The sequence below is a fragment of the Musca domestica genome, unplaced genomic scaffold, assembly GCF_030504385.1.
Source record: "Musca domestica strain aabys unplaced genomic scaffold, Musca_domestica.polishedcontigs.V.1.1 38, whole genome shotgun sequence".
Taxonomy (NCBI): Eukaryota; Metazoa; Arthropoda; class Insecta; order Diptera; family Muscidae; genus Musca; species Musca domestica.
In genome coordinates, this window is record NW_026712324.1 from 8,816,398 (window position 1) to 8,888,486 (window position 72,089).

The following is a 72,089-nucleotide window of genomic DNA, read 5'->3' on the forward strand; positions in this document are numbered from 1 at the left end:
TTTCGGGGTTTTTAGCTATTATTTGTGATCAGTTTATTAAAGAAGAAAAATAGCATATTTTAAAATGGCCATAACTCCTTAAATATCGACATTTCGGTGTTTTTAGCTATTATTTGTGATCTGTTTATTAAAGAAGAAAAATAGCATATTTTAAAATGGCCATAACTCCTTAAATATCAACATTTCGGGGTTTTTAGCTATTATTTGTGATCAGTTTATTAAAGAAGAAAAATAGCATATTTTAAATGGCCATAACTCCTTAAATATCGACATTTCGGTGTTTTTAGCTATTATTTGTGATCTGTTTATTAAGAAGAAAAATAGCATATTTTTAAAATGGCCATAACTCCTTAAATATCAACATTTCGGGGTTTTTAGCTATTATTTGTGATCAGTTTATTAAAGAAGAAAAATAGCATATTTTAAAATGGCCATAACTCCTTAAATATCGACATTTCGGTGTTTTAGCTATTATTTGTGATCAGTTTATTAAAGAAGAAAATAGCATATTTTTAAAATTGCCATAACTCCTTAATATAAACATAGCATATTTTAAATGGCCATAACTCCTTAACTATCAACATTCGGGGTTTTTAGCTATTATTGTGATCAGTTTATAAAGAAGAAAAATAGCTATTTTAAAAGGGCCAAACTCCTTAAATATCAAGATTTCGGGGTTTTTAGCTATTATTTGTGATCAGTTTATTAAAGAAGAAAAACAGCATAGTTTAAAATGGCCATAACTCCTTAACTATCAACATTTCGGGGTTTTTAGCTATTATTTGTGATCAGTTTATTAAAGAAGAAAAATAGCATATTTTAAAATGGCTATAACTCCTTAAATATCAAGATTTCGGGGTTTTTAGCTACTATTTGTGATCAGTTTATTAAAGAAGAAAACAGCATAGTTAAAATGGCCATAACTCCTTAAATATCAACATTTCGGGGTTTTTAGCTATTATTGTGATCAGTTTATTAAAGAAGAAAAATAGCATAATTTAAAATGGCCATAACTCCTTAAATATCAACATTTCGGAGTTTTTAGCTATATTTGTGATCAGTTTATTAAAGAAGAAAAATAGCATAATTTAAAATGGCCATAACTCCTTAAATATCAACATTTCGGGGTTTTTAGCTATTATTTGTGATCAGTTTTTTTAAAGAGGAAAAATAGCATATTTTAAAATGGCCATAACTCCTTAATATCAACATTTCGGGGTTTTTAGCTATTATTTCTGATCAGTTTTTTAAAGGGAAAACATAGCATATTTTAAAATGGCCATAACTCCTTAAATATCAACATTTCGGGGTTTTTTAGCTATTATTTGTGATCAGTTTATTAAAGAAGAAAAATAGCATATTTTTAAAATGGCCATAACTCCTTAAATATCGACATTTCGGTGTTTTTAGCTATTATTTGTGATCAGTTTATTAAGAAGAAAAATAGCATATTTTAAAATGGCCATAACTCCTTAAATATCAACATAGCATATTTAAAATGGCCATAACTCCTTAAATATCAACATTTCGGGGTTTTTAGCTATTATTTGTGATCAGTTTATTAAAGAAGAAAATAGCATATTTTAAATGGCCATAACTCCTTAAATATCAACATTTCGCGGTTTTTAGCTATTATTTGTGATCAGTTTATTAAAGAAGAAAAATAGCATATTTTAAAATGGACATAACTCCTTAAATATCGACATTCGGGGTTTTTAGCTATTATTTGTGATCAGTTTTATAAAGAAGAAAAATAGCATATTTTAAAATGGCCATAACTCCTTAAATATCAACATAGCATATTTTAAAATGGCTATAACTCCTTAAATATCAACATTTCGGGGTTTTTAGCTATTATTTGTGATCAGTTTATTAAAGAAGAAAAATAGCATATTTTAAAATGGCCATAACTCCTTAAATATCGACATTTCGGTGTTTTTAGCTATTATTTGTGATCAGTTTATTAAAGAAGAAAAATAGCATATTTTAAAATGGCCATAACTCCTTAAATATCAACATAGCATATTTTAAAATGGCCATAACTCCTTAAATATCAACATTTCGGGGTTTTTAGCTATTATTTGTGATCAGTTTATTAAAGAAGAAAAATAGCATATTTTAAAATGGCCATAACTCCTTAAATATCAACATTTCGCGGTTTTTAGCTATTATTTGTGATCAGTTTATTAAAGAAGAAAAATAGCATATTTTAAAATGGTCATAACTCCTTAAATATCAACATTTCGCGGTTTTTAGCTATTATTTGTGATCAGTTTATTAAAGAAGAAAAATAGCATATTTTAAAATGGCCATAACTCCTTAAATATCAACATTTCGGGGTTTTTAGCTATTATTTGTGATCAGTTTATTAAAGAAGAAAAACAGCATAGTTTAAAATGGCCATAACTCCTTAAATATCAACATTTCGGGGTTTTTAGCTATTATTTGTGATCAGTTTATTAAAGAAGAAAAATAGCATATTTTAAAATGGCCATAACTCCTTAAATATCAACATATCGGTGATCTTAGCTATTATTTGTGATCAGTTTTTTAAAGAGGAAAAATAGCATATTTTAAAATGGCCATACTCTTAAACATCAACATTTCGGAGTTTTTAGCTATTATTTGTGATCAGTTATTAAAGAAGAAAATAGCATAATTTAAAATGGCCATAACTCCTTAAATATCAACATTTCGGGGTTTTTAGCTATTATTTGTGATCAGTTTTTTAAAGAGGAAAAATAGCATATTTTAAAATGGCCATAACTCCTTAAATATCAACATTTCGGGATTTTTAGCTATTATTTCTGATCAGTTTTTAAAGGGAAAAAATAGCATATTTTAAAATGGGCATAACTCCTTAAATATCAACATTTCGGGGTTTTTAGCTATATTTGTGATCAGTTTATTAAAGAAGAAAAATAGCATATTTTAAAATGGCCATAACTCCTTAAATATCGACATTTCGGTGTTTTTAGCTATTATTGTGATCTGTTTATTAAAGAAGAAAAATAGCATATTTTAAAATGGCCATAACTCCTTACATATCAACATTTCGGGGTTTTTAGCTATATTTGTGATCAGTTTATTAAAGAAGAAAAATAGCATATTTTAAAATGGCCATAACTCCTTAAATATCAACATAGCATATTTTAAAATGGCCATAACTCCTTAAATATCAACATATCGGTGATCTTAGCTATTATTTGTGATCAGTTTTTTAAAGAGGAAAAATAGCATATTTTAAAATGGCCATAACTCCTTAAACATTAACATTTCTGGGTTTTAGCTATTATTTGTGATCAGTTTATTAAAGAAGAAAAATAGCATATTTTAAAATGGCCATAACTCCTTAAATATCAACATTTCGGGGTTTTTAGCTATTATTTGTGATCAGTTTATTAAAGAAGAAAAGTTGCATATTTTAAAATGGCCATAACTCCTTAAATATCAACATTTCGGGGTTTTTAGCTATTATTTGTGATCAGTTTATTAAAGAAGAAAAATAGCATATTTTAAAATGGCCATAACTCTTTAAATATCAACATTTCGGAGTTTTTACCTATTATTTGTGATCAGTTTATTAAAGAAGAAAAATAGCATATTTTAAAATGGCCATAACTCCTTAAATATCAACATTTCGGGGTTTTTAGCTATTATTTGTGATCAGTTTATTAAAGAAGAAAAATAGCATATTTTTTTTAAATGGCCATAACTCCTTAAATATCAACATTTCGGGGTTTTTAGCTATTATTTGTGATCAGTTTATTAAAGAAGAAAAATAGCATATTTTAAAATGGCCATAACTCCTTAAATATTAACATTTCGGGGTTTTTTAGCTATTATTTGTGATCAGTTTTGTAAAGGGAAAAATAGCATATTTTAAAATGGCCATAACTCCTTAAATATCAACATTTCGGGGCTTTTAGTATTATTTGTGATCAGTTTATTAAAGAAGAAAAATAGCATATTTTACAATGGCCTTAACTCCTTAAATATCAACATTTCGGAGTTTTTAGCTATATTTGTGATCAGTTTATTAAGAAGAAAAATAGCATATTTTAAAATGGCCATAACTCCTTAAATATCAACATTTCGGGGTTTTTAGCTATTATTTGTGATCAGTTTATTAAAGAAGAAAAATAGCATATTTTAAAATGGCCATAACTCCTTAAATATCAACATGTCGGGGTTTTTAGCTATTATTTGTGATCAGTTTTTTTAAAGAGGAAGAAATAGCATATTTTAAAATGGCCATAACTCCTTAAATATTGACATTTCAGCGTTTTTAGCTATTATTTGTGATCAGTTTTTTAAAAAGGAAAAATAGCATATTTTAAAATGGCCATAACTCCTTAAATATCAACATTTCAGGGTTTTTAGCTATTATTTGTGATCAGTTTATTAAAGAAGAAAAATAGCATATTTAAAATGGCCATAACTCCTTAAATATCAACATTTCGGAGTTTTTAGCTATTATTTGTGATCAGTTTATTAAAGAAGAAAAATAGCATATTTTAAAATGGCCATAACTACTTAAATATTAACATTTCGGTGTTTTTAACTCCGAATATTGACATTTCAGCGTTTTTAGCTATTACTTGCGATCACACTTTGAGGCATGAATTACTAAATATTTTAAAATGGCCATAACTCCTTAAATATTGACATTTCAGCGTTTTTAGCTATTATTTGTGATCACTTTTTTCGGCATGAATTATTACATATTTTAAAATGGCCATAACTCCTTAAATATTGACATTTCAGCGTTTTTAGATATTATTTGCGATCACTTTTTTGGGCATGAATTATTACATATTTTCAAATGACCATAACTCCTTAAATACTGACATTTCAGCATTTTTATCTATTATTTGTGATCACTTTTTTGGGCATGAATAACTAAATGTTTTAGAATGTCCATAACTCCTTAAATATTGACATTTCAGCGTTTTTAGCTATTATTTGTGATCACTTTTTGGAGCATGAATAACTAAATGTTTTAAAATGTCCATAACTCCATAAGTATTGACATTTCAGCGTTTTTAGCTATTACTTGCGATCACACTTTGAGGCATGAATTACTAAATATTTTAAAATGGCCATAACTCCTTAAATATTGACATTTCAGCGTTTTTAGCTATTATTTGCGATCACTTTTTTTTGCATGAATTATTACATAGTTTAAAATGGCCATAACACATTAAATATTAACTATTCGGTGTTTTTAGCTATTATTTCTGATCACTTTTTGAGACATGAATTGTTACATATTTTAAAATGGCCATTACTCCTTAAATATTGACATTTCAGTGTTTTTAGCTGTTCAGTATTTGTGGCATGAAATTTTTACATATTTTAAAATGGCCATAACTCCATAAATATTGACATTTCCGCGTTTTTAGCTATTATTTTTGATCACTTTTTGAGACATATATTATTCAATATTTTAAAATGGCCATAACCTCTTAAATATTGACATTTCAGCGTTTTTAGTCATTATTTGTGATCGCTTTTATGGGCATGAATTTTGACATATTTTAAAATGGCCATAACTCCTTAAATATTGACATTTCAGCGTTTTTTTAGCTATTATTTGTGATCACTTTTTGGGACATGAATTGTTATATCATTTAAAATGGCCATACCTCATTAAATATTGACATTTCAGCGTTTTTAGCTATTATTTGTGATCCCTTTTTGGGGCATGATTTACTAAATATTTTAAAACGGCCATAACTCCTTAAATATTGACATTTCAGGCATTTTCATGATTTAAGAGACATTATTCACAAGAATTTTTTCAAGTTTAATATTTGAGTGTTGCAATGGCCTAAACTGGTCCATGTCTTCGTATAGGCCCCAATATAACAGTTACACCCTATTCGGTGTTTTTATGATTTAGACAGTATTTTGTAACTGATTTTTTCGAGAATTTACATATTCCTACTAAATGGTTTAGGATATTCAAGTCTCGGCCCGACCGAACTTAGTGCTTTCCCTTGATTTTTTTCAGGATAAAATCAAAGGCAACATATGTTATTTTCACAGATTTATTTATGTTTTTATTATTATTTAATATTATGGTTGTTTTATTAGTTTAAGATTTAATTACATCTTTTTTTCAAGTCTTCTTTCTAATTTATCAAAATAATTGAATATTTATATATAATAAAATTCAAACAGCTGTACTATAATTACAAACATACATATATATATATAATTTTCATTAACAATTTTTGTTCGGATTGGAAATTGGAAAACCATTATTTTTAATTTAAATAACATAATTTAAGAAAGAAAACAAAATAAAATAAAAACAAAAAAAAAACGGGAAAAGTACAAACAATAAATTTAAAAAAGAAGTGTTTATAATCTAAATATAGTTTGCTTTTACTAGCATTTTATGTTGTTGTTTGTTTTTTTTTTTTTTTTTCTCATTTAAATAAGACAAATATAATTTTGTCCGTTAACTATCACGAAAATTGAGTATTTATAATTAATGAAATTTATAAAATGACAGTGGAAGACATAAAAAGGGGAAGAAGAATAGATGGATAGATTGATAGCTTATCATTTAAGAGAAACACTACTATAAATTTTAACAGTATTGAATAAGGGTCCTTATAGGAGGATTACAGTGCACTTGATTTCATTATCAAGGGTTCCAGTATTTTGTAGGCACACAAGTGTTTTGTGATGGTTGTTTATTCGCCCCATCTATGCAAGTCCTGCACACCAAATACTTGGCCTTTTTCTAAGATGTCTGTTTTTCCTTCTTCAATGAAGCGTTGAGATATTGTTTTTTTTTTTGTTATGGAGTATTTCTTTTTTATTATTACATATATATTTACAAAAATGTGTTTTTTTTTTGGGAGGAAATGGCCTGAAACAAAAAAAAAAAATAATTATTATTTCAAAAAAGGTTTTGTTAAATCACTCAAATGATTTTTTAATATTATTTAAATTTGATTTGTTGCTCAAAGAGCATTTTTGAAAACATAAAATTATTTAATTTAATTATTTTCATTACTTAATATTTTAACGCAACAAAAGCCACCTTAATGTTTTTTCTGTTTTCCCTTTCCTGGTATTTACTTTGAATTCGCCCTAAAGAGAATCCATCATTACTAGCATTGTTATTGCAAATATGGATGAGCAGTCAGACGATTAAGTGATAGGCAGAGAACGTACATACGTACAAACATACATACGTTGAGTGCATCATCTCTGTTTATGTTATTGCTCTGCCTCTGCTGATCGCTCTGCTGCTATTCAATGCAAAAAATATTGTCCCGCTATTCTTTTGGTTGTTGAACCAGAATAGAAAAGAAATAAAACATTCTTATTTGAAACATTTGAAGGAAGCAGAAGTGTTTTAATTTGGTGACGGGCTAGAGGCAAACAAAAAAGTAAAATATTACCCAACATACCTGTTGAGTAAAATTTCATATAAATTGAAAATTGTCATAAAAGTTGAATAAATCTTGCCCATTGGAGCAAATAGAAGGAAATTAACAAGTTGGGCGGCTATTTTTCTTGCTCGTCGAGGAATTTACCAATAAAGTAGATGCTGTGAGCCAAACAAGAGCCAAAGTAAGAACGGAGCAACAGACCTGTAACGCCAATTACGCTAGTAAGTCAAGAGTTCCTGGGACAGCAAGAACGACTTGGAAGGAAATATTGTGCAAGGTATAAGGAGCGTCTGGTAAGAAGCGATTGGATTTCTCAAAGTTTGTGTCATTAACATACTCAAGCCGAACCCTTGAGTGAGGAGTTTTTTCGATTGCATATTGGACAAATTCCGGGGTTGTCAAAATAGGCAATCCTCAAACAGGTTTTTTTCCGTAATTAAATTAAGAGATAATTATAATTCATTTCATGTAAAATAATTTCCAAGGATAATCTTAGCAGTAATTGTAGATCATAATATCATTATACCCTACACCACATAGTGGTAAGGGCATTATGGCTTTGTGCCTTTATTTGTAACATGGATAAGGAAACAAGATAGACCCATAATTCCTTTTGGTGATCAGCTTAGAATCACATTTTGAGTCGATTTATGCATGTCCGTCCGTCCGTCTATCTGTCTGTCCATGTATTTTTGTAAACAAAATGCAGGTCGCATTTATTGTTCAATTGAAATGAAATTTTCTAAATAACATTTGTTTGGCTCAAGAACGAACCCTATTGAAATTGGTGAAAATCGGTCCAAATTTAGATATAACTCCCATATATATCTTTTTGCGATTTTATGTTTCTTGAGCACCAAATGGCTTATATATCAGTCCAAATGGTGTGAATTTTGCTACATCCGACCGAATTCAGCCTACAAGCATGTGCTTCAAATTTGGTGAAAATCCGTTCAGATATAGATATAGCTCCCATATACATGTTTCATCCGATTTTGGTGTTTAAGTCCCTTAGATTCGTTATATGCACTCCACAAGACTGATATTTAGCACCAGATATTAGATACAGCCTAGCAATTCATAGATCAATTTTTATCAAATTCGGTTCAGATTTGGATATAGCTCCCTTCTTCATCTTCATTCATTCGATTTTAGGTTTCTTGTGCACCAAATGGCACTTCCGACCGAATTTAGTATAGAAATAAGTACTTTAAATTTGGTGGAAATCGGTTCAGATATTGCCATAGCGCACATATATATGTTTAATCCGATTTCGTGTTTAAGTCCCTCACATTCGTAATATATACCCCACAAAAATTATTTTTAGTACCAGATATTAGATTCAGCTCAGCAATACATGATTCTAATTTTATCAAGATCGGTTCAGATTTGGATATAGCTCCCCTATATACCTTCGTCCAATTTTAGGTTTTTTGTGCACCAAATGACTAATTTTAGCCCAAAGTGAGTGAAAAGTTGCACTTCCAAATGAATTCATTCTAGAAGTTAACATTTACAACTTGGTGAAAATCGGTTCAGATTTAGCTGTAGCTCCATACATATTTTTCATACAATTTGGTGTTTAAATCTTCAACTTTCGGAATATGCACTCTACTATAATCATATTTTGTACCAGATATCTCATAGAGCTCAGAAATTCCCCAAAATAAACCTTTCTTTTACGAGAGCTCTACTAAATATGCATAGTGGTGTGGGGTATCATATAGTCGGCCCGTCCGACTTTTGAGCTTATCTTGCTGTTTTTTTTAACGAACTTAACTTTAACTTACTTTCTGGAGATCACTTTTGTTGCTGATCCCACTTGGTCACATTTCCTCCCATCATCCGCAGAGCTGAGAATTGGCAACGCTCTGCTCAAGGACCTAATCAAAACTTAATAATCATATTCATCGTAATAGGCTGGCGGTGCTATTTCTCTTCGGCCTCCACTTCCGGTTTGGCGATTTGATTGCGCGACCGGCGCCGTGATGATCGTTCGCCGGCGGATATCTGTTGAGGAGAAATTCGAATCACTATGGTAATTATTGTTGTTGTGGCTGTTGGTATGGAGAGGAGATTGATGATGATTTAGATTTGGATTTGGATTATGATTTGCGAAAGATTCGTAATGATGGTCATGCGATGATTGCTGATTTAGATTTGAATTTTGCTGATGATATTGGTAAGGAACAGAAGACTGAGACTGAGAATGGGCATTAGATGTGGATGCCGAAGAAATAGAAGAGGAGGAGAATGATGAAGAAGAAGAAGAAGAAGAGGTGGATGGTGACATTAATGAATTTCTTGAAGCAATTTCCCGATTCTTATATACAAATGGATCGGACAATGGCAATGAATGGGCTGAGGGAGCGTAATAACTCTGATACGGACGATTATTGGCGTTATTGTCATGATGATGCTGTGGTTGTTGTTGTTGCTGATGATGGATATTATAGTGGGAAGATTGATGCGGCGAAAGCGGTTTAAGCGTTGGATTTAAAGCATCGTTAAGCGTGACATCGTAGTCATTTTCGTAGAGCTCGTCCAATGTGGCCTTGCTAGATGGAACCGATGACTCGGGCTGGCGTGACTGCGAGCTGACGGGTGGCAACATGCTGCGTGGTGGCAATGTGGTACGTGAACCCGAATCACGCAACAGCGGGGCGCCATGTTCGAGCAAATGCACTCCCGACATGGTTGACAAATAATCGGCAGCACTACTGTCGGTGGTGTGCGATTCTACTTGTGGTTGCTGTTGCTGTTTGTGAGCCGAGCCAACGGGTTGTAGGCCCCTTGGCAGGTATGGACTGCCACCACGCGATGGTAGGAATGGTCGTTTAACTACACGTACCGAGGCGGGGCGACTGGTTGGTAAACTGGCTTTATTTGGTGTTTCGGATTCCTCAGCAGTGGGGGCTTCAACTTCATCTACAGCCTCGGAATCGTCAGAGTCTTTGGTTAAGGGTGTCTCGGCTTTGGCGGGGGCATTGCGTGACCGCAGAGCTCCAGGCAAGGGTTTACGTCTGTTAGAAGTTAAGCTGGTCCGGCTTTTTATGGGTGCCTTGACCTCGGGCTCGACTTCTTCATCTTCTTCAATTTCCTCAGAGGGGTCGGGTATTCTTGGCTTCTTGGCACCCTTGCGTGCAGACGACTGGGGTCGTGATCGTTTCGCGGGACGTTCATCATAGTCGTCATCCACAAAATCGACATCATCTTGGATGGGTACACGGCCACGTTTACGTCCATTCAAGGAGTTGCGTCGGCGACCACCACCGCGACCACTGTAACGATCATCGTATTCCTCTTCATCGTCAAGGGGTTTCTTATCGGCCACCGTTGGTTTTCTCAGAGTGCGGGTGGGCTTACGTCCACTGCCTCTTCTGGGTGGCAGATCTTCTTCCTCTTCATCGGCGGAGACATCATCAACGATACGCTTCTTATTGTGGCCGCGTCGTGGTCTTACATCGTATTCCTCATCTTCATAGTAGTCATCATCACCCTCTGCTGCCGACAGGGAAGGAGCAGATGTGGTCGCTGTTTTCTGCACAGGATATTTGAATTTGTTCTTTTCATTTATGGGCACGGGACGGGCAATTCTGGGAGGCGCTCTGGGTCGAGAATACACCGAAGACGGGGCTGCCTTGGGTGTCACAAACTCCTCAAGTGGCTTGGGAGTGGTCTTTACTTTTGGTGGTGCCTCTTCATCGGCAGCTGCTTCTTCTTGATCAGGTATTTTCGATTCGGGTTTTTCATATTCATCCAAATCATCGACCTCATCACTGGGTGCTGCAGTGGTTGAGCTACGTTTCTCGTTGATACGTCTGCGACCGGTCTGACGACGTGGTGGTTCTTCCGGTTCGTCAACATCATCCGCAATGACGGGTGTGGCTTTACGACGTCCACCCAAAGTAGGGCGATCATCGCTGAAGCTTCGTCTTTCATCGGCATTGGCACGTCCCGAAAATCCACCCGGCTTGCGACTGCTTATCTTACGTCTTTCAGCGGCTGGTGTGGGTTTTCCGCGCGGCTTCGTCTTTGGCTTGTCAAAGTCATAATCATCCTCAGCATCAACTTCATCTTGGAAACGTTTCCGGGAGTTCGGTCGTCTGTGAAGAGAGATGAAATTAATTGATTCTTACATTCGAAATTGTTGTTCAAATACCCACCTTGGTTTCTCATCTGCCAGAGATCGTTTTTCATCTTCATAGTCTTCATCCTCATAGTCCACAACGGGACGACGATGACGTGGGCGATTCTTGCGCCTCTTGTTCAAACGTTCCTCATAGTAATCTTCATCATATTCCTCTTCATCGTAGTAATCATCAACGGGTCTACGACTACCGGGTCTACGTAGTGGCCTCAGTGGTCTAACTGGTCGTCTGCGTTGTGTTGGCGGTGGTTCTGTCGTCGTGGTTGTGGTGGAGGTGGTTGTGGTTGCCATATACAAATCGTCATTTCTAGATAAGGAAGATCGAAAGATTTGAAGAGATTACTATCGGAGATAGTTTTGGATTGAATGATGTTGCAAATTCTATTACCTATTCCAATATTTTACGGAACCTTCACAATCCACATCGGAGGCAAAGTGACAAATAAATGTTTTCTGATCGAAAGCTGTGAAATTGGCGCACAGGAAGTCGTGTCTTATGCCATAGACACAATGATGATAAAGCTGAAAAAGAAAGAAATTATTTGAGATGATAAAGCTAAACTCTATATTTTCAAATTAGAGGATAGTGAACGAATGTCACAATAACACAGTGCAATACAAACAAGTAAAAAAACATTACGTTCGGCCGGGCCAAACTTTTAATACCCTTCACCCAAGGGTAAAGAAAACATTAGAGTCCATTATGACCAATTTTTAGACATATTCATGGGAAAATGTGCAAAAAAAATCATCAAAATACCGAATATCGGGAAATACGCCTATATGAGGTTATACAAAAACGTGGACCTATACATACAGTTTTTCGCCAAAAGAGCTAGAATTAATTAAGACCAACAAATACCAATTTTTAGACCAATCAGTGAAAAAATGTGGCAAAAATCATTAAGATATCGAATATCGGGAGGTACCGTTATATGGAGACTATACCAAATCGTGGACATATACATGCAATGTTTCGCCAAAGGAGCTAGAACCCATTATGACCAACAAATACCAATTTTTAGACAAATCCGTGAAAAAATGTGGCAAAAAACAATAAAAATGCCGAATATCGGGAGGTACCCTTATATGGGGTCTATAACAAAGCGTGGACCTATACATGCAATGTTTCGCCACACGAAGTAGGACATATTATGACCTAGAAATACTAATTTTTAGACAAATGAGTTAAAAAATGTGGCAAAAACCATTAAAATGAGGTGATCGACACTTTGGTTTCTTTTAGTGCCAACCTTGCTTTCCAAAATACTCCAGATACAATGGTCCAACGGATTGGTATTCGGAGATTTTGGTGGCCATTGTGCGCTGGAAATGAAGCGAGGATACATCCTCCAGAATATTTTCACGATAACAATTGTCAATTATTTTGATGCCACGGTCGATTAATACGAGCGGAGAGCGACCAACGTCTATTATTGCGGCCCACACCATCACCAGGGTCGGTGCTTGAGTTCTGGTGGCCAACCGAAGGTGCACATTTTCAGCTGGCCTCTTTGGCAAGTACACACCAACATTTTGTTTGTTTACAAACTACTGGACATCGAATGTTTTCTCATCGGAGACGGAGAGAACCAAATTCGGCAGTTCACCATTTTCGACCAAGCGAAGCAACTTTTTAGCTCTTTAGAGTCTATTTTCTTGCTGTTGCGGTGTAAGTTCTTGCACTTTTTGGAATTTCAACGGCTTTACCCCGAACTCATTTTTCAATATTTGCCGAATGGAATTTTGCTATATGTTCAGCTCACTAGACATTTTTCGGCCACTGCGACGCGTGTTTCGATCAAGTCGCTTCTTTACTTTTCGAACCATTTCTGCTGATGTTGCTGTTTTCTTCCGTTCTCTTGACGTTGGGCTACGCTACAAGTATCACAGTAACTAGCGATGATACGAGACACAAACGATTTATTCAGAATTAAATACTGGAGTGCTCTAACAATAACCACTTGTGGGTTTCCAGCCAAATATAAAGAAATCACGCTACCACGCTTGAATTCCATCACGAATAATTTTTTTTTCTGGAAAATTCTCACCAAAATGCTTTTGTATGCTTGTAAACAATATAATGAGCTGTCACGGGAATAATTTTAACAGCTGTCGGACGGGTGGCATTGAAATGACAGTAGTCTGAAGTTGCTTGCAGTTTTTCATCTCACCCTGTAGTATAGTTTCCTATGTCGGGACCGATATTTCGATGTGTTACATAATTTTTGGCCCAAACAAGCTTATAATACCCCGACACACCGTGTTGTAGGTTATAACCAGTAAAGAAAGTCCTAAAGTCGGGCGGGGCCGATTTTATGATACCCTACACCACTTTGCTAATTTAGTTGAGCTCCACTTAATAATTAAAAGTTTTTATGGGAGAATTCAATCATACACGCTATGATTATAATTTAAAATTCAAAGGACTAAATATGCCGAAGCATTTATATCTTTTAAATTCGGAATTGTATTGCCCATTTGGTGCACAATTAATTTGAAATCGGATAAAGATATATATGGGAGCTATATCCAAATCTGAACCGATCTCGGTAAAATTTGGCAAAGATATTTCTGAGCTGTATTTGATATATTTCCCTGAATATCGTTGTTATGGAGTGCATATTACGGCTGTAGGTAACAAATACAACAAATCGGATGAACAATATATATGGGAGCTATAGCTACATCTGAACCGATTTCGATCAAATTTGGCATACTTATTTTCAGGCCTAATTTGGTTGTATGTGCAAAATTCCATACTATTCGGGGTGATATTACACGTTTGGTGCACAATAAAAGGCAAATCGGACGAAGATATATATGGGAGCTATATCTAAATTTTTACCGATTATCTCCAATTTCAATAGGGTTCGTCCTTGGGCCAAAAAAATGTTATTTGCGAAATTTCATCTCAATCGGATAATAAATGCGAGCATTTTGTTCACAAGAATACATGGACAGACGGAGGGACGGACGGACGGACTGACATGCATAAATCAACTCAGAAAGTGATTCTATGCAGATCATCAAAAGGAACTATGGGTCTATCTCGTTTCCTTTTGCCTGTTACAAACAAATGCACAAAGACATAATACCCTGACCACCTTGTGGTGTAGGGTATAAAAAGCTAAGTACCTGGAGATACCGTATTGTGGGTCCTATAAGAAAAAGTACAAATTCTTATTGTGATTTTTTATGAAGGCAACAATATAGGGACTAAGCCTGACTATTTTACAAAACCATAATAACTACAGTATCTCCAATAGAATGCCAACAAATTTTCTGATCGAATATACATATTCACTTTGTAAGGTGTAATCTGATTATTTTGACAAGTTGCAAATGAGATGCGAAAATAGTGTAACTCTAATGTGACTTGATTAAAGCAGACAAATAGATAGACTAACGGTCATAAGAATTTCAGGCAGGTCAACACTATTGATACTTTTTGGAACCTCGTACGAATATTTCGATTTATTTCTTGAAATCCGATATATAAGAATGCCCACGTTTTTGCATTTCCGGTAAAAACAGCACTCCTATTTAAATATGTATTTCTCATGAAATATTATCTCTTCAAATTCAATCTCAGAGATTTATGTTTCAATGTATGCCAACTGGTATACAAATATCTCACTGCCATGCTTTATACAAAGTACAGATGGCGAGGGTGAACTATCACGTGGTAAACCTACTCATTGTAGACATTTTTTATGTATAGCTTTTTTTTTTTAAATAAACCGACGCTAATATAAACAAAACTCTCACACATAATTACTTAATTTCGTTTGTCCAAAAAAACGGTGTGAACGACAAAAACCGGTATTAGAGACAAAAGCAAGCAAATAATGATAGGTTTTTTTTGGCAGCAGCTTTAGGCATTAAAGGTAGCAGCATACCATTTCATTTATTTTTGGGTCAAGATCAACAAACCAAAAAAATAAAATAAAAAATGCTACACAATTGCATGGCAAGGTCAAAAGGGGTTACAAGCCGTTCCAAAAGTAACAGTGTAAATGTAATTGTTTTCTAAACTAGGAAAATCACTTTACAACTACTTTCAATGTGAATGCTTTAATGGGTCAAGGTCATGTGGAACAGTGTGGTGAACGGCATTTGGGTCTATATATTTTTTTCATATTCGTATGTATTCCTTATGAGAATAAACAAAACATGGTATTTATAACAAGTAAGCAAAGGCTATAGTTGTGCGGGGCCGACCATGTGATACCCTACAACACTGCAATATGTTGGAAGCCCCTCTTATGTCCAAATCTATTTTGGAAGATTTTCTTTTTGAAATAATGTCATAGAGCCCTACTAAGATGTTGACCTTATTTAGGCACCACGAAATAAATTCAACAAAAGTCGTGGTCCACCTTACAGCTAAAAAAAATCCAATGGTCATTTAAAATGCTCGACTTCTTCCCTATCCCTAACTCTCTCTTCATGCAAACATCTTTGTCGATTGGTTTTCAATTGTGACCTGTTGGGCGACTGCAAAATAAGGAAAATTTTATTCCATTTTTATACCATCCACCATTAAGTTTGTCATACCGTTTGTAACACCTCGAAATGTACATTTTAGACCCCACAAACTATATATATTTTTGATGAGCATAACATTATACGTCCATATAGCGATGTCCGTCCGTCTGTGGAAATCACTCTAGCTTCCGAACGAAATGAAGTAGGTTAATAAAATTTTACTCAAATGTATATTATGTCTGTATGTTTGGTATTGAAAATGTAGGTCCACGTATTGGTATAGCGCCTAAATAATGGTACCTTCCTATTTTCAGTATTTTGAAGATTTAGGCGACATTTTTCATTTCAAATTTGGTATTTGAAGTTCGTAATGGATGCTGCAGCCTATGAAAGAAAATTGTCTATGCAGGTCCAGGTTTTCGTATAGCCCCCCATATAATGGGACCTCCCGATATTCGGTACTTTGATTATTTAACAACATTATTCAGCGAAATTGTTTCAAATTTGATATTTGAAGTTCACAATGGATACTACAGCCCATGACAGAAAATTGTCTGTGGAGGTCCATGTCTTCGTATAGCCCCCCATATAATGGGACCTCCCGATATTCGGTACTTTGATTATTTAACAACATTATTCACCGGAATTGTTTAAAATTTGGTATTTAAAGTTCGTAATGAATACTACAGCTCATAACAGAAAATTGTCTGTGCAGGTCCACGTTCTGGTATAGCCCCGATATAATAGTACCTTCCTATATTCGATATTTTGATGATTTTAGCTACATTATTCACCGATTTTTTTTCAAGTTTCGCATTTGAATATTGTAATGGCTGTATTGGCAAAAGTTTCCTATGCAGGTCCACGTCGTCATATAGACCCTAATATAACGGCTACAGTTTTAGTAGTTTTAGGATTTTAACATAATTTTTAACGGATTTTTGTGTTTGATTTCTCTTTCGAGACGAGCTTAATGATCTGAAATTCGCAGTGAAAAGGAAAGCCAGATAGACACTATCACACACTCACCACTATGCGACGCGTTTCGCCGTTGGTTAAGCGGCTCATCAGTCATATTTGGTGTGGATGATGGCTTACAAGGGCCGTTCTCTGGAAAGTAGTATATATTTCGAACTTATTGCAAATTAGCATATGCGAATTATACACTAGAAACTCTCCAGGTTCGACTCAAGTTCTATTGGCAGACCTTTTTCACAGCAAATTTTTTTTGTTTTTGTAGTGATGGATTTTTTGTCCACAACAACTACATTGCTTCCAATGCATACACTTGTTTTAGTGCTACTTTAGGAAGAACATAGAGACGGCAACTTCTAGTTGGCTGCACACCGAGGTCCGCGGTTCAAATCCCACAGCCAGGCTCGGCTGAATTTTTGAGTTTTTGCCTTATTAAGGCGAAGATCATATGTTTTATGATTTATGTGTTTGACTTCTCTTTCGAGACGAGCTTAATGATCTGAAATTCGCAGTGAAGGATTTTATTTTTTTAATTGCCAAATTTGTTTAAAATGCTGGAGGGTATTCAAAGTTCGGCCCGGCCGAACTTACAGTTTTTTTACTTGTTTATTTTTTTTTTGTCCGTTTGAACCCCTTAATGTAATGTTTTCAAAAACAATGGGCTTTAATTCTGACCCTAACCCAACAACCATGCTAAATTTTCTTGAGGATAAGACAATGTACTGCGACCTGTATACAATACCTTCAACATATAGTGTTACGGAGTGTAGAAAAACATTAGAAAATGTACAATTAAAAATTGTAAGTCAAATTGAAAAAAAAAGATCGCATGCGATAAAAAACATACAAAATTGAAAAAAAATGTAACAGAAATGATTTCCCATATTTTTACTGGAGTTTCATACATTTGATGCTTTATTGAATTGATCAGAATTGATCAGAATTAGTAACTATTTTGCTACATTTCGAATATCTTGGCTACCAGCATCACTGCAATAGTCAGAACTGACCTTTTAATATATTTGACATGGAAAGACGGACGGACAAACATAGCTAGATCGACTCAGCTCGGCGAGATGGGAAGAGCCATATATAGTTTCCTATGTCGGGGACCAATATTTCGAGGTGTTACAAAACATGGTGTTGCAGTGTAAAAAAAAAACAAGAAAAATGGGATTAAGTCTGGCAATAAGGCGATAATTTATCTTTAGGCAGTATCATTTGGATAAATAAATAACTTCTTATATTAAATTTTTGCAGCTGTTTATTACGATAATTGCATTATCATGTTCTATTGGATTGACGTTGTCATAATTAATGAAATGTTTAAAATAATTGGTAATATATTTTATTCATTTATTTATTGCAACTTACCTGACATTTATATTCTATGGATGCATAGAAGCCATCATGCAAACCATCACACTTAAAATGGATATCTTCATCGGCAGGGGTCGTTGCTAAGAATGGATACGAGGACAAATTGTAGCTGTGAAATGGGAAAAATAAAAATTCAAAAATGATCAATTAGTACAATAGAATTCAAAAAAGTCTCAAGTTGAACTAATTAATGGTAGTTGCAATGTGTTACCCTCTCAATTCTCTGGGCAAGTTGGGATCCCAAATGTAATCGATTTGTGGTATACCCGTCAGCTTGGATTCTCTTGAATTGGGTTTTGGTGTGGCCTCGTTCTAAAATTGTAAAGAAGAAGAAATAAAAATTATATAAATTTAATCAATTATAAAGGTATATATTTGCGTAAAAAGTTATAAAAGAATTGAATATTGAACTGGATAGGAAAACTGGTTTATTTATTAAAATTACATAAATTTAGATATATACTCATATCCATAACTAAACCTATCAAAGCATTTTTTTAAGGAAGACGTTTTCCCAATATTATTATTAACAAGTTAAAAAGGTTTTGCCGACAGATGTACCCTCAGCCAATATTCTCTTATGATTGTTCGAATTATTGACCCTCAATGGAGTAGGTTCCGGAGGAATGATCCAATATTGTCAGACCTAAATAAATATGAAATAAATATTGCAATGATCCAGTTTTGGACCATATTGGTTGCTTCCTTCACTTTATATGAGATATGTGATAATTGTTAGCAAATGTTAAAATGTTCATGAGGTACCAGATATAGTCGACAGAAGTATTTAGTTTTCATACTTCATCTCATACAGACAAAAATATTGGTATGGGCTAAATTACGAGAAAATCATTTTGATCTAATTTTATGCGAAGTCCTAAATTCCATATTCTTTTCAGGTCTCTGGTTTGGAGAAATGCTTAGATTAGCAAATTATGACAAAAGTACCAGAAGGGGTTCGCAGATATACAGGGTGAGATGAAAAAAAAACAGTAAGTTTGGTCGGGCCGAACTTTGAATACCCTCCACCATTTGGAACGAATTAGAACAATTTCAAAAAATAAAAAAAAAAATCCATTAAAAATTCCTTTTAAAAATGTGTCTAAAATCATCAAAATAACGAATATCGGGGGGTACCGTTATATGGGGGATATACGATATCATGAACCTATATAGAGAACTCCCTGTCAGGGGGTAAAGTGCTCACAAGTAACCCCTTGTGTAGAATTTTAGACAATTCCGTCGAAAAATGCGGCTAAAATCATCGAAATACCGAATATCGGCGGTACCGTTATATGGGGGATATACGATATCATTGACCTCTATAGACAATTCTCTTTCAGGGGGTAAAGTGCCCACAAAGTACTCTTCGTGTGGATTTTCAGACTATTCTATTTGAAATGTGGCTAAAACCATTAAAATACAGAATATTGGGGGGTACCGTTATATGGGGGCTATACGATGTCGTGGACCTATATAGATAATTCTCAGCCAAGAGAAAAGTACCCACAAAGAACACCTTGTGTAGAATTCCAGGCAATTACATTGAAAAATGTGGCTAACATAACTGCTTGTGTGGATTTTTAATCAAAATACCGGATATCGGGGGTACCGTTATATGGGGGCTATACGATATCGTGGGCCCATATAGCCTATCTTCGAACTTGACCTGCCTGCAGACAAAAGAGAGATCTGGGCAAAATTTTAGCTTTCTATCTTTATTTGTTTAGCCTGTAGCGTGATTACAACAGACGGACGGACAGGGATAAATCGTCTTAGAATTTTACGCTGATCAAGAATATATATACTTTGTTGGGTCTAAAATGATTATTTCGATGAGTTACAAACGGAATGACGAACTTAATATACCCTCCATACTATGTATGGTGGAGGGTATAAAAATGCAACCAACTTCAGACTGCTGTCATTTCAAAGCCACTCGTCCGACAGCTGTTAAAATTATTCCATTATATTGTTTACAAGACTACAGAAGCATTTTGGTGAAAATTTTCCAGAAAAAAGTTATTCGTGATGGAAGTCAAGCGTGATAGTGCGATTTCTTTATATTTGACAAGTGGCTATCGTTAGAGCACTCCAGCAATTAAATGTGAATAAATCTTTTGTGTCTCGTACCATCGCTCGTTACCGAGCAAAATTCAAATCTTCTGCCAGCAGAAGATTTGAATTTTGAAGAGAGTTGAATGCTTATTTCACTTTCTTTGAGCGTTTTCTTTTTTAAAATATTGAACCCTATGTGGGGGAGGTACCCGAAGAAATGGCCCGATCTGTACCATCTTTATAACAGATTTTGTGTTAATAGAAATATTAAGATGCATCAAGTCTGCATTGAATCGAATGTTTATTTCGCATTTTATGAGCTTCATGGATATTCAAAATTTTACCCTTTGTGGTGGAGGTATCAGAAGGAGTGGATATATTCCATCTTCACAGCATATCTTGTGTAAGTAGAGATAATAGGTATGTGTGAAATATGACGAGAACCGAATGCTGATTTCTGATTTTGTAATCTTTTTGTGTATTCAAAAATTTGACCCTTTGTGGGGAGGTACCAGGACGACTGTTCCGATCTCTACCATCTTAATAACAGATTTTGTGTTGATAGAAATATTGAGATGTGCCAAGTCTGAATGGAAGCGGATGTTATTTTGGGTTTTTATGAGCTTCATGGATATTCCAAATGTTGACCCTTCGTGGGGGAGTTACGACAAGGAGTTAAGCGATAGATTCCATCTTCACACTTGACTTTGGGTTAATTAAAGTATTGTGATATGCGTAATTTGAAGGCAATCGGACTCTTACATCACATTTTATATGACTTGTAATTATTCAAAATATTGATAATTTATGGGGGAAATTTTGAAATTTTGCATGAGGGCCAGCCTTGCTGCGTAGACGTGAGATGGGAATAGGTTTTTTGGAAATCGTACTAAAAAGATTACGACAAGTACTAAAATGTACTAAAAATTGAATACTTTATTCTGGACAAATGAAATTAGCTAGAATTCTGAAATTCGAAAGGAGTAATGGAGTACAGGGCAGATGTACCAAAGGGTATTTGGAAATTCGTACTTTAAGGAAATGAAAAGTACTAAAATGTTACTAAAATTCCCAAATGGTACCATTTGGTATTATATGAAAAGAAAGAGCGAAAAATTTGAAGTTTGGTGTTAGAATTAAAGTTGGAAAGTAAGTTTAATGTACGAAGGTGGTTCGAAAAATTTTAAGAAGTGTCCGTACTCTACAAAATCGTACTAAATTTGGATTCAGGTTGATTCAGGTGATGATGCTGAAATTCTCATATTTTGTATTGAGGTTCATGTTGGCAGTGGGCTTGTGTAAAAATTTGGTTTCGGAAATGTGTACAAGTGTACTAAACAGTACTATATTTAGTACAATTTGGTATGGAACGAACATAACATAACATATGAATTTTAAATTATAACATGCTTGAAGTCTAGAATTCGGCTTAGAGTCGCTTTCATGTTGAGCACGGACATAGGGAGGTAGCTTTGGTAAATGTGTACTATTATTGAACAAATAGTATTGAATGGTACTATATTTGGTATTTCGTGACGAGATTGAGATAAAATTCTCATATTTTGTATTTAAAATACTGATGATATCTGTGTTTGAGATTTGGCAGCGACGTGGACCTACATGGCCTATTTGCAATACCAAAAGTCCTGCAGACATAATGTACATTTGATTAAAATTTTATCAATCTACTTAATTTTGTTCGGAAGCTAGAGTGGTTTCCACAGACGGACAGACGGACGGTCATCGCTAAATCGAAATACAATTTTATGCTGATCAAAAATTTTATGCTGATCGAAATGTATATTTCGAGGTATTGCAAACGTAATGACAAACTTAATATACCCACCATATTATGTATAAAAATATTGTAAAACTGAACAAATTGTGGCTTTTAAGTACAGGGTTGCCCATATTCGACGGACCCATGACCATGACGAGGCTTGTCCGCAGGCAACATTCTTTGCGTCAATTGAATTTTGTACGGGAACAAATGCCAATAAATGCGAATAATCCGTTGTAAAGGGGACCGAGCCATGCCCAACTGCTGAGAACGGCGTTTTTGAGATGTTCTTGGGGATCTCACAGCACTGGCTCGTACGGCAGCGATATTCTCGGCCGATCGCCTTGGTCGACTTTTATATGGCCTCTCCGGATTAGAAAGAGCCTTACCAGTCGAAAATTTGTCGTTTAAACGCTTAATGGTGTTCTTAGAAGGCGCACTTCTCACATTTTTTAATGTTTTAAAAGCACGTTGAGTTTTCACAATTGACTTCTTGTAAATTTCAACTATTTCAGAGCGCTCGCGTGGCGCGTATTTGTTCATGGTAAAAATCTGCTTTGACTGACACTTCAAACGCGGTATGTCATTAAGCGATGTGACATCTCTGTCAAAAGTTATGGCGTTGCCAGATGGGTCCCTCGAATATGGGCAACCCTGTACTGAATGGTGGAATTTTACCTGACGATGCAGCGGACACATGCTAGTTATATATATGAGACTCATAGTTATATTTTCTTCAAGTTTGAATTCGATCTTGTTTCAATTTCACCCTCTAAATAGTATCTGATGACTATCAAAAAAAGGTAGGCTTCTGCCCTGTCATAAACTCTAGCTTCATGCTGAATTTCCCATATATAGATCTTTTCTTGTGACCTGTAGAAGGATTGAAAAATCAGGCAAAATTTCTGACCGTAAACCATGAGGATCTGTCTATAATTGCAACCTAAAGCGTGATTACAAATTAATATGGACTGGCGAACTGATGGACGCACACACATGGCTAGATCGATTCAGATTGGCGAAATAACATCTATCATCATGGGTCTAGAATCAACTTTTCGAGGTTTTTGCATATATTTCGACCCATTCAAATTTATAAAACCTCCAACAACAATAGTTTCGCAGGGTATACAGGGTTGCCCATATTGGATTGTTATGCGACTTGTGTGCGGTGGAGCGCCGTCTTGTTGAAACCAGAACTGCCTCATACGCTTTCGACGAATAATTGGTATCACAAAATTGGTCATCATGTCGCGATAACGCTCCTGATTGATGGTAACAGCATGGCCATTTTCATTTTGGAAGAAAAACGGCCCAATGACCGTTTTCGCACTAACACCGCACCAAACTATGACTTTTTCGTCATGAAGAGGCACTTCTTGAATCTTTTGAGGATTTTCAGTGGCGTAAAAACGGCAATTTTGCTTATTTACGGACCCATTCAATGTGAAATGGGCTTCATCGGACATGATAATTTTGTTCCAAAATTGCTCGTCATCTTCGGCCATTTCAATGACTCTTTGGGCCCATTCCAATCGACGAGGCTTGTCATGGTAAATGCTTTGACTGACACTTCAAACGCGGTATGTCATTAAGCGATGAGACATCTCTGTCAAAAGTTATGGCGTTGCCAGATGGGTCCGTCGAATGTGGGCAACCCAGTAGAGATCTTAATTCTCATATAAACGGATTTCGTCCATATTTCTCAAAATTTAGTACCTTAATCAAGTGGAAAGATGTCGGTCTATGTTTTTCGATAACTCCCTATAAATGTTCAATATTGTGTGTTATCACAAATCAAAGTTATAAATAGATTATTAATATCACTTTCAATAAAGTGCCAAATACACATTCAGAATTCATTTTGACTATCAGTATCCGATTTATACCACCCACTTATTTGTTTAATAATACACACTTTCTTAATATTACTTAAAAAAATCTCACAAAAAATATTTGAGGTTCGTCACACATGCTCGGAGGTTAATAGCCTCGATTGACAGTAGAAATAGAAAATAGAATTCAAAAAAACTCTGCGTTATTCTTTTCCAATAAACGTGATTTGTTTTTCAAATAAAAGAAAATACTTTCGCCTAGGCCGACAATGTTTCTGACGACACTCAAAATGGCCTACCATAAAAGGTTAACTAAGTAAGTGGAACGCAATGTGTGCGCTTACCCCTTGCTAATTAATAAACAAACTACACAAGTATTTGATTGACCGGCCAGTGGCCTCCTCAAATAAAAAAAAATAACAAAATTCGAAAACACTTTTCATTTCAAAAGAGGCGAATTTTCTAAAATCATTTTTACTTACCTTTTGTTCTTCCACTTTCTCCTCAGCCGCCGTTGAAGATTCATCAGAACTTGCCTCGCTTGCGGCAGCACCTGGTGTTGTGGGTGTTGTTGTTGATGTGGTCTTGGGGGCAATGGAAACTTTTTTGAATGGCGCAACAGCATCAACCTGTTGAGCTATGGCAAAAACTAAAAGAACTGCAAAGAGAAAATGAAGAACAAAAAGAAGAAGAAGATGAAGTGTTTGTTGTCATAAATCAATAACGAACAAATAAGGGAGCCTTGACAATGAAATTAATTAAAAAGATAGATAATTTTGTAAAAACTATACGAATATTAGTAGTTTATGATGATCAAAAGCGTGATGATATTGAACTTGATGGCTTTGTAGTTTTCCTAGTCTGAAGTGTGTTGTCTCAAGGTTTTAAATTTATAAGTATTAGTAGGTGTCGTTTGTTTTGTTTTTTCGATGTTGACAGGTTTGTTTTTGTTTTTTAATTGTCTTACCAGCTGCTATTAAACTCCATTGTTTGGCTCTCTTCATTGTGATGAAAAACCCCTTAGATTAAGAGAATTTTTAAAAACCTGTAATGAGAGAGAGAGAAAATGAATATGAGGTTAGACAAATGATTAGAATTTTTTAGAAATGTATGGAATATTTTAAATTCTATATTTAAATTAGAAATATGTATACGAGCTCGCATGGTGGTTTGTTGTACGCTGTGCTACATATTTGATTCAGCTAAGAAAACTAAATGTTAACAATTTTTCCAACCGTATACATTCTGCGAAAATATTGAGAAATAAACTAATTTTTGTAATATTTCAGCGACGACTTCCATATCAAACAAGTAAGCAAAGGCTACAGTCGAGCGGGGCCGTCCGTTGAATACCCTACAACTCTATTATAAACGATACAGTTTATATAGGCGAGATACTCGAAAGAATTCCACAAGATATTGTGACAAATAATAAAAGAAAACCATCAGGTTTCGTTCTCTAATTTTCGAATAATAGCAACTTTAACCAATTTGCTCATTTCCAATTTATTAGAAGATGTTGCACTTAAATGGTCTTCCTAGATCTGGAACCAATATTTCCCAAAGACCTATAATCTCTCAGAAGTGGCAAAAGATTAACATTTATTATTGGTTTTTGACTGAATCGTATTTGTGAATTCTCCAAAGAATCACTGGAATGGACATTTTCGTATTTTGTCTACAAAAGTTGGCAAACTATTTCGCACATTGATATTTTTGGATGGCCATCCAAAACTGCTTGGCTTTTTGCAATACCCGTAACACCCATTCAAATGTGCGTGAGGATCGGGCAATAATTACGACCAGCTGACAATTTTGCAGTTTTTTCCAAAAAGAGTAGGCTTCTATTCTGACCCTCATCTGATCCCCATGCAAAATTTCGTTAGGATCGGGACATAAATGCGATCTGTATATGATATCCTGATATCCTAACTACTTACTTTTGTTAGCTGTAGAAATATTACCAAATGTTTAATTCAAAATGAAAATATGCCAAAAATGTGACAAATATGAAAAAAATATGAGAAAATGTTACAAAATCAATATTTTCATCTTTGGAGAGATATTTTTATGCGATTTTTTAGACGTTTTTTCTTTCCTGCCAAGAGGCCATTCTGAATTAATGAGAAATGTCGACATCAGTTCAGCCGTTCTCGACATATACGAGATTTTTCAAGCATCTTCTTTGATAATGTTTATCGCTCATATTTTGCTATATATCCGTTTTGTTGGATGTTAACATCAATGTAAAGATCAGAAGTAACCTTGTCATGGCTTTGTGATTTAAAATATTCGCGGTTTAATGAAAAATTTTGAATTTTTTCAACACAAAAGATATGGTATATTTTACCCGCTAAATATTATCCGATGACCAAAATTGGTAGGCTTCTTCCCCGCCCTAAACTCTAGCTACATGCGAAATTCCGCGTCGATTGGTCTATAATTGCGACCTGTATAGCTACTGCAAAATCCGACGTTTTTTCAGTATTTGGTCCATTTCAACCCCTAAATATTTGGCGATCATCTCCAAAAGAAATAGGCTTCTATTCTGACCCTAACCCCACCTTCGTGCAAAATTTCGTTAGGATCGGCCATAATTGCGACCTGTAGCGTGATTACAAATTAACATGGACAGACGGATAGACGGACGGACGGACATACATAGCTAGATCGACTCAGCTCGGCGAGCTAGGAAGATCCATATATACTTTCCTATATGGGGAACCAATATTTCGAGGTGTAAATTCTGGCCCAATCAAACTTATAATACCCCCAACGCATATCCAAATCCAGCTCTTTCTCTTAACCACAGACTACAACAGTGACATCCCTATCAAATTTCAGCTCTATTCCGTCACGCAATACCAAATTTAGCACGACTTAGTACTTTTCGCGCAATTGGAGTATACATTTCCAAAACTACCTCCATAGCCTAATTGAAACCTCATTATCAAACTTGAAGATTCCCGACCCATCCATCAATCCAATACCAAATTCTGTATCATCTAGTACTTTCCGTGCATATATAGGACATTTCCAAACTACCTCCATAGCTCAATTCCAGATACCACTTGAAATCTCAATATCAAATTTGAGGATTCCCGACCTATCCCTTAATCCAATACCAAATTTTGTATCATTTAGTACTTTCCGTACTTATATAGGACGCACTGCGAAATCTCAAACAAAGATACCATCAGTAATCTAATTTCAAAGTAATATATTTTCACTTTCATCCAATACCAAATTTAGTACCGTTCAGTACTATTCATACAACAATAGAACACATTTCCGAAACCACCTCCATATGTCCAGGCTACGCATGAAGAGCGATCCTAATACCAAATTTCAGATTTCAAGCATTATCTGTTCACCAAATACAAAATCGTACCAAATATAGTACTATTAAGTACTTTTGGTGCACTTGTACACATTTCCAAAACTAACTTTTTATCACAAACCAATAGTTGTTAACCCTAAACCAATCTGTTCCAAATTTAGAACCATTTGGTACAGTCCGCACACTTAGTACATATTTCTCAAATCCATCTACATATATCAAATTTACTTCCCAACCTTGATTCTCATACCAAATTTCGCATTTTAGAAATTTAGTACCATTTTAGAACTTTTCGTAGCCTTTAAGTTCGAACTTCCAAAAACCTTATGCTAAATTTTTCCTGCACTCCATCAGTGACTCTCAATCTTAATTTCATTCTAGCTCACTCCGTTTTTTCCGATTCAAAGTATTAAATTTTTAGTACATTTTAGTACTTTTCGTACGCTTTTAGTACGAATTTCCAAAAAAACTTGTGACCCTTGTGCAATATTTCAAGATTCTAGTTTTAGCCGTTTCGCACGCACCCCTATACTTATGTATCAGGGTCAACCAACCAATCAACTATGATCGCTATTGAATATGTACCTGGTTTCCACTAAATATGAAAGGGGTAATTTTAGGCTGTAAGTATCCAAGCAAATTTCATTACTTTGCAATCATATTATATCCGAATCGATTTTGTCAAAACATGACAATCTTTATGTTTAGTCAGACTTTGTTTGTTCTTACTCCTCTCAAACCCGCCCCTGCCGACGGAGGGGACACCTCCCTACACGCAGAAAGAGCAGATGTAAAATTATTGGACAAACACAGCATTTATCGAGGCACAAAAAATAATTGTCCTCAAAAAAGAGAAAGGCTTAACCAATTTTCATCCACAAAATGAGGTGCAAAATGGAATATAGCGGCCCACTCTTTTTGGTATCTCGAATGTATCTCTTAGAGCATGTTGTTTCGCATGCGTCTCATTTTAAACTTGGCATATCTAAATATTTCTCTCAACAATATATCTGATGTGAATATTGAATTTATATGCTCACTCTTTTTGGGAACTCTCCCTCAGGCATCGTCAAGTGCAAGGGCCAGGACCAATTGAAGATGGTAAATTTATGATATTTTCAGAACAAAATCTAATTTTTGTCTATTGGGCCGATATATTCAAATTTCAGAACGTTGTTATATTTATATGAGATTTAGGTCTGATACGAAATGAACATATTGGCCTAAACCTCCGGTTTCACGCCCAAAGAGGGTCAACATTTTGAATAATCATAACCCAAGTCAAAATATATTTTAATAAATTGACGACTATTACTTTTTAAGTGTTTTATTTTTTCTGCAAATAAAGCACTTTTTCCGAATTCCTTACAAACTCTCTTAAAAGTTTTCTGGGCAACAACCAATCTGGGGTGTAAGAAATTCCAAGCAGATTTTATAGTTTTCGGTTTGCCCTTTATATAATGCGAAATCCATACGGTTAAGGTACTTCAGTATTCGTATCAGAAACTTTATAGACAGTGATTAGTTTAAGAATAACTGGTTTAAAAATGTGTGATGTAGTACTATTTTTGGATGCAGTACCTATTTTAGAGAAACCCCTGACTTCTTCAAGTTCTTACTATGTGCAAAAACTACTTGCAAAAATTGTTGGTAAATTTAGTTATTTCGATGGACTTGGTCATATCTTCCAATTAATTTAGGGGCTAATTAGAAAATATGACCAAATCCCCGATTAACAAAACCAGTGGTAAATGAATGATGAATAGCCTTAGCCAATAATCGGTTTTATAATATATTTTGACTTCTATTATGATTATTCAAATTGTTAACCCTCTTGGAGTAGGTTCTGAAGGAATAGGTCAATATTGTCCATTTCGTATCAGACCCAAATAAATATGATTTAAATATTGCGACGTGCCAGGTTTAGGCTATATTGATTACTTCTTTAACTTTATATGAGATGTGTGATAATATTTAGAAAATGTTAAAATGTGCGTGAAATACCATATATAGTCGACCGAAGTATTCCATTTTCATACTTCATCCAATGCAGATCAAAATATTGATATGGAAAAAATTACAAGAAAATCGAACATTTATATCCATTTTTTTTTTGCGAAATCATAAATTCTGATAAATTCCATATTCATATCGGGTTTTTGGTTGAGGAAAATATTTAGATATAGCAAGTTGTAAAGATTCGCTGATTTGTTTCGTCAGTTATGACTGATAAAAGTATGTACATTTTATGAGCTTCATTTATATTCAAAATTGTGAACTTTTGTGGGTGAGGTATCACATGGAGTTGACCGATAATTTGCATCGTCACACTTGACATTGGGTAAATAAAAAATATTGTAACTTGTGTGATTTGGCGGCAACAGGACCCCTACGTCACATTTTATACGAGTTATAACTATTCAAAATTTTGACCCTTTGTGTGGGAGGTACCAGAAGGAGTGGACCAATATATCCCATCTTCACAGCAGATATTATGTTAGTAGACGTAATGGGATGTGTGAAACTTGAAGAGAACCGGATGTTTATTTCGGATTTTATAATCGTTTTGATTATTGAAAACTTTGACCCTTTGTGGAGGAGGTACCAGACGGAATAGTCCGATCTCTACCATCTTTATAATAAATCTTGTGTTGGAGACATTGAGATGTGTCAAGTCTGAATGAAATCGGAATTTGTTTTGGGTTTTATGAGTTTCTAGGATATCCAAAATTGTGACTCTTTGTGGGGCAGGTACCAGAAGGAGTTGACCAATATATTCCATCTTCACATCAGACCTGCGATTAATACAAATGTTGTGATGTGTGTAATTTACATCACATTTGATGAGATTTTTAATTATTCAAAATTTTTTGACCCTTTGTGGGGACGTACGTGATTGGATCCAAATCGGATTACCCTTTCTATTTCTGTGCAGTAAAACACTTTTTTATACCCTCCACCATACTATGGAGGGTATATTAACTTTGTCATTCCGTTTGTAACTCCTCGAAATACTCATGTCAGGCCCAACAAAGTATATACATTCTTGATCAGCGTAAAATTCTAAGTCGATTTAGCCATGTCCGTCTGTCTGTCTGTTGTAATCACGCTATCTTTCGAACGAATTGAGATAGAAGGCTAAAATTTTGCACACGTGTTTATTTTTCCAGTAGGCAGGTTAAGTTCGTAAATGGGCCATGGAGGTCCACGTTTTCATATAGCCCCCATATAACGGTACCTCCCGATATTCGGTATTTTGATGATTTTAGCGACATTATTCACCGGAATTGTTTCAACTTTCGTATTTGAAGTTCGAAATGGATACTACAGCCTATGACAGAAAATTATCTGGGCAGGTCCACGTCTTCGTATAGCCCCCATATAACGGTACCTCCCTATATTCGGTATTTTGATGATATTAGGGACATTATTCACCGGAACTGTTTCAAATTACGTATTTAGAGTTCGTGATGGGAACTACAGTCTGTGACAGAAAAATGTCTATGCAGGTCCAGGTCTTCGTATAGGCCCCATTTATCAGTACCTCCCTATATTCGGTATTTTGACGAGTTTAGATACAATACCCACCGAAATTGTTTGAGATGCGGTATTTGAAGTTCGTAATGGATGCTACAGCCCGTGACAGAAAATTGTATATGCTGGTCCAGGTCTTCGCACAGCTCCAATTCAACGGCACCTCCTTATATACGATATTTTGATGATTTTAGCTACATTATTCATCCTTTATTTCAAGTTTCGAATTTGAATATGGTAATGGCTAATGACAAACAATGCCTATGTAGGTTCACGTCGTATAGACCCCAATAAAACGGCAATATTCGGTATTTTTAAAATTTAACAGAATTTTTTAAGGATTTCATTTTTTTTTAATTTCCAAATTCGTTCCAAATGGTGGAGGGTATTTAAAGTTTGGCCCGGCCGAACTTACTGCTTTTTAACTTGTTTTTTTGAAAACTTTCCTTCGAGTTATCGTGCGCACCAGCCAGACAGACAAACAGACATGCGGACGTACGGACGGACATCGCTAGATCGACTCCAAATGTCCTGAAACTGAATTGGTCCAAAGATAAGTAGGATCTAAAACTGTTGTTTCGATTTCGAGGCATGTTTTGGCCATATAGCTGAGGGTATAAAATAATATTTTCTTAGCCGATACATGTCAGACTCTCCGGTTACCCGTCCATATATTTTTGTAGGCAAAATACTGGTTGCATTTTTGTCCAATTGATATAAATTTTGCATAGCTCAATTATTTGGAATTGTGTTCAGATTTGGATATTGCATCAATATATAATCTCCAGATGGTAATATCTGCACATCTGGAAGGCATTTATGCCGAATATGGTCGAAATCTACTAAGAGTAACTACTATTTTGGCCCTTTAAAAGGGCATTTTGCAATTATTCTCTCTGTGAAATTATGGAATGATGTTAGTTTCTATATATGCGATATATTGCAACGAAACTATTTAAAATCCCACTTAAATGTGCAACATTTATTTTAAATTGATTACTGTTTTGTGTCCTTTTTTTGGTAGCGATCAACTTTTGTAAACATAACGGTTTCATAACCTATAAAGTTTCTGCATGTTGATATTTGTGTCTGTTTTTTTTTTTTTTAATTTAGTGACAGGATGGCCAAACCAAAAATTATACGGCCTCCGCTCGAATCCCATCAACTATTTGTATTCATTTAGAGTCGTAAAAATTATAAACTTTACAATCAATAACATTCACAACATTCGCGGAGTCAATGATCTTTGATGTTGGGCCTTTTTGTTGTTGATTAACAAACGAGTTAACCCATTGTACAATAAATACAATGTCTGTCGTCTTTAGGATTTTCCCAAAGACTCATGTCGTGTCTCACTTGAAGAACTCAAAATTTGCAACCTTCATTTTTCTTGGGTTAATTCTTTTTTTAATGCCTCTTTTATGGCAGCCAAGTCTTTTGTTCACTGCAAAATAAAAGTTCTTTTGTCTTTGCTTGTAGATTAATGTTTAAATATTTTGTTTTTTTTTTTTTGTAATTTTTGCAGGCGAGTGTGGGGAGGCTTTTAGTGTCGGCATATGTATCTTACAATTTGTTTTTCTCCATGTCAGATGCATGTGATTGGCATATTTAATGAGAAGTAGTTTTTGGGTATTCTTAATGCTGCGGCTCTTCAAATATTTCCAGTGAATTTTGTTGAAAATTAATTCAAGTGAATAATCCACAGTTAGCTATGAAGAGCGTACGTAGATCTTAACAAGTAAAAATGCTGTAAGTTTTACCCAACCGAACTTTCAATAACTAATTTGGAAGTTTAAGAAGAAAATAAAAGCCCTTAAAAATTCTGTCAAAATCTTAAAAATACCGAGTGTTGCCATTATATTAGGGTATATATACGACGACGTGGACCTGCAAAGGCAACTTTTGTTATAATTACAATATTCAAATACATAACTTGAAAAAAATCGGTGAATAATGTAGCTAAAATCATCAAAATACCGAATATAGGGAGGTACTATTAAATGGGGTCTTTACCAAAACGTGGAGCTGCACGGACAATTTTCTGTCGGGAGGTTCCGTTATATGGGGCTATACGAAGACGTGGACCTGCATAGAAAATTTTCTACTTGGGCTGTAGTATCCATTACGAACTTCAAATACCAAATTTTAAACAATTCCGGTTAATAATGTCGCTAAAATCATCAAAATACCGAATATTGGGAGGTACCTTTATATGGGGGCCATACGAAGACGTGGGCCTGCACAGACAGTTTTCTGTCTTAGGCTGTAGTATGCATTACGAACTTAAAATTGCAAATTCGAAACAATTCCGGTGAATAATGTCGCTAAAATCGTCAAAATACAGAAGGTACAGGAGGTACAGTAATAAAGGGGGGTATAAAAAGACGTCTACCCGCATAGACAATTTTCTGTCTTAGACTCTAGTATCCATTACGAACTTCAGATACCAAATTAAAAAAAATTCCGGTGAATAATGTCGCTAAAATCGTCAAAATACCGAATATCGGGAGGTGCCGTTATATGGGGGCCATAGGAAGGCTTGGACCTACACGGATAATTTTCAATACCAAAAATCCTGCATATAGTCTACATGTGTGCCTTAACACTTGGACATTCATTGGCATTGAGCATCCCCTAGATGTGTGGCTCCGTCCGTCTATCCATGTTGTAATCACTCTACAGGTTCCCATCACCAAAAAATTTGCATGGAATTGGGGTTAAGGTGAGAACAGAAGCCTATTAGGAGATGATAGCAAAATAGTTAAGGGTTGAAATGAACCAAAAATAGAAACATTTCCTGATTTTACAGTTGCTCTATGGGTAACAATTATAGATCAATCGATGCGGAATGGGGCTAGAGTTAAGGGCTGAGGAGAAGCCTACTTACTGGATAATAAGGAAATAATATTTACCGGGTCAAACAAACCATACTTTGTTAGGAAACAATATAAAACAGTAAGGAAAAAACAAAAGTCGGACGGGGCCGACTATATGATACCTACACCACTATGCATATTTACTAGAGCTCACGTAATACAAGAATTCATTTCAAGTAGATCATACCCCCTACCAACATTTGGCTTTGAGTGCATGTATTCACTTGGAGAAGAATTATATTAAAACAAGTAAAAAGCTGTAAGTTCGACCGGGCCGAACTTTGAATACCCTCCACCATTTGGAACGAATTTAGCAATTCTCAAAAACAATAAAATCCGTTAAAAATTCTGTTAAAATCTTAAAAATATCGAATGTAGCTGTTATATTAGGATCTATATGACGACATGGACCTGCATAGGTAATTTTTGTCATAAGCCATTACAATATTCAAATGCGAAACTTTAAAAAAATCGGTGAAAAATGTAGCTAAAATCATGAAAATACCGAATATCTGGGGCTATACGAAGACGTGGACCTGCACAGACAATTAACTATCTTAGGCTGTAGTATCCACTACGAACTTCAAATACCAAATTTGAAACAATTCCGGTGAATAATGTCGCTAAAATCATCAAAATACCGAATATAGAGAGGTATTGATATATGGAGCCTATACGAAAACCTGGACCTGCATAGACAATTTCTGTCATAGACTGCAGTATCCATTGCGAACTTCAAATACCAAATTTTAAATAATCCAATTTTCATCAAAAATGCTAGAATTCTTCCCTGTCCTTAACTCTCTTCTCAGGCGTGTCGATTAGCTTCAATTGTGTCATCAGGAAACTTTTTCTGTTTGTGGTTCCCCAAAATATTTTGCGATCATCTCCAAAACAAGATTTAGTTTGCTTGATTACGATATTTGGCTATATTCGTCAACCAAATAAGCGTAAAAAAGCCAAAAGTTCGCCTTTTGTGTATTTCCGATATCGCCTGTAAGTAATGTTGGTATTTTTTCAGACAATAGTAGTAGTCCATTCTACCCGCTGTCCTAAACTCTAACTTCATGCGAGATTTCGTGTCCTTTGGTTTCTATTTGTGTCCTTTATAACGGCTGCAAAATCAGGAACATTTTTAGTTGTTGGTCTATTTCAACCCCTAAATATATTGCGTACATCTTTAAAAATAAGTAAAAAAGCTGTATACCCCCACCATTTGGTACGAATTTAACAATTTTCAAAAAAATAAAGGGATTTTAAAATTCTGTTAAAATCATGTAGCCGTATATTAGAGTCTATATGGCGACGTGGACCTCCATAGGCAACTTTTGTCACAAGGCAACTTATATAAAAATATTCAAATGCGCAACTTAAAACAAATCTGTTTATAATGTAGCTAAAATCGTTAAAATACCGAATATAGGGAGGTACCATGGTGGTTATAAAACGTGGATCTGCACAGAAATTTTTTTGTCATAGGCTGTTATATCGAACTTCACGAACTTCAAATGCGAAATTTGAAACAATTCCGATAAAAAATGTCGCTAAAATCATCAAAATACCGAATATCGAGGTGTACCGTTATATGGGGGCTATACGAAGACGTGGTCCTGCACAGACAATTTTCTGTGATAGGCTGTAGCATCCATTACGAACTTCAAATACAAAATGTGAAACATTTCAGGTAAATAATGTCGCTAAAATCATCAAAATACCGAATATCGGGAGGTACCGTCATATGGGGGCTATACGAAGACGTGGATCTGCACAGACAATTTTATGTCATAGGCTGTAGCATCCATTACGAACTTCAAATACTAAATTTGAAATAGTTCCGGTAAATAATGTCGCTAAAATCATCAAAATACTGAATATTGGGGGTACCGTTATATGGGAGCTATACGAAGATGTAGACCTACATGGCTTATTTTCTGTCTTCATTACGAACTTCAAATACCAAAATTGAAGCAATTCCGGTAAATAATGTGGCTAAAATGATCAAAATACCGAATATCGGGGGGTACCATTACATGTGGGCTATCCGAAGACGTGCACCTATGTGGCCCATTTTCAATACCAAAAAAAATTTTATCAACCTACTTCATTTCGTTCGGAAGCTAGAGTGATTTCCACAGACGGACAGACGGATAGACGGATAGACGGACAGACGGACAGACGGACGGACATTAATAAATCGACATAGAATTTTATGCTGATCAAGAATATATATACTTTGTGGGGTCTAAAATGTATATTTCGAGGTGTTACAAACGGAATGACAAACTTAATATGCTCTCCATACTATGGTGGAGGGTATAAAAACAGCCCTTCTGAGCCTAACCCCACCCTTACGAAAATTTTCGTGTGGATCGGACGATAATTGCAATCTGTATATAATAACCTCTACCTGTGTTGAACAAATATTACACACTATACACTTTAATATTATAAGCCAAACTGAAAAAATCGCATGCGATAAAAATATGAAAAAAATGTCACAAAACAATACAAAGTCGATATTAACATCATTATTGGCATCTTTTTATGCGATTTTTTTAGATCTTATTTTTTTATGCCAAGAAGGCGTTCTGAATCGACAAAATTTTGTCAAAATCGGTCCAGCCATTCATAAGATATAAGCATTCTAGCTAACATCCCTTTCCTTTGTACATACACATTGTATATATTTTCTTCGGCACCGGCCAGAATTGACCTTTTCGTATATTTGTGATTTCGCAGGTATAAAAATATTCACGTTTTAATGGAAAATATGACATTTATTTAACACAAATATTAAACTAATTATAACCCGACGACCATCAAAATCGGAAGGCTTCTGCCCAGCCAAAAGCTCTAGTCCCATGCTAACTTCCGCTTCGATTGGTCTATAATTGCAACCTGTAGAGCAACTGCAAAATCAGGAAATATTTCAGTTTTTAACCCATTTTAACCTCTAAATATTCATTCATTTCTAAAAGTACTAGGCTTCTATTCTGACGATAACCCCTCCTCCATACAAAATCCTCTAAAAGTTTAAAACAAAATCACAATTTCTCTAATGTTCTCATAAAAAATATGAAAATTTCACAAAGTCAATATTTCGAATAATTAATTGATTGATTTATTCGTTTCTTTGATGGTTTGCGTATTTAGCGTTGCTTCGCTTCCGCCGTTTAGTTTTCAAGACTTAAATATAATAATTGGTAATAATGATGTTTGGTTTCCTTGATGGCATAGCAGTCAATAGTTTAAAGAAGTACATTAAAAATATGTTATTGAAAACTTTTTTTCTAAATACCTGTTACCAATTACAAAATCATTGTGTAACATTTATTACTTTATAGAAAAAAAAAAATAAATAATTGTATTGTCCATGGCCAAGAAATTGCAAATTTATTTTTTGCAATTTCACGAAGACCTTACAAAACACTCTGATTGGCGGTATTGAATACATACCCTGTCCAACCGGGTATCTTGTGGTCAATTACTCATCACCTCATCAATATTAACCGAAACAATTTATTTATAAATTTATGCGCATTGTTTTTTTTTTTTTTTTTTTTTTTTTTTTGTAATATTATTTTGGGTTTTTAATTGCTTGCGATGCGTGCCCGTTATAAGTGGGACAATTAGTTGGAAATATATTTGGTATTTTTTTTGGTTTTTGGAGAATACGTGAATCGGGTGATATTGTTGATGAGGTTTGGAATATTAATTTAATTATTATTTGTCTTTTTGGGTGGTAAACACCAATAAGGTTTATTAGCCTATATTTATTTTCATAAATGATTTATTTACAAATAAATCTTCGAAGGGAATGGAAGGTTTTGTGTGCAAAAAAAGAAACAGAAATACATGGACGATTCTATTAAGGGTAATATTCTCTCTTGAGGTCTTTTATATACAAAACACCTTCTGATGGTATTTTGATTTTTTAAGTCTTTAAGCTTTCTGCTTATAATAGGCCACATGGAAAATCTTTCGCATTTAGAAGGCTTTCGATGAATTGAAATGTCTTCTCTGTAATGGCTTCGTAAAGAATTGTTGTCCATAGGAAATTTCATGAATGGCTCCTCTAACTTTATGTAAGGTATTCCATAATAAAAATTCGTCTATCTATAGGAAAGCTCATTAAAAATGTTCCAAAAAAACCTCGTCAAGAGTTAAAGTCTTTTACTGCCTGTTTTATATCTTCAGCCATATGGCTACAGAGGGTATATATCATTTGATACGGCCAAAATGTAAATAATCGAAAAAATAGGTTTAGACCCTAGGTCTCTTTGGAGCAAATCCGTTTTAGGACACTTAAGGTCGATCTAGTGTTGTACCTCTGCCTGTCTGTGTGAACGGAGTATCTGATTTGGTCCAAACTTGGTATATCGTAATATTTTTGCCAAACTTCGGGGTTTGGCAACATCGGACCGATGCTTCCGATATCTCCCCCAAAAATAATACAGAGTGAGATAAATAAACCGCAAAAAAAGACAAATGTCATATATATTTTTTTTTAATTTTATTGAATGAAAGCAAAAAATGTCGGAAATAACATGAAATCTTAGAATAAGTTTAGATTTGTTCGAATTGGTCACCTTTGGCACGAATTACGGCCTTCAAACGGCCAATTAAATCGTCACACGCTGCCCGAATGTTGCTCTGCGGTATTTAGGTACATTCCCGGCGAAGCGCTTGCTTGAGGTGATCGACACTTCGGTATTTCTCAGTGCCAACCTTGCTTTCCAAAATACTCCAGACACAATAGTCCAACGGATTATTATCCGGAGATTTTGGTGGCCAATGTGCGCTAGAAATGAAGCGAGGAACCTCATTTTGTAACCATTCTTGGGTGGCGCGTGCTGAGTGCGATGGTGCTGAGTCCTGTTGGAATGTCCAAGGTCTGCGGCCAAAATGTTTGCGTGCCCAAGGCTTTAATACACCCTTCAGAATATTTTCGCCATAATATTCAGCATTTATTCTGATCGATTAATACGTCGATTAATACGAGCGGAGAGCGACCATCGGCTGTTATGACGGCCCACACCATTACCATGGCCGGCACTTGAGTTCTGGTGGCCAACCGAAGGTGCACATTTTCAACTGACCTCTTGGTAAGTAAACACGATCATTTTGTTTGTTTACAAACTGCTGGACAACGAATGTTTGCTAATCGGAAAAAAACCAAATTCGGTAGTTCACTACTTTCGGCCAAGCGAAGCAACTCTTTAGCTCTTTGAAATGGGGTATATCATTTCACTCCTTCCGGTACCTCCCCCACAAAGGGTCCAGATTTTGAATAGCCATGAAGCTCATAAAAGGCGAAATGAGCATCATATTAATATTAATTTCAAATTCCTCACACCTAAATATTCTTATTAACATAAATTCAGATGTGAGTATGGAATATATAAGACCCCTCCTCTGGTACCTCCCCCATAAAGTGTCAAAATTTGGAATAACCCAAACTCCCATAAAATGCGAAATATGTACACATCCGATTCATTCTAAGCTTCACATATACCAATATAACACACGATCTGATGTGAAGAGGGAGTATATCGGTTCACTCCTTCCCCACAAGGGGAACATTTTTGCATCTCTGATATAGAATTGTAAATAAGTGTTCGATTTTCTTTAAATTTTTTATATCCCAATATTTTTATCAGTATTAGAAGAAGTGAAATATACGATATACGCCAAACCTGGCACCTTGTAATATTTATATAAGACTTAGGTCAGATACGAAATGGACAATATGACCAATCCTTTTGGAACCTCCTCCATAAAAAGCTAAAAGCATCTTTAAACATAAAACAAGTCGATACGTAAATAAACAAGTAGTCGGTATACGCCAAATCTGGCACCTTGTAATATTTATATAAGACTTAGATCAGATACGAAATGGACAGTATGGCCAACCCTGTCGGAACCTCCTTCATAAAGGGTTAAAAGCTTCAATAATCATAACACATGTCAATACATAAATTAAAAAAACTGACATTGGCTGGGGGTATACATCTGTCGACAAAATCGTCCGATACTTTTTAACTTGTTAGATAAAACTTCAACAAAGGTGTTCTATGTACAGAAGACTTCGTTAAGGTCATCTACCTAGAGAATGGTGATTCAGACTCTACTATCTGTAGAAAATCATGGACAAGAATTTCCATATATAGAAGATCTCATTACCGGTCTTATACCATAAAACATGCACATAGAACTTTTCATAAACTGTCTTCTATTTTAGGAAGACCTTATAAAGGGTTTTCAATCCATACAGGTTCAGTTCGATGATCTGCAATATATCAAAGGATTTTTATACCCTACACCACAAGGTGGTTAGGGTATTATGCCTTTGTGATTTGCTTGTAACAGGCAAAAGGAAACGAGATAGACCCATAGTTCCTTTTGACGATCTGCATAGAATCACTTTCTGAGTTGATTTATGAATGTCAGTCCCTCCGTCTGTCCATGTATTCTTGTGAAAAAAATGCAGGTCGCATTTATTATCCGATTGAGATGAAATTTTCCAAACAACATTTGTTTGGCCCAAGGACGAACCCTATTGAAATTGGAGATAATCGGTAAAAATTTAGATATAGGTCCCATATATAGCTTCGTCCGATTTGCTTTTTATTGTACACCAAACGTCTAATATCAGCCCGAATAGTATGGAACTTTGCACATACAACCAAATTAGGCCTGAAAATAAGTATGCCAAATTTTATCGAAATCGGTTCAGATATAGCTATAGCTCCCATATATATTGTTCATCCGATTTGTTATTTTTGTCCTCCGCAGCCGTAATATGCACTCTGTAACAACAATATTTGGGGAAATATATCAAATGCAGCTGAGAAATACCTTTGCTAAATTCTATCGAGATCGGTTCAGATTTGGGTATAGCTCCCATATATAACTTCGTCCGATTTACCTTTGATTGTGCACCGAACGTCTAATATTTGTCCAAATGGGATGGAATTTGGCACATACGACCGAATTTAGTCTAGAAGGTAGTATGCCAAATTTGGTGAAGATCGGTTCAGATATAGTTATAGCTCCATATATATTGTTCATCCGATTTATTGTATTTGTTACCCACAGCCGTAATATGCATTCCGTAACAACGATATTCAGGGAAATATATCAAATACAGCTCAGAAATATCTTTGCCAAATTTTATCGAGAACGGTTCCGATTTGGATATAGCTCCCATATATATATCTTTATCTGATTTCAAATTAATTTTGCACCAAATGGGCAATACTAATCCGAATTTAAAAGATACAAATGCTTCGGCATATTTAGTCCTTTGAACTTTAAATTATAATTATAATCATAGCGTGTATGATTGAATTCTCCCATAAAAACTTTTAATTATTAAGTGGAGCTCAACTAAATTAGCAAAGCGGTGTAGGGTATCATAAAATCGGCCCGCCCGACTTTAGGACTTTCTTTACTGGTTTATCATGAAGATATTCTTTCATCTATAGAAAGTGACATCTATTTGATGTGATGAAGGACCTTCATGAAGACCTCATTGAAAATCTTCTTTTTATAGAAGAATTTATTGGAGGTTTTATACCTACAAAAGATTCCAAGAATAGAATGAAATCCATCCCCCACCACTAGCAAATTAAAATTTCTTAAAGGCACACACTTCCACATTTTCCCTTTTACATCCAAGAATACCTCTCTCTCAATGAACGTGGTGGTGTACTCAGTAAAAAATAAAAATTTAAACAATTACCACCAATAATGAAAAGGTCATTTGAACAATAACAATATGCGAATAAAATTATATTCATTGCATTTTTTTCAATCTAATTGGCTAGTTAAACAACAAGTTGAAGCTAACAACAACCATAATCAGACATTTTAAACAGAGATCTCGGCTTGTTAACAACAACGAATTACCAGTAGCTGACAATGGCAAATCGGTTAAAATCAAGAGTTGTACTCTCGTTTTCGTTTTCATTTGAATTTCTAATTCTGCCATTGCCATCATTGTGGTGGTATGACGGCTGCTAACTCAAGGTGTCATGAAACAGACAACTGACTCTGTCTAGGAGGAGAAAAGATAGAAAAAAACTGGTTGCAAATAATTGAAAGATGAAAACTTGTCGTTTGTATGGAGATGAAGAAGATGTCGATGAAGATAATCAGCATGGTACAGGTAGTTTCCAACACAACGCAACGAATTTGCTAAAAAAAAGTAAAACTATAATCTAGAGAACCGGCTCAAATCAATGAAGATGTCTGATTTGAATTTGATTGAAAAAAAAACCAGTAAGGAAAGCTCAAAAGTCGGGCGGGGCCGACTATATGATACCCTACACCACTATGCATATTTAGTAGAGCTCTCGTAAAAAGGTTTATACAGGGCATTTCAGAGCTCTATGAGATATTTGGTACAAAATCAAAATCTATCTAATTCTATCGTGCATTTTACGAACTATAGCTATAGCTATCTCTGGAGTGAATATTACGAATGTATGGGACTAAAACTCTAAATCGGATGAAACATATATATGGTTGCTATATTTATATCTGAACCGATTTTCACTAAATTTGATATACTTGCTTCTAGGCTGAATTTGGTCCGATGTACTAAAATTCAGTCCATTTGGACTTATATCGGCCATTTGGTGCACAATTAACCCGAAATCGGATGAAGATATATATGGGAGCTATATCCAAATCTGAACCGATTTCGATAAAATTACAAACATCTATTTCTTGTGGAGTGCATATTACGAATGTGAAAGGCTTAAACACCAAATCGGATGAAATATATATATGGGAGCTATAGCTATATCTGAACCGATTTTCTCCAAATTTGATATACTTGCTTCTAGGCCGAACTCGGTTGGGTGTACCAAAATTCAGGTAATTTGGACTGATAGTGGATATTTGGTGCACATTTAACCTGAAATCGGATGAAGATATATATGGGAGCTATATCTAAATTTGATCCGATTCTCACCAATTTCAATAGGGTTCGTCCTTGGGCCAAAAAAATATTGTTTGGAAAATTTCATCTCAATCGGATAATAAATGCGACCTGCATTTTGTTCACAAGAATACATGGACAGACGGACGGACGGACGGACGGACGGACGGACAGACGGACGGACATGCATAAATCGACTCAGAAAGTGATTCTATGAAGGTTCTCAAAAGTAACTATGGGTCTATCTCGTTTCCTTCTCCATGTTACAAACAAATGCACAAAGACATAATACCCTTACCACTATGTGGTGTAGGGTATAAACAGGTAGGCTAGTTTTGACTTCGCCACATGTTCTAATTCTCAATTCTTGATGCTACCGTGACAACAAACCACTCGCATCATTCTCAATTTTTAATTGTTATTAATTAGAAGTGGCGAGAGAATCTCTAATGCATTCACTATGTGCTTTTGTGCATTATTTTACCCTCCACCACCATTCCCTTTGTAACTTCTGGAATTAAGAACATATACTCTTGATCCGTCCATCCATCTGTATTTTCGTACAATTTTATTCACATTTATTTAAGGTGCGAATAGTTTTAGGCATCAAAAATGGACCATATTTTCCAACGGAATTTTTGTTTGCAGTATTTTTCCCCAGCTTCTGATAGAGTATTTTCATCAGTCTTCATCGCTATTTTTGACAAATAAATGATTTTAAGGTTTCTCGATAAGTTTACCGAAGAGTTCATAATCTTAAATATCAGAAAAATGCTAGTCAGTATCCAAGACCGACCTTCTTGCAAAATTTCAAGATTCTAACTTCAGCCGTTTCGTTTGGGCCATGATTCTCTGTCAGGCAGTAATTTTCCCGCTCTCTTAGGTGCATAGATACCTATTTGGCACAAGAATTAAAATAGAAATTCTAAAATTTGATATTGAGATCTCTATTGGTATCAGGAATTAAAATTTGAAGGAGGTTTTGGAAATTTGTACAATATTTGAACCAAAAATTCGGGAATAAAGCTGAAATCGTGTCACTTGCTACTGTAGATGATTGAAAAGTACTAATTTTCCTATTATTCTTTGAGTAAAAGGAAAACCCTGAGTAATATATATAACCTAGACAGTCTGAAAATTTAGTGCGATGAAAAAATTGTGCATTTCGAGTACTAAAAATCTAAAATTTTGAGTAAAAAAATGTAGGCGGACTTTTCGCTGACGAAATAACAGGCACTTGATATTGTTAAATATAGACTTTAATGGGAAAACTCGTTCCTGTACCATACAGGGTGAGATAAAAAATACTGCAACAAAGTCAAACGCCATAAATTTTACATTTTTTTAAATTTTATCGAATGTAAGCAAAAAATGTCGGAAATAGCATCAAATTTTATAAGTTTAGATTTGGTCACCTTTGGCACGAATTATGATCTTCAAATGGCCAATGAAACCATCATACGCTGTTCGAATGTTGCTCTGCGGTATTTTGGCCCATTCCCGGCGAAGCGTTTGCTTGAGGTGATCGACACTTTGGTATTTCTCAGTGCCAACCTTGCTGCCCAAAATACTCCAGACACAATAGTCCAACGGATTAGTATCCGTAGATTTTGGCGGCCATTGTGCGCTGGAAATGAAGCGAGGAACCTCATTTTGTAACCATTCTTGGGTGCCGCGTGCTGAGTGTGATGGTGCTGAGTCCTGTTGGAATGTCCAAGGTCTGCGGCCAAAATGTTTGCGCGCCCAAGGCTTTAAAACAACCTCCAGAATATTTTCGCGATAATATTCAGCATGTATTCTGATGCCACGGTCGATTAATACGAGCGGAGAGCGAACACCGGGTGTTATGGCGGCCCACACCTTCACCATGGCCGGCGTTCATAGTTGGGCCATGTAGGTCCAAGTTATCATATAGCCCCCACATGACGGTACCTCCCGATATTCGGTATTTTGATTATTTTAACGACATTATTTACCGGAATCGTTTCAAATTTGGTATTAGAAGTTCGTAATGGATGCTACATCCTAAGTAAAAAAATGAGCCATGTAGGTCTACGTCTTCATATAGCCCCGATATAACGGTACCCCCCGATATTCGGTATTTTGATGATTTTAGCGACATTATTTAACGGAATCGTTCCAAATTTGGTATTTGAAGTTCTTAATGGATACTGCAGCATAAAACAGAAAATGGTCCATGTAGGTCCACGTCTTCGTCATTTTTTATCGGGATTGTTCCAAATTTCGCATGTGAAGTTCGTAATGGATATGCCAGAAAATTGTCTGTGCAGGTCCACGCCTTCGTAAAGCCCCCATATAACGGTACCCCCTATATTCGGTATTTTGATGATTTTAGCTACATTATAAACAGATTTTTCTTCAAGTTTCGTATTTAAATATTACAATAACTTATGACAAAAGTTGCCTATGCAGGTCCATGTCGTCGTATAGGCATTCGGTATTTTTAGGATTTTAACAGAATTTTAAACGGATTTTTTTTTTGTACCAAATGGTGGAGGGTATTAAAAGTTCGGTCCGGCCGAACTTACAGCTTTTTTACTTGTTTCATCTCACATGGTTGCAGTTTTTTAATCTCATCCTGTATATCGTAAAAAAATAACAAAGTGCTAATCTGATCGATCGATTATTGTAGATTTAAGACAATTTCCAATATAAAAATCGCGCCTATTAAAAAATAGTTTGAAAACTGCCTTACAGGCAGTTATTTTTCCAAAATATTGTCTATGGTTTCTTTCAAGAATAAAAATCTAAATAAATAAATTTTAAATAATTTATAAAACATTTGAATTAGAAAAACCGGTTACAAAGCCGACACATTAATTTACACAACACCAACTCCACAACATCAAATCCACCCAACCTTAATGGATTAAATTTACAAATTATCAAAACGCTAATAGAGATGACGGCTTTGACGGTAGATTTGTGATGCTGAATAAATTAAAAAATAAAAAATCAAGACGCACACACACACACACTCGCATATCAACATCTCCGTTTCTCTGATCATTGACTGCAACATTGGATGCTTCAAAGTTGTTAATTCTCAATGCGCTGATGAGGTTTATTGCCACGCTTTTTGTTTGTAATGTAAATTTTTTGTATTCACAACGACTAGATATTCAAGGTCAAATGTGAGAAAATTAGATACAATAGGGCTGCCACTGAATAGTTTATTGTCAACAATGCATAGATAAATATCTATCATTCGCGTTCACGATATTTGAAAGCCAAGCTGATATATAAAACTTTTATATCCAACAAAGACATGATATTTTTATGATATTTATTTTAATAAGGGGATCTCTGCCCTAATTAAAACAAACCTTACAAAAAGAAATAGTCTTTGTTGGACATTCGACATTTTTATTTCACTTTGCATTTCATTCGTCGACTGTTACCACAACCACCACGACTCAATAATTAATTAATTAACATATAAAAACAATACTAATTTAAAAATAAATAAATAAAACGAGTAAAAGAGTAACAGAAGCAAATTTAAGAAAACAACAAAACGATCTGCAAAAGCCTCTTGTCCGAGCATGAATAAAACATTGCAACCGGAATTGCGATAAAGTGAATTTATGGTAAATGCTAAAATTTTCTATCAAATGAGGAAATCGTAAATAGTAGTATGGCCAACGCCAGTTGCAGATGGACGGACAGCCGGGCAAACAGTCGGTCGAACCATAAGATATGCCAACCCAATGCTATGGCATAAAAAACGTATGGAAATGACTGGAAAAAAAATAAGAAAGAGGTAAATGCAAAAAATTGCACACGTGATTTTTTTGAAAGTGGAATATTTCAATTAGCATTTCCTTTTCAGGGAAAAATATGTAAAATATTGAAAGTAGCTGTCTTAGGGATATTTTTCCTTCTACAATCTACAAATATAAAACCAGTAAAGAAGGTCCTAAAGTCGGGCTAATTTAGTAGAGCTCCACATAACAATTAAAAATTTTTATGGGAGAATTCAATCATACACGCAATGATTATAAGTATAATTTAAAATTCAAAGGACTAAATATGCCGAAGCATTTGTATCTTTTAAATTCGGAATTGTATTGCCCATTTGGTGCAAAATTAATTTGAAATCAGATAAAGATATATATGGGAGCTATATCCAAATCTGAACCGATCTGCATTTGATATATTTCCCCAAATATTGTTGTTAAAGAGTACATATTACGGCTGCGGAGGACAAAAATAACAAATCGCATGTACAATATATATGGGAGCTATAGCTATATGTGAATCGATCTTCACAAAATTTGGCATACTAGCTTCTAGACTCAATTCGTTCGTATGTGCCAAATTCCATCGCATTTGGACAAATATTAGACGTTTGTTGCACAATAAAGGGTAAATCGGACGAAGTTATATATGGGAGCTATATCCAAATCTGAACCGATCTCGATAAATTTTAGCAAAGGTATTTATGAGCTGCATTTGATATATTTCCCCAAATATTGTTGTTAAAGAGTGCATATGACGGCTGCGGAGGACAAAAATAACAAATCGGATAAACAATATATGTATGGGAGCTATAGCTATATCTGAACCGATTTTGATCAAATTTGGCATACTGATTTTCAGGCCTAATTTGGTTGTATGTGCAGAATTTCATACTATTCGGGCTGATATTACAAGTTTGGTGCACAATAAAATCAAATCGGACAAAGATATATATGGGAGCTTTATCAAAACTTTTACCGATTATCTCCAATTTCAATAGGGCTCGTCCTTGGGCCAAACAAATGTTGTTTGGAAAATTTCATCTCAATCGGATAATAAATGCGACCTGCATTTGGTTCACAAGAAAACATGGACGGACAGACAGACGGACTGACATGCATAAATCAACTCAGAAAGTGATTCTATGGAGATCCTCAAAAGTAACTATGGGTCTATCTCGCTTCCTTCTCCATGTTACAAACAAATGCACAAAGACATAATACCCTTACCACTATGTGGTGTAGGGTATAAAGAGTGACTGACTGACTGACTGAGAATCGTGAAAATTTTGTACGAGGGTCAGTCTTGGTGTGTAGGCGTGTGATAAGGCAGGGTTTTTGGGAAATTCTTACTAAAAGGGTACAATAGGTACCAAAGTGTACTAAAAATCCGAAATGAAAGTCACTGTGAAAGATAGATGTACCAAGTGTTTTATTTTTTGGAAATTCAAACTTAAAGGTTACGGAAATTCTAAAATGGGATTAAAATTCTGAAATGGGATTAAAATTCTAAAATGGTACCATTTGGTATTATGTAAACGGATAGAGCTAAAAATTTGGTATGAAAATCAAGGTTGTTAAGTAAGTTTAATATATGAAGGTGGTTTTGGAAATGTATACTAAGTGTGCGAACTGTACTAAATGGAATAAATTTGGAACAGTTTGGTTCAGGGCGAACAGATGAAGATGAGATTTTCATCATTTTATTGTTAGTGGTAGTAATAAAGAGGTGGTTTTGAAATAGTACTATATTTGGTACAATTTGGTATTGGGTGAGAATATAGTGCGTTGAATCTAGAATTTGTAATTAGAGTCAATATTCATGTGCAGCATAGGCATAATGTAGTTGTACGAAAAGTACTGAATGGTACTATATTTGGTATTGGGCGAAGGGATAGGGATAAAATTCTGAAATTATATATTTCGTTTACCCTTGGTATTTTAGGGATATGGAGATTGATTTGAAAAGGCGTACTATATTTATACGATAATTATGAAATGGTAATAAATTTGATATTGGGTGACAGGATAATTTGATATTGAATCCTCTGCTGGTATCTGGAATTGAGATATGGAGATTGTTTTGAAAATGCGTAGTAAAATTGTTCGAAAAGTACTAAATTGTTTTAAATTTGGTATTGCGAGAAGAAATGGAGCTGAGATCCTGAAATTTGATAAAGATGTCACTGTTGGGGTCTGTGGTATTGGATATGTGTACTATAATTTATCGAAAAGTGTTAAATGTGATTTCTTTATATTTGGCTGGAAAACCACAAGTGGCTATCGTTAGAGCACTCCAGCATTAAAATGTGAATAAATCTTTTGTGTCTCATACGATCGCTCATTACGGTGATACTGAGGACGAATAGGACAGAAGGAAACAGCAACATCAGCAGAAATGGTTCGAAAAGTAAAGAAGCGACTTGATCGGAACCCGCGTCGCTGTGGCCGAAAGATGGCTCTTGAGCTGAACATATCGTAATATTCCATTCCGCAAATATTAAAAATGAGCTCGGGGTACACCGCAACTGAAAGAAAATAGTCTCAAAAGACCTAAAGAGGTGCTTCGCTTAGCCGAATGTGGTGAACTGCCGAATTTGGTTTTCTCCGATGAGAAAATATTCGTTGTCCAGCAGTTTGTAAACTAACAAAATGATCGTGTTTACTTGCCAAAGAGATCAGCTGAAAATGTGCACCTTCGGTGGGCCACCAGAACTCAAGCGTCGGCCATGGTGATGGTGTGGGTCGCCATAACAGCCGTTAGTCAGTCTCCGCTCGTATTAATCGGCCGTGGCATCAGAATAAATGACGAATAGTATCGCGAAAATATTCTCGAGGGTGTTTTAAAGCCTAGGGCACGCAAACATTTTGGCCGCAGACCTTGGACATTCCAACAGGACTCAGCACCATCGCACTCAGCACGCGCCACCCAAGAATGGTTACAAAATGAGGTTCCTCGCTTCATTTCCAGCGCACAATGGCTACCAAAATCTCCGGATACCAATCCGTTGTACTATTGTGTCTGGAGTATTTAGGAAGTTAGGTTGGCACTTACCTAGCGCTTCGCCGGGAATGGGCCAAATAGGACAGACGAGAGATCTTTTGTGATCAAAAACCTTTGAAACCATTTATAGGACAGAAGTCCTTTGAACCGCGTGATACTTCACAGGACTTTTATGGATAGACGACCTTCTGAAGGTATTTGCGAAGATGTCAAATAGTTCCCGATAGACCTAAAAATTCTTTAAAAGAAGGCGCACTTCTCACATTTTTTAATGTTTTAAAAGCACGTTGAGTTTTCACAATTGACTTCTTGTAAATTTTAACTATTTCAGAGAGCTCGCGTGGCGTGTATTGGTTCATGGTAAAAATCTGCTTGGACTGACGCTTCAATGCGGTATGTCATTAAGCGATGTGACATCTCTGTCAAAAGTTATGGCGTTGCCAGATGGGTCCGTTGAATATGGGCAACCCTGTAGTAATTTTCAATAGCAATTCGAGAATACCATTTAAAATTCGTAATCTTTGTAAACCTTTGCATTTTATTCGAAATTCAATATAATGCTTTTGTAATTCAAAGTTTTTTTTTTGCAAATCGAAACTAACTAACATTAAAATTGCATTGGTTTCGTATTTGCATTCTCAAATTACAAATAATATGATTCGAATATTAAATTGAATAATTCGAAATCCAAGCGGCATAATTCAAATTTAAAATTAAAAAATCCAAATTAATTTACTAACGCCAAATACACTAATACTAATTTGATCCCTGACCTTTACTTTACAACGCAGAATGTTTCACAGGTCCCCTGTAGTCAGGACATGTCTTCGATAGACAGGAGAAATTCAGGTATCTAAAATACCTTAAAAAGTGCTAGACACAACATCTTTTACAGTTTTCCAAAGTCAATAGATTTTTTAAAAGTCTTTTGTGGCCAGGAGGTTTCCGAAGGTCATGTGACGTTTTTTTTCTAAAGCCAAAATATCTTATGAAGACTTTCTATGGCCTTATACTGGCTCCACATAGTCGTGAGATCTTTAGGGGATCTACTCCTTTACCGTTGAGTATTTTAGTATAGTTTAATATGTACGTTGAAAAGGCGGGTGAAAAGAAGGAAGGAAGATCAAAAAGTGAAGCGAAGGGGAGCCAAAATATTTAAAAATAGGTCAGAAGAACAAAAAAATCAATCAAATCTGTACAATAAAAAAATGAAAGTGAAAATTTTGGTCTTATAGTATTTTGGTAGATAAAAATTCCACAAATCCTTATCTTTTTAGAATTTCTATTGGTCGAATAACTTATCTCAGATTTCTACATATCTTCTTTATATAAAATATTTTTAACGGTTTTTTATACCCTCCATACTAAGTTTGTCATTCCGTTTGTAACACCTCGAAATATTCATTTTAGAACCAAAAAAGTATATATATTCTTGATCAGCATAAAATTCTATGTCGATTAGCGATGCCCTAGCTTCCAAACGAAATGAAGTAGGTTGATAAAATTTTATGTTGTTCGTACAGGGTTGCCCATATTCGACGGACCCATCTGGCAACGCCATAACTTTTGACAGAGATGTCACATCGCTTAATGACATACCGTGTTTGAAGCGTCAGTTCAAGCAGATTTTTACCATGAACCAATACACCCCACGCGAGCACCCTGAAATAGTTGAAATTTACAAGAAGTCATTTGTGAAAACTCAACGTGCTTTTAAGACATTAAAAAATGTGAGAACTGCGCCTTCTAAGAACACCATTAGGCGTTTATACGAAAAAATGTCGACTGGTAAGGCTCTTTCTAATCCGAAGAGGCCATATAAAAGTCGACCAAGGCGATCGGCCGAGAATATCGCTGCCGTACGAGCCAGTGTTGAGAGGTCCCCAAGAACATCCCAAAAACGCCGTTCTCAGCAGTTGGGCATGGCTCGGTCCACTTTACAACGGATTATTCGCATTGATTTGCATTTGTTCCCGTACAAAATTCAATTGACGCAAAGAATGCTGCCTGCGGACAAGCCTCGTCGATTGGAATGGACCTAAAGGTCCGGCGAATATGGGCAACCCTGTATATTATGTCTGCAGGACTTTTGGTATTGAAAATGGGCCATGTAGGTCCACGTTTTGGTATAACCCCCATATAGCGGTACCTCCCGATATTCGGTACATTGATGATTTCAACGACATTATTCACCGGAATTGTTTCAGTTTTGGTATTTAAAGTTCGTAATGAATACTACAGCCTATGACATAAGATTGTCTGTGCAGGTCCACGTCTTCGTATAGCCCCCATATAACGGTACCTCCCGATTTTCGGTACTTTGATGATTTTAGCGACATTATTCACCGCAATTGTTTCAAATTTGGTATTTGAAGTTTGTAATGGATACCACAGCTTATGACAGAAAATTGTCTGTGCAAGTCCACGTTTTGGTATAGCCCCCATATAATAGTACCTCCATATATTCGGTATTATATATAACTGCTACATTCGTTATTTTAAAGATTTTAACAGATTTTATTTTTTTTGAAAATTGTAAAATTCATTCCAAATGGTGGATGATATTCAACATCCTACACCTTTTTTCTAGTTTTATATTAAAAACCATTTGCAAGACCTTTATAGATAAGATAACATTCATTTGTCTTCTTTAAATTGAATACCTTATACAAAGGAAAAAAAATGAAAATGTACATTAAAATAATAGAAGAACAGTGTCAACACCTTACACAACTCCTAGAAAAACATTAAAGCTTCCATCAAAACATCATCAGCTGATATCACTTAAAACACTTTAGCCAAAGCCAAAGCCACAGAAGTCGGCTCAACGAGACACAACTAATTACAGACGGTGTTTTAGTTTCGATTTCATTTTATTTCAAGTTTTTGTTTTTTTTTTTCCACTTATAGAAAATGAAAGCCTTCTGCCGTCATAACTAGCATCATCGTCATCATAGCCATCATCTTCACTGTGGTGGTTATCAGCAGCACCACCATCATAATCATAACACAATTTTAGTTTTGAAAGAAAGTAAAATTGGCATAAAAATGTTATAATTTCTTGTTGGTGTGGTGTTTTTGTTTTTTTTTTTTTATTATTTCTTTCCACTTCGGCATTCGTAGAGTATAAAAAGTCTCCAGTAAATGAAAATAAACGACTTATAAAACGTGGAGTAAATAATCTAAACACGCCAAAGTTGTAAACGCATCTGTCTGTATGTCTGCCCGTAAGACTGTAAAAGGCAATTAAACGAAGAAAACTATTTTATACTATGCCTTTTACACCATCTTCATTGTAGTTTTGGTATGCTTTAGGTGTTGGTCGACCTAATGTGCCCTCCACCCATCTTTTGGCACCATCATCTGTGTGTGTGTTATATGGGTTATTTATTTTCTTTGATAACAATATTCAATTTTAATGGCGTTACTAATGTTTTTTGGTTGTTGGATCTAATTTGTTATACAAACCATGATTATAATTGGGTGATTTGTATTTGAAATGGCAAAATATTTACATTGACTTACTGAGAAATGGGGCCAAACTAAAAAAGGGCCTTCTTTATTTTAAAATGTAGACTTTTATGAGAAATTCTAAACACATATATTTGCAACGAATATTACATAAATACTTTATACCGAAAAAAACTATCCATATGCCTATCTTAAACGTTAAAGTAGTGGTAACAACCCTCGGCAATTGAAGTTTGTGTCTTAAGTCTTTTGTTTTGTTTGCATTATTATTATGGTCATGCAGGGAGTCTAAGCTGCCAGGCAAAGTCTAAATAGTGTGTTCAAAAACAGGCAAAGGATAAATTTTAACTAAAATTGAAGAGAAATTAAATCATTAAAAAAACCAGTAAAGAAAGTCTTAAAGTCGGGCGGGGCCGACTTTATGATACCCTACACCACTTTGCTAATTTAGTAGAGCTCCACATAACAAATAAAAGTTTTTATGGGAGAATTCAATCATACACGCTAAGATTATAATTATAATTTAAAGTTCAAAGGACTAAATATGCCGAAGCATTCGTATCTTTTAAATTCGGACTTGTATTGCCCATTTGGTGCACAATTAATTTGAAATCGCATAAAGATATATATATGGGAGCTATATCCAAATCTGTACCGATCTCGATACAATTTGGCAAAGATATTTCTGAGCTGTATTTGATATATTTCCCTGAATATCGTTGTTACGGAGTGCATATTACGGTTGTGGGTAACAAATATAACAAATCGGAAGAATAATATATATGGGAGCTATAGCTATATCTGAACCGATCTTTACCAAATTTGACATACTAGCTTCTAGACTCAACTCGGTCGTAAGTGCCAAATTCTATCCCATTTGGACAAATATTAGACGTTTGCTGCACAATAAAAGGTAAATCGGACGAAGTTATATATGGGAGCTATATCCAAATCTGAACCGATCTCGATAAAATTTAGCAAATGTATTTCTGAGCTGTATTTGATATATTTCCCCAAATATTGTTGTTGCAGAGTGCATATTACGACGGCGGTGGACAAAAATAACAAATCGGATGAACAATATATATGGGAGCTATAGCTATATCTGAACCGATTTCGATCAAATTTGGCATACTTATTTTCAGGCCTAATTTGGTTGTATGTGCAAAATTCCATACTATTCGGGCTGATATTACACGTTTGGTGCACAATAAAAAGCAAATCGGACGTGATATATATGGGAGCTATATCTAAATTTTGACCGATTATCTCCAATTTCAATAGGGTTCGTCCTTGGGCCATGCGAACTGTACTTTGTTTACAAAAATACATGGACAGACGGACGGACATGAATAAATCGACTCAGAATGTGATTCTATGCAGATCATCAAAAGGAACTATGGGTCTATCTTGCTTCCTTTTGCCTGTTACAAACAAATGCACAAAGACATAATACCCTGACCACCTTGTCGTGTAGGGTATAAAAAACAAATTAAAAAGTATCAGTCGGCTATGCCGAAATACATTTTGACCCTTTATTGAGGTTCTAAAGCAGTAGGCCAACAGGAAGAAGTACTGGGATGTGTGATATTTAGAAAGAATTGGACGCTTATTTCGCATTTTTTGAGCGTTTGGTTGTGTAAAATGTTGACCCCTTTGTGGGGGTGGTACCAGAAGGAGTTGACAGCTATATCCCATCTTCCCATCACATCTCGTGTTAATAAAAATAATTAATAAAACAATAAGTTCGACCGGCTGGGTGAAACATTAGAGCCCATTATGACCAACAAATATCGATTTTTAGACAAATCCGTGAAAAAAAAAATGTGACAAAAATCATCAAAATATACCTCTGCATACAATGTTTTGCCAACGGAGCTAGAACCCATTATAACCAACGAATACCAATTTTTTAGACAAATCCTCGAAAAAATGAGGCAAAAATCATCAAAATACCGAATATCGGGAAGGTGCTATACAAAACGTGGACCTATATGTACAATGTTCCACCACACTAGCTAGAACGCATTATCACCTACAAATACCAATTTTTAGACAAATCCGTAAAAAATGTTGGAAAAATAATCCAAATAACGAATTTCAGGAGGTATAACTCAATTATTCAAAATTTTGACCTGTTGTGGGGGAAGTACTTGACGGAGTGAGCCGATATTTTCACACCTGATATAGCACTACAATACAAATATTGGTATACTGTGAAAATTTAGACCTTTTGTGAGGGCGGTAACAAAATAAATGGACCGATACTGACCATCACCGAACCCGATTTTAGCTTCACAATAATATTACGATGTATCAAGGTTGGATCAAACCGAATACAGAGTTATCGTGAGCACCAGCCAGCCAGAAAGACACCCCTAGATTGACTTCAAATGTCCTGAAACGGATTTGGTTCAAATAGACCTAGGGTCTAAAACCTTTATTTCTCTCTAGCCATACAGGGTGAGATAAAAACTCCAACAAAGTCAAACGTCATAATTATTACATTTTTTTTTAATTTATTGAATGAATGCAAAAAATGTCGAAAATAGCATCAAATTTTAGAATAAGTTTAGATTTGTTCGAATTGGTCACCTTTGGTACGAATTATGGCCTTCAAAAGGCAAATAAAACCGTCACATGCTGCCCGAATGTTGGTCTGCGATATTTTGGCCTATTCCCGGCGAAACGCTTACTTGAGGTGATTGACACTTTGGTATTTTTTAGTGCCAACCTTGCTTTCCAAAATACGCGTGCTGAGTGCGATGGTGCTGAGTCCTGTTGGAATGTCCAAGGTCTGCCGCCAAAATGTTTGCGTGACCAAGGCTTTAATAAACCAAAATATTTTCGCGATAATATTCGGCACTAATTCGAATGCCACGGTCGATTAATACGAGCGGAGAGCGACCACCTGCTGTTATGACGGCCCACACCATCAACATGGCCGGCGCTTGAGTTCTGGTGGCCAACCGAAGGTGCACATTTTCAGCTGACCTTTTTGGCAAGTAAACACGATCATTTTGTTTGTTTACAAACTGCTGGACAACGAATGTTTTCTCATCGGAGAAAACCAATTACGGCAGTCCACTACTTTTAGGCCAAGCGAAGCAACTCTTTAGCTCTTTTGAGTCTATTTTCTTTCTGTTGCGGTGTAAGTTCTTGCACCTTTTGGAATTTCAATGGCTTTACCCCGAGCTCATTTTTCAATATTTGCCGAATGGAATATTGCGATATGTTCAGCTCACGAGCCATTTTTTCGGCCACTGCGACGCGGGTTTCGATCAAGTCGCTTCTTTACTTTTCGAACCATTTCTGCTGATATTGCTGTTTTCTTCCGTCCACTTCCTTGATGTCGGGCTACGCTACCAGCATCCCGATAACGAGCGATGGTACGAAGCACAAAATATTTATTCATATTTAATTGTTGGATTGCTCTAACGATAGCTACTTGTGGTTTTCCGGCAAAATTTAAAGAAATCACATTATCACGCTTGAATTCCATCACGAATAATTTTTTTTTTCTGGATAATTCTCACCAAAATGTTTTTGTACACTTGTGAACAATATAATGAACTGTCACTGGAATAATTTTAACAGCTGTCGGACGAGTGGCTTAGAAATGACAGCAGTCTGAAGTTGGTTGCAGTTTTTTCAACTGTACGGCGATCCATCGAATTACAATGAAGGACCGACCATTCAAGGCCAGATATGCACCCCTAAACCCGGCTATGCAGACTATTATAGATAAATAAATAAACAAGCTTCTAACATAAGGATACATAGAGTCCTCACATAGCCCATACAGTCCCAAATTACGTTGGCACAAAAAAAACGGGACGTGGCGACTATGTACGGACTTTAGAAAACTCAACAGCCGATCGGAGGAGGGCAGCAGGAAATATGCTGCATTCACTGTTGCAGGACGAGGATTATATCAATGGAAAATCTTGCCTTTTGATCTTCACACGGCACCCGAAATTTTTCAACAGGCATCGGATAGCGTTATCAGGCCAGAAATGGAGCCACAGTGGTTTGCGTATTTAGATAATATTGTGGTTATCGGAAGAACATTTAGTGAATCTGCGGACTGCGTTCCAGCGGTTGCGAGGAGCCTGATTACGCATCAATCCCGACAAATGCGAGTTCTTTAAACGCGAGGCAAAATACTAAGGTCACGTAATTAGCGGGGAAGGCATTCAGACTGGCTCGACAAGATTGCAGCCATCCAGGGGATTGAGCCACCAAAAACGCTTAAGGAGTTATGGCGTTTTTTTGGGGGTAGTTTCTTGGTACTGGAGGTTTGTACCCGACTTTGCCACTATTGCCCAACCCCTAATGTCTCTTCTTAATAAGGGAAAACATTGGAAATAGACGGAAAATCAACGGACAGTGTTGCCCTGACTTTGCATGGAGATTTGTCCTCCAGACTGACGCTAGTGATCACGGACTTAGGCGGTTCTAACCCAAACTTTCGACGAAGATGAATGAGTTATAGCATATCCCCATAATTTGGTAATGGAAGATGTTGCTGGGTCAAAAATATTCTATAATTAGAACAAATATTTCTATGAACTTTAAGCTGACTCTTGATGACAGTTTGATTGCTCAGGTCAAAATGTGTTTTACACATCTGTTCTGTAATGAGATTTCTTGAATCTATTATTCTGGAGTCTGAGTCTTGCAGAAAAAATCATGATAGAAACCCGATATTAAGAGAAAAGTCTTGAGATAAAAGAAATAAATTATATAAAGAAATCTGCCTTAAAATTCCTTAAGGCATTTACAAACCTAAAACCAGTAAAGAAAGCCTTAAAGTCGGGCGGGGCCGACTTTATGATACCCTACACCACTTTGCTAATTTAGTAGAATTAAAAGTTTTTATGGGAGAATTCAATCATACACTCTATGATTATAATTATAATTTAAGGTTCAAAGGACTTAATATGTCGAAGCATTTGTATCTTTTAAATTCGGACTTGTATTGCCCATTTGGTGCACAATTAATTTGAAATCGGATAAAGATATATATGGGAGCTATATCCAATTCGGAACCGATCTCGATAGAATTTGACAAAGATATTTCTGAGCTGTATTTGATATATTTCCCTGAATATCGTTGTTACGGAGTGCATATTACGGCTGTGGGTAACAAATACAACAAATCGGATGAACAATATATATGGGAGCTATAGCTATATCTGAACCGATCTTCACCAAATTTGGCATACTAGCTTCTAGACTCAATTCGGTCGCATGTGCCAAATTCCATCCCATTTGGGCAAATATTAGGCGTTTGGTGTACAATAAAAGGTAAATCGGACGAAGTTATATATGGGAGCTATATCCAAATCTGAACCGATCTCGATAAAATTTGGCAATATTTCCCCAAATATTGTTGTTACAGAGTGCATATTACGGCTGCGGAGTACAAAAATAACAAATCGGATGAACAATATATATGGGAGCTATAGCTATATCTGAACCGATTTCGATAAAATTTGGCATACTTATTTTCAGGCCTAATTTGGTTGTATGTGCAAAATTCCATACTATTCGGGCTGATATTACACGTTTGGTGCACAATAAAAAGCAAATCGGACGAAGATATATATGGGAGCTATATCTAAATTTTGACCGACTATCTCCAATTTCAATAGGGTTCGTCCTTGGGCCAAGCAAATGATCTATGCAAATTTTCATCTGGATCGGGCAATAAATGCGACCTGTACTTTGTTTACAAAAATACATGGACAGACGGACAGACGGACGGACGGACATGCATAAATCGACTCAAAATGTGATTCTATGCAGATCATCAAAAGGAACTATAGGTCTATCTCGCACAAAGACATAATACCCTGACCACCTTGTGGTGTAGGGTATAGGTATGGTATATAATAAAAATAAAATTGCTTGTATATCCAAATATTTTTATATCTAAGATCTCGATTTCAATAAAAAATTAGGGTTTTGTTAACATTTTCCCAAATAGACATACATTTTGCAAAAGGGATTTTTGGACATGCTAAGTTCGGTTTCCAAAACTTTTTTTTTTGGCGTTGTGTGAAAAATCTTAATTGTTTTCGTATGCTAAAAAATGTTTTGCTACCCACTGCGGCTTAAACAATTTGTTTCTTTTGATCATTTTCTTTTTCTTCTTCGGCTATGCTTGAAATATTTTGCAATACTCAGTGGTGATGACGATAATGAGCCAAACGACGACGATGATGATGATGATGATGAAAATAAAGTTTTGAAATATTTTAAAACGAGGTATTTATACATATTTTAAACCCTGCTGTTCAGAGCTGTTACATTGCGAAAGAAAAGAAGTGGGAGCCGAAAAAAAAATCAGACACTTTGCATGTTGCAATTGCAGAAAAAAAAATAACAACAACGCATGAGCGACACAAAAAGAGAGCAATAAACTAAACGAAAGGTATAATGGAGAAAAGGAGAAAAACAAGAAAAAACACTTTTCATGAAAGTCAAACTTACCTTAAAGTTAAAAAAAAACAGTTTTTTGAAAATTCAAACAAATCAAATCGATTTGAGGGTTAATCCAACTTTCAGCAGGCGAAAGGCGAAAATAATTTAAATTCAAATTTTGAAAATCCTACAAAAAAATCGATATAAAATAAAAGGAAGAAATAGTAGAGCGTGTTTTAATAACTTGTTTATTTATTTTATGTTGTAGTCGCGTTACACCAAAGAAATTAATGAAAATAAAATTGGAAAAGAAATGAAAGAGGAAAATAATGGAAATATGGAAAAACGACAATAAACGTTACAAGTCACACACTTAATGGTTACACACGCACGCGTAGATGTTTGAATGTATGATTTTTTTCTTTGTTTTTAACGAACGAAATATCCAGACACTTGTTAATAATTTTTTTTCGGGGTTTTCTTTTTCAATTTCCTTTAAATAAAATTATGTGGAATTTTTTTTTGCTTAACAAACACTTGGTTTTTATTTAAAAACAATATTTATTTTGTTTTTCTCTTTAATTTTCTTTATATTTTTATATTTGTTTTACTAACTTTTTACTTTTTGATTTTTTTTTTTTGTGTTTAGCTAAATTTAGTTGGTTTTTTCCACCAACCAAATATTTGTTAATTTTTTTTGTTCAAATCAAAATTCAATGCGCAGACGTCTTTAAAAACCGTTCACTTGACTGCTCATTTGCAGACTAACTTGGCCGTATTGTTGGCCAACTTCTTGTTGGCTCATAAACTCTGCCATTCAGCCAGTCCCGCCAGTCGTTGCTTGTAGTGGTGGCTTAAGGTTGGTCGCATTGACGGTGACGGTGACGCTCAGCTGGTTTCTTCTCTTCTTCATGGCTAACAACTGTCATTGCAGGTTAATTGTGAATGAGAAAGAGTGTACGCAGAGTGATTATTATGCATCAAATGCATTGCCTGCTTTGTTTGTTGCTATTATGTGTTGGTGTTAGTTTTGCTTAACCGGGGGGACAGTGGTTAAAGGGTATATTGAGTATAACTTCAATAAGAAAATATCATTATACCCTACACCACAAGGTGGTCAGGGTATTATGTCTTTGTGCATTTGTTTGTAACAGGCAGAAGGAAACGAGATAGACCCATAGTTCCTTTTGATGATCTGCATAGAATCGCATTCTGAGTCGATTTATGCATGTTCGTCCGTCCGTCTGTCCATGTATTTTTGTAAACAAAGTACAGGTCGCATTTATTGCCCGATCCAGATGAAATTTTGCAAAGATCTTTTGTTTGGCCCAAGGACGAACCCTATTGAAATTGGAGATAATCGGTAAAAATTTAGATATAGCTCCCATATATATCTTCGTCCGATTTGCCTTTTATTGTGCACCAAACGTGTAATATCAGCCCGAATTGTATGGAATTTTGCATATACACCCAAATTAGGCCTGAAAATATGTATGCCAAATTTGATCGAAATCGGTTCAGATATAGCTATAGCTCCCATATATATTGTTCATCCGATTTGTTATTTTTGTCCACCGCCGCCGTAATATGCACTCTGCAACAACAATATTTGGGGAAATATATCAAATACAGCTCAGAAATACATTTACTAAATTTTATTGAGATCTGTTCAGATTTGGATATAGCTCCCATATCTAACTTCGTCCGATTTACCTTTTATTGTGCACCAAACGTCTAATATTTGTCCAAATGGGATGGAATTTGGCACTTACGACCGAGTTGAGTATAGAAGCTAGTATGTCAAATTTGGTTCAGATCGGTTCAGATATAGCTATACCTTCCATATATATATTGTTCATCCGATTTGATGTATTTGTTACCCCCAACCGTAATATGCACTCCGTAACAACGATATTCAGGGAAATATATCAAATACAGCTCAGAAATATCTTTGCCAAATTTTATCGAGATCGGTTCAGATTTGGATGTAGCTCCCATATATATCTTTATCCGATTTCAAATTAATTGTGCACCAAATGGGCAATACAAGTCCGAATTTAAAAGATACGAATGCTTCGGCATATTTAGTCCTTTGAATTTTAAAATATAATTATAATCATAGCGAGTATAATTGAATTCTCCCATAAAAACTTTTAATTGTTATGTGAAGCTCTACTTAATTAGAAAAGTGGTGTAGGGTATCATAAAGTCGGCCCCGCCCGACTTGAAGATTTTCTTTACTGGTTATTTTGTATATAGCATTCTGAAATATAGAGAAGTAAGCAAAGGCAGGTCGTGTGATTCCCTACAACACTATAATTCTGATGTGATACCCTTGGAACAGAATGGGTGAACTCCTCTAAATTTTTGGGACATATATTTGGCCTACTTGATAAAAATAATTTAAAATGTCAAGTATGGAGGTGGTTTTAAAAGTGTGTATTACAATTGTACGAAAAGTACTAAATGGTACTAAATTTGATATTGAGTGATGGGATAGAACTTAAACAGTGACATTTTATATTGCCATAGCTGTTGGAGGCTAGGATTGAGATATTGATCAGTTTTAAGTACTCAAATTATACGAAAAGCACTAAATTGTACTAAATCTAGTATTGAGTGAATATTAAGCTGAAATCCCAAAATTTCTATTGGTATCTGGCAATGGTGGGATTGAGGTCACTGTTGGGATTGAGGTCACTGTTGAATTCCAGGGTTTACATATGGAGACGTTCAAAAAGTTTTGGATAGTAAAAATGGATGTGAGTCAATTTTGCATAACATCTTCCTCGGTAAACATCGAATTGAAAGATTTTAAAGACGTTTTGTGGTAAAAGGTTTTATTTTCCGGTTATTCTTTCTGAAAAAGGAAAGGAAAAGGAAATTTTGCTACCATATCCAACCGTTGAAACCAAGATAGACCTCATTATCAAATTTCAGGATTCGAGCCCTATCCATTCACTCAACGGCAAATTTATTAGCATTGGTTGCTTTTAGAACAATCATAGTACTCATTCCCAAAACTATCTCTTTCTCTCAAAACTGTATACCAACATTGTACTAAATCTAGTATTGAGTGAATATTAAGCTGGAATCCCAAAATTTCTATTGGTATCTGGTAATGGTGGGATTGAGGTCACTGTTGGGATTGAGGTCACTGTTAAATTCCAGGTTTTACATATGAAGACGTTCAAAAAGTTTTGGATAGTAAAAATGGATGTGAGTCCATTTTACATAACTTCTTCCTCGGTAAACTTCGAATTGAAAGATTTTGAAGACGTTTTGTGGTAAAAGGTTTTATTTTCCGATTATTCTTTCTGAAAAAGGAAAGGAAAAGGACATTTTGCTACCATATCCAACCGTTGAAACCAAGAGAGACCTCATTATCAAATTTCAGGATTCGGGTCCTATCCATTCACTCAATGACAAATTTAGTACTCATTCCCAAAACTATCTCTTTCTCTCAAAACTGTATACCAACATTGGCCTACACATCAAATTTCAGAATTCCAGCTCTATTCTAAAACCCAATCCCAAATTCCAACGGCAAATTTTTTGTACAAATTCCAAAACCACTACCTTTTCTCATCTACAGACATCAATATCAAATTTTCAGAAATCTGCCTCTAACCCTACACCCAGCACCAACTTTAGTAGCACTTAGTACTTTTCGACACATTTCCAATACCACACACACATATCTTAACCACAGACACCAACAGTGGAATCTATATCAAAATTTCAGGACCTCACACTCTATTCCGTCATACAATACTAAATTTAGAACGATTTAGTACTTTTTGTACAATATAGTACACATTACGAAAACCCCATCCATATCTCAATTCCAGATGCCAACATAGACATCAATATTACATTTGAGGATTCCAGTTCTATCCCTTCACCCAACTTAGTACCACATAGTACTTTTTTTAACAACTATTGTACAGATTTCAAAAGCAATCCGCAAACGCCAACAGTGACATCTATTTCAAATATCAGGATTTCAGCGCCATTCCTCCACACAATACCAAATCTAGTACTATATAATAATTTTCGTACAATTATAGAACATGTTTCCAAAAACACCTTCATACGTAAACCCTACTTTCTGACCTTGGCCCTCATACCAAATTTCAAATCTTTAGCTCTATCGGTATTTCAGAATGTCATATACAAACAAAATGGTACCATTTTAGAACTTTTCGTTACCTTAAAGTTCAAATATGCAGAACCTTATGGTACATCTAGCCAGCCTGTACCATATCAATAACTCTCATTCCAAATTTCTGTTCACCGAATACCATGCTATACAATTGTACCAAATACAGTAATATTTAATACTTTTCGTGCACTTCTGGCACACATTTCCAAAGCCACCTCTTTATCACAAAACCTACCACCAACAGGGACCTAAATATCAAAATCCAGTTCACCATTAACCAAAATTTGCCAAATGTAGTACAATTAAGGACAGTTCGTACACTTAGTACACATTTCCAAAACCACGTTTAGTACTAGTACTAAAGTACTTTTCATATCCTTTCAGTACATATGTCCTAAATTTCAAGATCCTAGCTTCAGCCGTTTCGTCTGGGCGTAGTCAGTCAGTTATTTTACTACTCTTGTATATACATGTATATCATCAGCCGTATGTCTACAGAGAGTATACAGGGTGAGATAAAACAAGTAAAAAAGCTGTAAGTTCGGCCGGGCCGAACTTTTAATACCCTCCACCATTTGGTACAATTTTGGCAATTTCCAAAAAAAAAAATAAAATAAATAAATAAATAAATAAAAAAAATAATAAAAAAAATCCTTTAAAAATTCTGTTAAAATCTTAAAAATACCGAATGTCTATACGACGACGTATACCTGCATAGGCAACTTTTGTCATAAGTTATTACAACATTTAAATGCGAAACTTGAAGAAAAATTTTTTTATAATGTAGCTAAAATCATCAAAATACCGAATATAGGGGGTACCGTTATATGGGGGCTATACGAAGACGTGGACCTGCACAGACAATTTTCTGTCTTAGGCTGTAGTATCCATTACGAACTTCAAATGCCAAATTTGAAACAATTCCGGTGAATAATGTCGCTAAAATCATCAAAATACCGAATATCGAGAGGTGCCGTTATATGGGGGCTATATGAAAACTTGGACCTACATGACCCATTTACGAACTTAACCTGCCTACTGGCAAAATATACATGTGTGCAAAATTTTAGCCTTCTATCTCAATTTGTTCGAAAGATAGCGTGATTACAACAGACAGACAGACAGACAGACAGACGGACATGGCTAAATCGTCTTAGAATTTTACGCTGATCAAGAATATATATACTTTGTTGGGTCTGCCGTGAGTATTTCGAGGAGTTACAAACGGAATGACAAAATTAATATACCCTCCATAGTATTGTGGAAGGTATAAAAACTGCAACAAAGTCAAAAGCCATAATCTTTACATTTTAATTTTTTAATTTTTTTTTTTTTTTTTTTTTTTTGAATGAAAGCAAAAAATGTCCGAAATAGCATCAAATTTTAGAATAAGTTTAGATATGTTCGAATTGGTCACCTTTGGCAGCAATTATGGCCTTCAAACGGCCAATGAAACCGTCACACGCTGCCTGAATGTTGCTATGCGGTATTTTGGCCCATTCCCGGCGAAGCGCTTGCTTAAGGTGATCGACACTTTGGTATTTTTTAGTGCCAACCTTGCTTTCCAAAATACCCCATATACAGTAGTTTAACGGATTGGTATCCGGAGATTGCGGTGGCCATTGTGCGCTGGAAATAAAGCGAGCAAACTCATGTTGTAAACATTCTTGGGTGGCGCGTGCTGAGTCCTGTTGGAATGTCCAAAGTCTGCAGCCAAAATGTTTGCGGGCCCAAGGCTTTAATATACCCTCCAGAATATTTTCGCGATAATATTCGGCATCTATTCTGATGTCACGGTCGATTAATGCGAGCGAAGAGCTACCATCGGCTGTTATGGCGGCCCACACCATCACCATAGTCGGCGCCTGAGTTGTTAAAATTTTCAGCTGACCTCTTTGGCAAGTAAACACGACCATTTTGTTTGTTTACAAACTGCTGGACAAGGGATGTTTTCTCATCGGAGGAACCCAATTACGGCAGTTCACCACTTTCGGCCAAGCGAAGCAACTCTTTAGCTCTTTTGAGTCTATTTTCTTTCTGTTGCGGTGTAAGTTCCTGCACTTTTTGGAATTTCAATGGCTTTACTCCGAGCTCATTTTTCAATATTTGCGATATGTTCAGCTCACGAAAATTCTGGAAAATTCTTACCAAAATGCTTTTGTACGCTTGTTAGCAATATAATGAGCTGTCATTGGAATAATTTTAACAGCTGTCGGACGAGTGGCTTAGAAATGACAGCAGTCTGAAGTTGGTTGTAGGTTTTTCATCTCACCCTGCATTTGCGTCTTATATCTCAACCTATTTTCATTAAATTGGATTCCCTTTCTTCCAGGCTAATCCATTCAATACTAGGTCCGTATTGAATGGATTACCCTGGAAGAAAGTGAATCCGATTTAATGAAAAAAAAAAAAAATATTAACCCTTTGGTGCACACTAAACTTTAAATCGAGTAAAGATATGTATGGGAGCTATATCCAAATCTGAACCGATCTCGATAAAATCAGGTAAATGTATTTTTGATATATTTCTCCGAATATCGTTGTTACGATATGCATATTACGGCTGTGGAGGAGAAATGTAACAAATAGGATGAAGAATATATGTGGGAGGTATAGGTATATCTGAACCGATTTTTACACACACACACACACTTGTTTCTAGACTCAAATTGGTTATATGTGCCCAATTTCTTCCTATTTGGACTAACGTTACACATTTGGTGCACAATAAAAAGTAAATCGGGCGAAGATATATATGGGAGCTTTAACTAATTTTTAATCGATTTTCTCTAATTTCAAAAGGATTCGTCCTTGGACCAAATAAATGTTTTCTTCATCCTGATCGGACAATAAATGCCACTTTTACTTTGTTTATAAAAATACATGGACGGACGTGCATGGATGGACGAACATGCATAAATCGGCTCTGAATGTGATTCTATGTAGATCATCAAAAGGAACTTTGTGTCTTACTCCTTTGCTTCTCCATGTTACAAACAATGCACAATGACATAATACCCTTGCCACTTTGTGGTGTAGGATATAAATATAATTCTCAATAAATCGTAAGGAGTGACTGATTTGGTTGATACTTCGCATATAGTAATATTTATAGAATATTACCAAAACCTGCCATTACAAAATATGGTTGCAAAATGGGATATATGAACCAAATCTTTAGTACTTCTCCTACAATAGGTCACAGATTTCCAACAAAACAAGTTAAAAAGTTTCGGTCGGTTTTGCCGACAGATGTATACCCTCAGCCAATGTTCGAGTATTTTAAAATCTGTTGACTTCTGGTTTGATTGATCAAATATTTAAACCTTTATGCAGTTGGTTCCGAAGGAATTGGCCAATATTGGCCAATATTGGGGAGGTACCAGAATGAGTGGACCGATATATCCCATCTTCACAACGGATCTTTTCTTAGTGGAAATAATGGGATGTATGAAATATATAAAGAGAACCTGATTTCGGGTTCTATAAAAGTTTTGGTTATTCAAAACTTTGACCCCTTGTGGGGGAGATACCAGAAAGAGTGGACCGATATATTCCATCTTAACACCAGATCTTGGATTTAGGAAAATATTGGAATGTGTGAAATTTGGAGACAGTCGGATTCCAACATCACATTATAATTATTCAAAACTTGATAAGTGGACCAATATTATCCATTTTTATACCAGACCTAAAACTGACGAAAATATTAGGATTTGCCAAGTTGGAGCAAACCCGGATTACCGCTTCTCTTTCTGCGCAGAAAAAAATATATTTTTAGAAAATTTTGACCTTTTGTGGGGGAAGGTACCAGAAGGAGTGGACCGATTTTGCCCATCTTAACACCAGACCTTAGGTTAATATAAAAATTGGGATGTGTGCTCTTACATCAAATTTTATGAGAGTTGTAATTATTCAAAATGTTGACCATTTGTGGGGGAGGTACTTGATGGAGTGGGCAGATATTGTCCATTTTCACACCTAACCTAGCACTGACGTAAATATTAGGATATGCAAAGTTGGAACAAAATCGGATTATCCTTTCTCTTTCTGTGCAAAAAATATTTTTTTGAATATTTCGACCTTTTGTGGGGGAGGTACCAGAGGGAGGGGGCCGATATATTCCGTCTTAACACCAGACCTTGGTTTAATATAAATATTGGCATGTGTGAAATTTGAAGACAATCGGACTCTTACATCACATTTTATGAGAGTTGTAATTATTCAAAATTTTGACCATTTGTGGGGGAGGTACTTGATGGAGTGGACCGATATTGTCCATTTTCACACCTGACCTAACACGGACGCAAATATTAGTATATGCTAAGTTGGAGCAAAATAGGATTTTCGTTTCTCTTTCTGTGCAGAAAATATATTTTTTGAAAATTTCGACCTTTTGTGGGGGAGGTACCAGAAAGAGTGGACCGCTATTTCCCATCTCCCAACTCGATCTAAGTTTGACAAAAATATTACGATGTACCAAGTTTGGGCCAAATCGGATACTCCCTTCGAGAGTTATCGTGCGCACCAGCCAGACAGACGGACGGACGGACGGACGGACGGACGGACATCGCTAGATCGACTCCAAATGTTCTGAAACGGATTTGGTCCAAGAGACCTAGGGTCTAAAACCGTTATTTTCACTAGGCACGTTTTGACCGTATCAAATGATATATACCCTCTGTAGCCATATGGCTGAGGGTATAAAAATTGTCTACTACTGGCACCACTGTGTCTTCCTTCAATAAATCCATTCTCCAAGCTGCATGTTAGCTGCGCATGATTAACTCTCATATGTTTTTTCGTTTTTTTTTTTTTTTTTCTAACAATTCAAATTTCTCTTAGTTTGATTTTGAATTAAAACCGATCTTACTCTTAAATTTGATTTTATGTTGTTGTGCTCTGGGACTCTTTGAATTTATTCTTTGCACGTTATTTCTTAAAATTGTTTTGTGTCTGTGTGTGTGTGTGTGTGTCTCTTGGATTATTTAATGTTGGGGTGGTAAATGTTGCTGTGGAGGACCCCGTTGCCATATACATACATATTTTCCTTTGTCTACGGGCCATGTGATTGTGTGGGTATGTTTTCCCCATTCTTCAATAGTTTCTGCAATCGTTGAATTTGTTTTACGGTATTTTCCGTTTTTCTTTAGGCGTTTGTGTTTGGTTGTATTTTCAAATCTCTTTCTTTGTTATTATTAGTACTTGTCGTTGTTGGGTCTCTTTTGGGCTTTGTTGTGCTTGTCGTTGGCTTTAACACTACCATTTCTGTGTTTTTGTTTTTTTTTTTTATAAATATTTACTTTACAATTTGTTTAATGTGATTTTATTCCATGAGCAAAAAAGCAGAAAAAACAACACCAATCCGAACGTGTTTTATTTGCTATTTTATTTCAGTTTTTGTTTTTTTTTTTTTGTTTTTTGTACCTCCTTCATGGCTCGTCCAACAGGTTTTATGTGCCATATATTTGTGCTCGAACGTGTGTTTGTCTATATGTCGCTTGTTTCATAGCATTTTGGATTTCATACAATTTTTATTTAAATTTTGCAAACAACTATTTCTTTTGTAGACAACGATGTGTGACGAACGAACGAACAGGCTGACAGACCGACAGACATAGTAGGTCGTTTTTTTTTTGCTATATTTTTCTGCTTCTAGTTAGCCTCCCTCTTCTTGGCATATTATTGTATAAGTTATTCTTTTTCGTCTAATGTTAGTAAACATTAATCGCTTTTATAGGAAACTTACCAAGAAATGTTGTCTTATTTTCTGTGTTTTTGTTTTAGTTATTTTTTTTTTCCTATTTAATTTTTATTGTGTTATTGTGGTGTTTTTTTTATAGCGTGTCGGTTTATTGTTGTGACTTTTGAAAAAGGTGTTAATTTTCATGATAAAATGCCATGGAGGAAATATGTGTGCAAATTCTTCCCACTGTGGCTTAAATGTTTTGTGTTTCTTCTCCACTGTCTTCAGTGACCACATTGGGCATGTTTTCATTCAAGGCCATCCATGAAAAAATGATCTCCTACATTTTTGGTATATTATTTTTTGAGCTTCTTGAGTGCCACAATGTTGTTGTAATTCCTTGAATATGGCGAATCTTCATTGTATTGTATGGCATGTAAAGCATGTAATATAAAAGACTTAAGACACAAACCTGATTTGAATAAAAATTCCATCAAGGATTTTATACCAAGACTTGTTTATACATGACAATGTTATCCTTCTACTTGGTCAGTGAATCACATACATTTTGAATACATGAGATATGTTTTCTTGTAATAATGAGACATTTATATACGAAGATATACAAAAATGGTGAAAAAATTGTATATAGCCCTTATACCTCACATTATATTTCGAGACGACAATTATTCATCTTGTGAAACCCTTAATAGACTAGTTTGTCGATAAATATTTGAATTTTATAAGAACAGCCCACTTCTTCTAGTACCTCTCACACAAATGGTCATAATTGTTAATAAGAAACAAGTTAAAAAGCAGTAAGTTCGACCGGGCCGAACTTTTAATACCCACCATTTGCAACGAATTTGGAAATTTTCAAAAAATAAAATCCTTAAAAAATTCTGTTAAAATTTTAAAAATACCGAATATAGCCGTTATTTTTGGGTCTATACGACGTGGACATACATAGGCATTGTTTGTCATAAGCCATTACCATATTCAAATTCGAAACTTGAAATAAACGGTGAATAATGTAGCTAAAATCATCAAAATATCGCATATAAGGAGGTGCCGTTAAATTGGAGCTGTGCGAAGACCTGGACCAGCATAGACAATTTTCTGTCACAGGCTGTAGCATCTATTACGAACTTCAAATACCACATCTCAAACAATTTCGGTGGGTATTGTACCTAAAATCGTCAAAATACCGAATATAGGTAGGTACTGATATATGGGGCTATACGAAGACCTGGACCCGCACAGACAATTTTCTGTCACAGACTGTAGTTCCCATAACGAACTTCAAAATATTCAATAATTTGAAACAATTCCCGTGAATAATGTCGCTAAAATCATCAAAATACCGAATATCGGGAGGTACCGTTATATGGTCCACGAAGACGTGGACCTGCACAGATAAGTTTCCGTCTTAGGGTGTAGTATCCATTTTGAACTTCAAATACCAAATTTGAAACAATTCCCGTGAATAATGTCGCTAAAATCATCAAAATACCGAATATAGGGAGGTACCGTTATATGGGGGCTGTATAAAACGTGGACCTACATGGCCCATTTACAAACTTAACCTGCCTACTGGAAAAATAAACATGTGTGCAAAATTTTAGCCACCCATCTCAATTCATTCGAAAGATAGCGTGATTACAACAGACAGACAGACGGACAGACAGACAGACGGACATCGCTAAATCGACTTAGAATTTTACGCTGATCAAGAATATATATACTTTGTTGGGTCTGATATGAGTATTTCGAGGAGTTACAAACGGAATGACAAAGTTAACATACCCTCCATAGTATGGTGGAGGGTATAAAAACGCTCAAAAAGTGCAAATGAGCATTCGATTCTCTTCAAACTTGGTACATCTCAATATTTCGACCAACACAAGATCTAGTGTGGAGATGGAATCGACTTCCTCTGGTACTTCCCCCGCACAGGGTCAACATTTTGAATTATAACTCTCATAAAATAATCATCGATTTTCTTCAAACTTTGAACTGATCTCAATAATATTACCCACGAAAGGTGTCAGCATTTTCAACATCGATCAACCTTATATAGGGCGAAAAAAATCGGAGATTTTTTCCAACATCGTGCATCTTAATATGTCTATCAACCATAAATCTAATGTAAATTTTGTACGGGAACAAATGCAAATCATTGCGAATAATTCGTTGTAAAATGGACCGAGCCATGCCCAACTGCTGAGAACGGCGTTTTTGGGATGTTCTGGGGGACCTCTCAACTCTGGCTCGTACGGCAGCGATATTCTCAGCCGATCGCCTTGGTCGACTTTTATATGGCCTCTTCGGATTAGAAAGAGCCTTACCAGTCGAAAATTTTTCGTATAAACGCTTAATGGTGTTCTTAGAAGGCGCACTTCTCACATTTTTTAATGTTTTAAAAGCACGTTGAGTTTTCACAATTGACTTCTTCTGTTGAATGTAAATTTTAACTATTTCGCGTGGCGTGTATTGGTTCATGGTAAAAATCTGCTTGGACTGACGCTTCAAACGCGGTATGTCTCTGTCAAAAGTTATGGCGTTGCCAGATGGGTCCGTCGAATATGGGCAACCCTGTACACACTTTCGAAACCACCCCCGTATTTCGCCCAGATATAAACAGAGACATTAATATCACATTTAAAATTTTCAGCTCTAATACCAAATTTAGTACTAATTAGTAATTTTCGTGCAACACATTTCCAAAACAACCTCCATATCTGAATCACAGACCCAAACAGTGACATCGATAATAAATCTCCCTATTTCGG

At 35.4% G+C, this 72,089-nt stretch overlaps 1 protein-coding gene across 2 annotated transcripts; it reads right to left on the reverse strand.

Moving 5' to 3' along the window:
* Nucleotides 1–6,799: 6,799 nt before the first annotated feature.
* Nucleotides 6,800–59,633, reverse strand: LOC101888564 (nucleolar protein dao-5). Of its 2 annotated transcripts, XM_059126361.1 has the most exons (10): nucleotides 59,516–59,633; nucleotides 25,052–25,129; nucleotides 24,567–24,742; nucleotides 18,623–18,723; nucleotides 18,406–18,520; nucleotides 11,954–12,087; nucleotides 11,582–11,872; nucleotides 9,807–11,521; nucleotides 9,206–9,425; nucleotides 6,800–6,886 (listed from the first exon to the last, which is right to left on the reverse strand). In XM_059126361.1, the coding sequence occupies exons 2-9, from the start codon at nucleotides 25,086–25,088 to the stop codon at nucleotides 9,310–9,312; spliced, it is 2,685 nt and encodes an 894-aa protein (XP_058982344.1). In that variant the 5' UTR covers nucleotides 25,089–25,129; nucleotides 59,516–59,633; the 3' UTR covers nucleotides 6,800–6,886; nucleotides 9,206–9,309. The 2 variants fall into 2 exon arrangements, with proteins under 2 accessions (XP_058982344.1, XP_058982345.1); XM_059126362.1 differs by lacking the exon at nucleotides 6,800–6,886 and having other exon boundaries at nucleotides 9,212–9,425; nucleotides 10,267–11,521.
* Between the last annotated feature and the right edge of the window lie 12,456 nt (nucleotides 59,634–72,089).

Coding starts and splice junctions, on each gene's coding strand:
- LOC101888564 (XM_059126361.1), bottom strand. CDS start 25,088: ATGAAGAGAGCCAAACAATGGAGTTTAATAGCAGCTG. Junction 18,521..18,622: donor TTGCCCAGAGAATTGAGAGG/GTAACACATTGC, acceptor CCCATTTCACAG/CTACAATTTGTCCTCGTATC. Junction 9,426..9,806: donor TGACAATAACGCCAATAATC/GTCCGTATCAGA, acceptor TCTCCTCAACAG/ATATCCGCCGGCGAACGATC.